This window comes from Mixophyes fleayi, chromosome 4 (genome assembly GCF_038048845.1).
Source record: "Mixophyes fleayi isolate aMixFle1 chromosome 4, aMixFle1.hap1, whole genome shotgun sequence".
Lineage (NCBI taxonomy): Eukaryota > Metazoa > Chordata > Amphibia > Anura > Limnodynastidae > Mixophyes > Mixophyes fleayi.
In genome coordinates this window covers 138,792,379-138,864,467 of record NC_134405.1, presented here as the reverse complement: position 1 = coordinate 138,864,467, position 72,089 = coordinate 138,792,379, and the positions used below count along the sequence as shown (strand labels likewise).

Genomic DNA, 72,089 nt, shown 5'->3' with positions numbered 1-72,089 from the left:
ATATATATATATATTGAAAGCCAACAGATGATATATAATGGCGCTAGTAACCACAACGTAGTACAACAATATTAGTGTTAATTAGGCACAATATCCAAAGGAAAAAATTCTAGATGTGTAGTTTAGCTCAAGTAAGAGCGGCAGCCACGATGACCTGTATCCAGATGGTTAGTCCAGAATGGGAAACACTGTAACAAAAAAACAGGCAGGACGCCTCAATGTGTATTACCAAATATATAAAAAAGATAGAGGTAATATACTGGGTACCGTGAGGTATAGTTAGGTCGTCTATTCAGGGATGGGAGATCCTCCCCATAAGCTGTTCCTCCCAATGATTCAAGTAACGGACAATGCAGAAAAAAGAGTAACATAGAGTAGTACTGTCAAGCTATAAATCACACCACTTGTGAACACATGTACCACCTATTAATCCTCTTCACCGTGAGAGGAAGCACATAATCCCAGAGTGGAGGTGAATAACCTGTATAGAACACTCACATAGACCACTCATATAAAGAAGTATAAACTGCGTACCAGATAGTCTCTAGGTAACAGCATGAAGTGATTTCTTGAATAATCAGATGTATATGATATCCATCCCAACCTCATTCATTGGCGGCAGAAATGACATCATATACATCTGATTATTCAAGAAATCACTTCATGCTGTTACCTAGAGACTATCTGGTACGCAGTTTATACTTCTTTATATGAGTGGTCTATGTGGGTGTTTTATACAGGTTATTCACCTCCACTCTGGGATTATGTGCTTCCTCTCATGGTGAAGAGGATTAATAGGTGGTACCAGTGTCGGACTGGGGCATGAAGGGCCCACCAGGGGACAGCAACGCTAGGGGCCCACCAGAGTGGGTGTGGCCAACCATCAAAGAGGCGAGACCAGACACTAGAGGGGGAGTGGTCAGCCCACAAAGGACAGCTAGCACAATAGTGTAGTATATAAAGAATGCAGTGTGTATAAAGAGTACAGTCTTGATCTGCACCTTTGATTGGGCAGAACAGTCACCAAAAATCAGGATTATCCCACTAGACCAGGCTTGACTAACCTGTGGCACTCCAGGTGTTGTGAAACTACAAGCCTCAGCATGCTTTACCAATATATAGCAGCCTATTGCTGGAAGGGTATGCTGGGACTTGTAGTTTCACAAAACCTGGAGTGCCACAGGTTAGCCAAGCCTGCACTAGACTCAGAACATTTGACAGACTGTCCTACCTGTTCTTGTCACCACCTGTGGCTGCTGGTTTCTTTAGCTGCGGCTTGTCTGGATCCTGGAATGTTGAGGGGTCCTATTTGGAAAAAATAATGGGTACATTTAGAAAATTCCAACCAGCCCCGGCGTTAAATCAATAGGACCCACATTTAATACTTAGGACTTTCTCCAGCCACAACATAAAAGTAATAGTATTCCCATTTAATAAACCTATTTCCCTCCCAACAGACAGCCCCTGCAATAAATTAATCACATTGACATATAATAAATATACCTATTTCCTGCAACCGTCACTGCCATTAAATAATTCATATTCACATTTAATAAATAGACCTCATGCTCCTCAAACTCAGCCCCACATTCAATTAATAGCACCCAAACCACCCCATCTTAAATTAATAGTCCCCACTATAAAATTAAATTGCCCCATCTTCACCCTACAAAGAAAATAGCACCCATTATTTAGCCACCACCTACCACACACACATTACATTGCCACAAGCCCGTTGTGCCATCACACACACATTACTGTGCCCCTTCATCACCATGATGTGCCTCCTTATAATCACACTGCACCCTCCATGCTGCTTTTGCTCCCCCCTTCTCCTGGCTCCCCTTCACACACTGCCATACTGTCTGTGCTCCCCCTTCACTCTGCCATGCTCCCCCTTCACTCTGCCATGCTCCCCCTTCTCTGTTCCATGTTCCCCCTTCTCTGTTCCATACTCCTATTTCTGATCCATGTTCCCCCTTCTCTGTTCCATGTTCCTCCTTCTCTGTTCCATGTTCCCCCTTCTCTGTTCCATACTCCTATTTCTGTTCCATGTTCCCCTTTCTCGGTTCCATGTTCCCCCTTCTCTGTTCCATACTCCTATTTCTGTTCCATGTTCCCCCTTCTCTGTTCCATGTTCCCCCTTCTCTGTTCCATACTCCTATTTCTGTTCCATGCTCCCCCTTCTCTGTTCCATACTCCTATTTCTGTTCCATGCTCCCCCTTCTCTGTTCCATGTTCCCCCTTCTCTGTTCCATACTCCTATTTCTGTTCCATGCTCCCCTATCACTTACCTTTTCTATCTGCTTCTTCCTTTTCTTCTCCTCTGTCTTACCGGCGCTCCTCACTGAACGTCGGGTGTGATGACGTCACGCCCGGCATTCAGTGCGAATGGAGCCGGCGCTGCGGTCACGTGAGGTTTTTTTTTTGGTTTTTTTTTACTATTAAAGTTTCTAGCTCCCCCCACCAATGAAGAGGGGAGCGATTCAGGGTCGGGGCCTACCGGTGGATAGTCCGGTCCACCGGCGGGCCAGTCCGACCCTGGGTGGTACATGTGTTCACAAGTGGTGTGATTTATAGCTTGACAGTACTACTCTATGTTACTCTTTTTTCTGCATTGTCCGTTACTTGAATCATTGGGAGGAACAGCTTATGAGGAGGATCTCCCATCCCTGAATAGACGACCTAACTATACCTCACGGTACACAGTATATTACCTCTATCTTTTTTTATATATTTGGTAATACACATTGAGGCGCCCTGCCTGTTTTTTTGTTACAATATATATATATATATATATATATATATATATATATGCATACATACATACATACATGTATATGTGTATGTATATATATATGTGTATACATGTAATACATGTGTATGTGTATATATATATATATATATATGTGTATATATGTATATCTATCATATATACACATGTATGTATATATATATATATATATATATATATATACACATATATACATATATATATATTGATATATATCTATATTGATATCTCTCCCTCTCTCCCTCTCTCTATCTCTCTCTCTCTCTCTCTATCTATATATATATATATATATATATATATATATATATATATATATATATATATATATACACATATATATATATATATATATATATATATATATATATATATATGTATGTATGTAATAAACAGTTGCGCTCAAATCAGAATTGTGAGAAAATAACTATTTTGTCCAAAATCATATGTACTTCCTCCATAAGAGGTGGCAGCCTTCCTCCAAGATTCCAGATGGTACTCTGGTCAGAGGATCATCTAATACAATAAAATAGAAGGAATACTGGAGCCAGGTATTATTCTTACCATTTATTTATATAGTGCCATTAATTTCGCAGCGCTGTACAGAGAACTCACTCACATCAGTCCCTGCCCCATTGGGGCTTACAGTCTAAATTCCCTAACATACACACAGACTAGGGTCAATTTGTTAGCAGCCACTTAACCTACCAGTATGTTTTTGGAGTGTGGGAGGACACCGGAGGACATCCACACAAATATGGGGAGAACATACAAACTCCTCTAAGATAAGGCCATGGTTGGGAATTGAACTCATGACCCCAGTGCAGTAAGGCAGAAGTGCTAACCACTTAGCCACCGTGCTGCCCAAAGTAGTGCAATGTTCTCTGGAAAATATTCCAAAATCACCAATATTGTGACATACGTACCAAATATGAAGAATTTTAAAGCTCATCATATGATGCTGGGTAGATCAATGCCATACAGCTTCCATTGCCTTCAACCATATGCCAATATACAGACAAAAACCAAAAACAAATATAGAGTAGTAAAGTAAAAACACCAGTGACAGTTCAATATAAAGCACTTTGTGGCAGCGTACCAGAAGAAATAAGGAAAACAGCTAATCTGTATCTGGACTTCATGGAAACAACCTCAGGTCATCCAGGTATTTCAAAGGTAGATGTGAAGACAGCAATACCTGTATATATGTGTATATATGTGTGTGTATATATATATATATATATATATATATATATATATATATATATATCTAATATATAAATGCTTAGTGGCGTCTGTGTGTGGAAAAAAAAAACCAAGTTGCAGCGCCACCTGCTGGGCAGAGTTATACACTGACCTACTAAATTCTTAGTGTGTGTGGGAAAAAAAATTCAAAAAGGGCTGAAATTTGGTAGGGCTCAAACTCATTTTCGTGAGGTAATTTTACCTCATGAACACACATTAAAAAGGCCGCTTGCATCGGGAAGTAACGCTCTTCCCCTGAGGAGGCCTGGGCTAGGTCCAAATGCATGACAAGAACCTTTTTAAGACCTTAAGTAGCTTGATTTGACTAGAATGCATGAGTATCATGCACGGGTTAACTTGTATGTGTATATATATATATATGTATGTGTATGTATGTGTATATATATATGTATATATATATATATATATATATATATATATATATATATATATATATATATATATATATATATATATATATGTATGCAAAATGTAAACACTGGCGTTCAAAACAGTATTGTATAGATTGATAGGTTTATACCCACATAACCACCTCTTCCACGTATGGAGGCTGCCTTCCTACAAAACTCTGGCTGCTAGGGCTGGGAATAAGATAGATAGGTACAACTGAAGGATGGCGCACTGGTGAGGTTTAGCAAAATAAGGCTAAACAAGTGGGAACAATTGAAATGAGCAAGAGGATCAAATCTAGGTCTCTGGGTTGGTGTCCAACACTCTATAAAATGAATACAGTTCTTAAATCCAAATGCTAGACAGGATGGATAACCATAACAGACTCTGGTGTATAGAGAATTAACTCTAATGTCACAGTATGCATATGCAATAAATGTTCAAACAGAGCTGGCTGAACCAGTACAACACAGCCCACAACGTATTCCAATAATATGACAGCTGCGGGAAGGAGATAGGTGTGCAGAATAATACAGTTCACCAGATAACAGTGTAATAGGTGGAAGCGTACCAAAAGGTAATGCAAAATCAGCTTATCTGTATAAGGTCTCCAAGAGGGAATCTCAGCTTCGTCTCGTGTGTCAGGAACCGGTAAACCAGCGAGTGCAGTACGCAGTACTTCTTAGTCTCGGGCAGCCGTCCCCATACAAACACCGCAATCAAACTCCAATCAACCGAAATAGTGAGGATAAAGGAGCCATATAGTGTAGTAATTTATGTACACAGGATTTATTAACAATGGTTACAAATGCTAACTCACATTGTGCAAAAACATAATAAGCTTATCTGTATAGAGCAGTAGGTCAGCTTGTACCAGTATGGATCCCTAGAGGGTTCTGTAGGTATTGCCGGTGATCTCCGCACAGAAGTATCAAGGTATATACACTAAGTGTCCAGGATGGTAGAGTGGCCTATGTCAATGTATACAGAAGATTATTGGGCCTCAACGCGTTTCATCTCAAATGGACTTCTTCAGGAGGATATATGAAGTGCCCATGTACAGGGCTTGTTTTTATACTGTATACGGTGGCCATTTTGCGCATGTGCAGTGCGCAGAGGTTCTCGCGCATGCGCAGTGCACAGCCGCTACTGCGCATGCGCGGAACACCCGCGATCGCGCGGGTGTAATAAACTAAGGGCTAAGGTGATATTCACTCTATATACGTAGAGCAAGGACCCAGGGCGCTAGTGGGACATATCAGATACCATATCTGAAGTTCAAAGGGACTCCTATAGATAACATTAAAACGAGTGCAGTGGCCATCTTAGATCAGGGCACTCAATATAGATCACTGATGGATGGAGTCTGTAGTGGCCATCTTTGACAAGGGAATGTGGATAGATAGTACATAATAATACAAAATAACATAGTGATATACAATAAATGCATAATAAGGTCATAAATAAAAGGCTATGACAACAGTGAATTATAAAAGTATATAAAAATGTATACAGAGCAAATAAAACACACACTACCTTAAGTAGATGGTGTTAATTAAAACAGAGATATGAAACTAAGCAATAAAATAGACATATGCTAAAAAGTAAATAAAAGATGCATACAGAATAGTGAGATGCCATCTTATGCAACCTGGGATACCACACTTATGTGGTCATTATCACCAGGTAAAACAATATCTATAGAATCCACAAGATAAAACCAGTAAAACATGATACTATAAAAAAGGAGCAATTTCATATCCTTCATTAAGACCAGAGGGGGTAAGGGTATTCAACTGAAAGATCCAAAACATCGTGCCCATAGCAGTGCCACAGATCTGGAGGTAAAAAGTTTCTAAAAATTTAAAATAATTATGAGTAAGAATGAACCGCATCAGTTCAGACAGAAAGTCTTTATGTTCTAAGGAGAGGTCAGGGTTTTTAGAAACTTTTTACCTCAAGATCTGTGGCACTGCTATGGGCACGATTTTTGCGCCCAGCTTCGCCAACTTATTGATGGGAAGCTGGGAACACGAGTACATCTATAAGCCCAACCCCTTTTCTCACTGCATTAAGGTCTACAAGAGATATATAGATGATATCCTTATGGTTTGGGAAGGTGATGAGGAATCCATCAACTCATTCCTCACATACATTGGTACCAACAATTACAATCTAAAATTCACGGCCAAACAAAATACTACCAGCATTGAATTTCTAGATCTGGTCCTTACAGGAACTAATAATAAGGTTGAAACAAGAAATTTTGTTAAAACGGTAGATACCAACAGCTATCTCCACTTTAAGAGCGGCCATGTAAGGAAATGGAAATCCAACATCCCATACTCCCAATTCCATAGGATAAAAAGAAATTGCAGTAACGACTCACAATGTAGGGAACAACTACACATGTATGCACGACGCTTCCAGGAAAGAGGCTACCCAGACACACTTATCTCAGAAGCCCTTACGAAAATTGAAGGGGTCAACAGAACAGATTTATTACAATACAAAGTTAGAGATAATCAAAAGGAACGCATACCCTTCATTACTAATTATAACGCATGTGAAAATAGAATAAGGTCAACCATCTCCAAACACTGGGAGATTCTGCGTATGGACCCTATTTTAACCACCATTCTCCCTACAAGACCTGACATCATCTTCCGCAAAAATAGGAACTTGAAAGATGCCCTTGCACCTAGCATGCTACCTGAGACTCATACCAACATTTCAAACACATTTCTAGCGGTGAAGGGTTTCAACAAGTGTAATCACTGTAATATCTGCAAGTTTGCGAGCTCAGAAAAGAAAGTTTTCTACAATCATGATAACAGCTTAAAGTTCAACATAAATGAATTCATGAACTGCCAAACATCCTCTGTCATATATCTATTAGAATGCTCCTGTGGTCTTAAATACATAGGTAAAACGAAAAGACCATTGAAACTAAGAATTCAAGAACATGTCAGAAACATTAAAAATAAGATTGAATCGCATTCTGTCTCTAGACATTTTAATAAAAAACACAATTCAGATCCAAGTCATCTCACCTTCAAGGGGATAGAGAATGTACGCTTAGGATGCCGAGGAGGTGATATCCAGCCTAAGCTCTCAAAAAGGGAGATGTTTTGGATCTTTCAGTTGAATACCCTTACCCCCTCTGGTCTTAATGAAGGATATGAAATTGCTCCTTTTTTATAGTATCATGTTTTACTGGTTTTATCTTGTGGATTCTATAGATATTGTTTTACCTGGTGATAATGACCACATAAGTGTGGTATCCCAGGTTGCATAAGATGGCATCACACTATTCTGTATGCATCTTTTATTTACTTTTTAGCATATGTCTATTTTATTGCTTAGTTTCATATCTCTGTTTTAATTAACACCATCTACTTAAGATAGTGTGTGTTTTATTTGCTCTGTATACATTTTTATATACTTTTATAATTCACTGTTGTCATAGTCTTTTATTTATGTCCTTATTATGCATTTATTGTATATCACTATGTTATTTTGTATTATTATGTACTATCTATCCACATTCCCTTGTCAAAGATGGCCACTACAGACTCCATCCATCAGTGATCTATATTGAGTGCCCTGATCTAAGATGGCCACTGCACTCGTTTTAATGTTATCTATAGGAGTCCCTTTGAACTTCAGATATGGTATCTGATATGTCCCACTAGCGCCCTGGGTCCTTGCTCTACGTATATAGAGTGAATATCACCTTAGCCCTTAGTTTATTACACCCGCGCGATCGCGGGTGTTCCGCGCATGCGCGGTAGCAGCTGTGCACTGCGCATGCGCGAGAACCTCTGCGCACTGCGCATGCGCAAAATGACCACCGCATACAGTATAAAAAAAAAACAAGCCCTGTACATGGGCACTTCATATATCCTCCTGAAGAAGTCCATTTGAGATGAAACGCGTTGAGGCCCAATAATCTTCTGTATACATTGACATAGGCCACTCTACCATACTGGACACTTAGTGTATATACCTTGATACTTCTGTGCGGAGATCACCGGCAATACCTACAGAACCCTCCAGGGATCCATACTGGTACAAGCTGACCTACTGCTCTATACAGATAAGCTTATTATGTTTTTGCACAATGTGAGTTAGCATTTGTAACCATTGTTAAAAAATCCTGTGTACATAAATTACTACACTATATGGCTCCTTTATCCTCACTATTTCGGTTGATTGGAGTTTGATTGCGGTGTTTGTATGGGGACGGCTGCCCGAGACTAAGAAGTACTGCGTACTGCACTCGCTGGTTTACCGTTTCCTGACACACGAGACGAAGCTGAGATTCCCTCTTGGAGACCTTATACAGATAAGCTGATTTTGCATTACCTTTTGGTAAGCTTCCACCTATTACACTGTTATCTGGTGAACTGTATTATTCTGCACACCTATCTCCTTCCCTCAGCTGTCATATTATTGGAATACGTTGTGGGCTGTGTTGTACTGGTTCAGCCAGCTCTGTTTGAACATTTATTGCATATGCATACTGTGACATTAGAGTTAATTCTCTATACACCAGAGTCTGTTATGGTTATCCATCCTGTCTAGCATTTGGATTTAAGAACTGTATTCATTTTATAGAGTGTTGGACACCAACCCAGAGACCTAGATTTGATCCTCTTGCTCATTTCAATTGTTCCCACTTGATTAGCCTTATTTTGCTAAACCTCACCAGTGCGCCATCCTTCAGTTGTATCTATCTATATATATATATATCTATATATATATATATATTATCCTCTGCACTTGCCAAACACATTACCAAAGCTACTTCAAACTTTTGTGCTTTTAGGATTACAGATGAGATTCTAGCGATGAGCCGCCCATCTACTCGTCTGATAGAAGAACACACTATCACTGAGCAGTTCCACAGGTAAGAGCATTGTGGAAGGAGGATACTGCAGTACTGGAATACTTTGACAATATAATGAGTTGAAAGATAGAGTAGAAGATTAGAATATTGTACCAGAATATGACACTAAGATGTGCCTACTTGATACCTGGTTCTTTGCTCATATGATTGCATTTGAAATAACATTAATACTATCAACTGGAAAGGTAAATATATGCAGCCAATCATATTAGCTGGTGCTGTTGATGGCTGTCATCACCATCACCTATCTTTGCACCAACACCCCAGTACCTGTTAGAGGCCTCTTAAGAAGAGATGCACAAATGTTTAATTATGTTGCCCTTATGTGAATTCGCCCTTACTGTACTCAGCTTGCCTGCCCCCATTCCACTACTCCAGGTCTAAGGGGATGCAAGTCTATAATACACAAACATCTATATATTGGTGTATTTTTGGTGCACATGCACAGTATGGAAATGCGTTTCTTACACCAAAAAATTGGCCTATGCCCACCTTTAAATGATGCCTGTATGTCCCTCTTCTGAAGCTTATAGTAAAATGATATATATTGTTTATATATTGCTTATCTTATTTGTGAACAAAGATCAATACCTACTCTATTTCATTCCATTTCTATGTGGTCTTACATATCATTTTATCTAGTCTGTATCTACCACATACCTAGTAATGTACATACATTCACTTATCTCTATAATGTCTGTCTTAAAGAATCTTAACAATGCGTGAATTCACATAGATTTACAATACATTATCTCATACATGCAGTGACAATAATTTATGCATAAAATGTTAAATAAGAGGATACTATATATGCCTCTCTGGTTCTGTCCATGCCTGGTTCACCTCATACCTGGATAACCGCTCCTTCTCTGTATCCACGTCTGGCTCTTCCTCCACCCCCTCCCCTCTCCCTGTAGGAGTCCCCCAGGGCTCTGTTCTCGTCCCTCTACTCTTCTCGCTCTATACTTCCTCCCTTGGTGCTCTCATCTCCTCGTTTGGTCTTCAGTATCACCTTTACGCTGATGACATTCAGCTCTACATCTCTTCTCCTGATCTTTCCTCCTCCCTCCTCTCTCGTGTGACTGACTGCCTCTCAGCTATCTCTTCATGGATGTCCTCACGCTTTCTTAAAATTAACATCTCAAAAACTGAACTTATTGTCTTTCCTCCGCCCAGACTCCAATCCCACCACGACCTCTCTATCGTTGTCAATAACTCCACTATCTCCTCTGTCACCCAACTCCGCTGCCTGGGTGTTACTCTTGACTCCTCTCTCTCTTTTGCCCCCCACATTCAATCCCTTGCCCAAGCCTGTCGCTTCCAACTCCGTAACATTGCCCGCATCCGTCCCTTTCTCTCTCAGGGTGCCACCAAAACCATAATCCATGCTCTCATCATCTCCCGCCTCGATTACTGCAACTTTCTCCTTACTGGCCTCCCCCACTACCACCTTGCCCCCCTCCGCTCTATACTCAATGCGGCTGCAAGACTCATCTTCCTCTCACGCCGCTCCTCCTCCGCCTCTCCACTCTGTCTCGCCTTACACTGGCTCCCCTTCCCCTACAGAATCCTTTTTAAACTCCTTACCACCACTTACAAGGCTCTCTCCCAGTCTACTGCCCCTTATATCTCTAACCTCCTCTCCATTCACACTCCTGTCTGCCCCCTGCGCTCAGCCAATGATCGCCGCCTCTCCTCCACACTGATCACCTCTTCCCACTCTTGAATCCAAGACTTCTCCCGTGCTGCCCCCTTCACTGGAACGACCTCCCTCGCTCCATCCGTCTCTCTCCCAATCTGTGCTCCTTCAAACGGGCACTTAAAACTCACCTGTTCCTCAAGGCCTACCAACCATCCATTTAACCTCTCATCTCTTCTGCTCATCCTCCCTTGACCCCTCATCTCTCTCCCCTTTGATTCACTGGCTCCCTTTTGTGCCTGACTTTGTTTACCCTCCCTTAGGATGTAAGTTTGAATGAGCAGGGCCCTCTTCCCTCCAGTCTCCATACCTGTTCTTCTGCTCCGTCTCTACTGTATCTGCCCTCCCAGAGTTTCTGAAGTACTGGTACTGTGTGTTTATTGTTCTGTACTGTTCTACCCTGTATAGTCTACTGTATAGTCTACTGTTTGTACTATGTGCGGCGCTGCGGAAACCTTGTGGCGCCCTACAAATAAACGATCATAATAATAATGCATATGTGAAGATATATGTGCTTTCATTGTAATTATACCTGCACTCTTTAAAGTCTTGTATTACAGATATAAAGCTTAATATTACATTCATTGGCTTACGTATTAAGCTCACTTTAATTGTAAATCACTTTAATTTTTTTTTACCTTTTTTATTTTGAAATGACAAGTACAAATAATACAAAAGAACAACAAAATGGTTCAGTAGTAGAAAAGAACAAACATCAACAATAACTGAATGTGCAAACAGAAAAAACATGGTCAATGTGTCAATTGTCACAAATGTTTTAGTCTAAGTTAGGGGGTAGGAAGGGATAAAAAAAAAGTAAGGGGAATTGAGAGGAGAGTGGCTCGTACAGAGATTAGCAAAAATGAAAAAGATATATTTTAAACCCAGTGGCTTATACTATAGAGATAAAGTTAAAGTTTTTGAAGTCCATAGCAGACTCAAAGTCTCAATTTACAGTAAAAAGAACATAGGATATTATGTGAATGTGGCCGAAGTTAAAGAGGTAAATGTAAACCAAGGCTCCCAGGTAAAATCTAATTTATCTGCTTTTCCTTGGAGTTAAAGTAGTATTATTTCCATAGAAACTATCAAATTCTATGTTTAACGTGTTGAAGGAGTGGAGATGGATCTTTCCAATATGTGGCTATAGATGTTTTTCAATGTATTTAAAACATGAGAAGCTAATTTACTAGTTTTTGGCCCAAACCAAGAATAGGGAGGCATTAAATGGGAATTAATGTAAACCTATATGACCTGCTCTATGCAAGGTTTCATTCACCAGCTGATCAGTGTAGAGGATATCATACAATAGTGGAACCTTGTGGTGACAGTTTGTCATTGATGACTTTGAGGTGCTCTTCACAAAGGTATACAATAAGAGAGAGCTTTCAGTTTAAAACAGTCACACACTCGAAGTAAATAAAGTTTAACATTTGTTTGTACATGGGAGCAAATAATTGTTAAAGGGCTCCTAGAGTATACCAAGGTGCATGGGTTTATAGAGCAGGATGGCGGCACTTGTAGAGGTGTAGGATTTTCCATAGGTAGAAGGAAGGAATTGTGCAGAGTGACAGCAACCCTAGTAAAGTACAGACTAGGTGCACTGGAGAGACTGGTTTTGAAGAGCAGTGCAGAAATGTTATCTCATTTTGTGAAGTGAGATTATTGAAATAAGATGGATGTGGTGTGGAGAGGGTGCATTTTAGGGACACTCCACACTGTGCACATGGGCACTCACCTATATCTACTTAACAAAATAAATGAATTCTGCACTAGATCAGAGCTTGCAGTCTTCACATCTCGGCTGATCCTTTCAGTGAAAAGCGTTTTGCGTGTACATAATGCACTTTAGTGGAGAAGCATATTTCCAGGACAACTCCAACAATATAATAAAAAGCTTTATATAAAAAAATTAAAAATAACTACACAAAATAACACAGCCTGGATGCCCTCTTACTCTCATACCCATAAATAAGGCTACACTCAGTATTTTAGAAGAATACCTGAAAAGGTTATTTTTATTGAAAAGGTTAGTTTTAAAGTTGTAGGTAGTTGGACTTTGATGTGACAATTACACTTTTACACGGTGTGACTCAGGAGATTTTGGCACACACCTGTGGAACATGGTAATGCCGGTAAGTGCGACAGCCTCCTACCAGCTTAACTGGGGCACTTCCGCAATCCTGTCCACTCTGAAAAAATATATTTGTTTTTGCATGGGTTTCTTCCCCTTTAATCTCTGAGTCTCTGCTCTGAGCAGGGATCAGGATAGACAACTTGGCACACGGGATTGCGCTTGTGTGAAATTCCAGACAGGGGGCGCTGAAAGTGCCAGCGCCGGCCCTGTAGGTATACACCTTGAAGTGCACTGGATGCCCCATTCGGATACACTGGTCCAAATCTAAGGCATTTTGCAATGCTCACCAAGTGCATTTCGTAAATGATCTCCTGTGTGTACCACATTTAGATTCTATCATATTTTGGCATTACGTAATACAAATGTAATCTGTATTGGAAGACATCCTAATTCTTCCAACATTAAGTTAATTAACTAATTTGCACAGGTTGTTCTTAATTTTGTACATTTTAAGATGCTTTTTAATTGCCAGTGTGACACGAGGGTCAGTGAAGTGGCTAATTAGGTTTAATTGCCCCTCCTTTCATAGAGTTAGCCCATTTCAGGTAGCATAACCCTAGTACAAAATACTGATGACTAGAACTTGCCATGGAATTTGATTACAGGATGTAGTCGTTCTGCACATATTGGAACGTCATAGTCTTTCATACATTAAAATGAAAAAACAAACCGTGCTTTATGTATATGACAGATTTGGTATACGCTCTCTGGTCAATGCACAGCTTCCTTGGGAACATGGATACTGCGGAGATTCGCTTGACCCTCAAAGTGGCTTTTCTTACAGACCTCAGGATTTTATGGACTCTGGCAGTGAGTTATTTTTGAATATATAGAGTAAAGTGTAACAGGTCTTACTGTACTATTCTGTGTGTCTTAATGATGTTTGTTGTGATCCAATCTATCTGTGTCTGTCAGAGACCTTCGCTTTTTGCCTATTAATTACTGCTAGAAAACTATGTTTTAATCTCGTGTCTATGTAAGTCATACTTGCCTACTCTCCTGGAATGTCTGGGAGGCTCACAAATTTTAGGGGATTCCTCCCAATGCTATGCAATGTTGTAAAGTTTGGTGTAACATATACTTGCCAACTCTCCCGGAATGTCCGGGAGACTCCCGGATTCCGGAGGAGTCTCCCGGACTCCCAGGAGTGTATAGCAGTTTCCCACATCTACCCACTTCCTAGTGAAATGGGCAGAATTAAGCCGAAAATGCCGCGATTCTCCGGGAATTGCGGCATTTGGCCACGCCCCCTGCTGTAAAATGCCGCGTTTGCATCATTACGCACGCCCACCTCACCCCAGCAGCTCCCGGACACCAACTAGAAGAAGTTGGAAAGTATGGCATAACATATCAGGAGGCGGGGCTATGTGATGCAAGCGCGTCACCACGCACTCTTCCACACTCGTCACCTAACCTTTCCTCCTGCATCTCTTGTGGTAATGAAAGTTGGTAAGTATGATGCATGTCTGTAAATCACTAACTGAACTCCATCACATTAGGACATACTCTCTGTATTTACTCGAGTCATTGCCAGTGTCACTTTTGTACCAATGTCACTTTGTTCCTCACAGTTTCCTTCTATAATTTTGGTCTTCCTGATTTTGGGGTTGTCCCAGTGCCCCGAATTCTGGATGCAGTGAAAGTTATTGCATTTGCTCTGCGAGAAGGGAGATTAGCCATACACTGCCACGCAGGACTTGGCCGCACAGGTAATAATGTTAACTCTACTGATTTATAAAGCATTACCTCATTCTGCAGAGCAAGCTGTAGGATCCAAAATAACATATAGCGCACACATGTCTTATATGATCAATAATATAGAAATTTTAATTAGTTTTAAAATTATTTTGGGATATTTTACTTTAGCGCAGTATGCCCCAAAATGAATGTATTATATTAGCTCCAAATAGGTAAATGTACAGCAAAATATATATATGTAATGTACCGCATTTCACAAAATTGATTTGCTAATGTATGAGTGATTAAACTCTCATACCAGTCTGTTGCTTCCCCTCCCTTGCAAAGAGTAATCCCCACACTGTGTAGGTGCAGCATCAACAGCTTTGTTACTCCTCCTTGTTTCTCTCCCTCCATCCTCTGCTTATTTAAAAGCAGAAAGCATGTGAGAAAACTGAATTCTGATCCCTGCTAGACCATATGACACAGTCATGTATCACACAATGGAACACTGTAACTTGCCAGGTCTGTCCCATTTATCATGTTTTACTTGAACCGAACATGCTATGGGGTGAACTTATGGGCCCACCTCCACAATTTTATGGCCAGATATTCATGCTGCCATATTACTTTTGTTCATTCTATAAATGCACAACATATATACAGTATAATGTTCATACCCACAAATACAATATGTAATACACAGAATAATTGCACAGTATACAGAAAATAACCAAGGTAAGATGGCAAATAATAGAAGTGCCAGTGTTAATTGCTGTCTGCCTGCACTGATCTTACTTAATTATGTACAACATGGTACCCAAAGTTTTGTTAGCTACAGGGTTTCCTGGTCTTCCTCAGTAGCCCATGATACTTTATTTGCCAATATCTACTTTACTGATGGCATTTCCCCTCTCCTCCTTTCAGGGGTCCTTATTGCATGTTACTTGATCTTTGCATGCCGTGTTAGTGCTGCAGATGCTATTCGTTTTGTGCGTCTCCGTCGCCCTGGATCTATACAGACGGGATCCCAGGTGTCTCTGGTGTGTGATTTTGCTCTGTTCCTAAGTTCACAATGGCCAGTTTTTCCCAGTGCGCCCCCTGGCTACCCTGCCTTTACCTTAGCTGAGTATCTGATCCGTCAACGTCATCTCCTTCATGGCCAGGAGGCTCGAAGCTTACGCCACCTTCCTAAGCCTGTGGCAGTGATATGTCGCAGGCTGGCTCAGTTGGCAGGGGGTAGGAGAACAAGAGGACCGTGGGTGGAACTTGAAAGAGAGGCTGCACATAGACTCCTGCAGCAGGTCATTGTCAGATCAGCAAGTGACCGCCAGGGTAAGAAGATGCCCTCACTTGCCTGCGAGAGTGAAGACAATGAAGAAGAGTGGAAAAGAAAGAAGAGGAGGGGGCTCTTCCAGAGTCAGATCAGCTGTGACACTGGAATTCTGCAGCTACTGCTAACTGGTGACACTTCAGTAAGTGACTAGAGTAACCGGGATCAGTGATTATATAGAGTGTCATAAAGATCATCCTAGTCATCATGTATTCCGCAGCGCTGTACAGAGAACTCGCTCACATCAGTCCCTGCCTCATTGGGGCTTACAGTCTAAATTCCCTAAAACACACAGACTAGGGTCAATTTGTTAGCAGCCAATTTACCTACCAGCATGTTTTTTGGAGTGTGGGAAGAAACAGAGGGAGAATATACAAACACCTCACAGATAAGGCCATAGTCGGGAATTGAACTCATGACCCCAGTGCTGTAAGGCAGAAGTGCTAACCACTTACCCACCTTGCTGTCCATATGAAGTGTATGCATTATTTATTTCTTGTGTGCTTTTATTGCAGTTAGCAGTATGTTCAGTATACCTTTGTCTGGTTGTTTAAAAACATGTGGATTGTAAATTTCTTAGGTAGACATGGTGAGCAATGGGCTGTGTCAACTTGATGTTGTTAGAACAGAAATACCAACAACAGAGTCAAAAGTCAAAGAAGAGACAAAGAACAGAGTGGATAGCAATGCCCCAAATGTGAGTCCTACATATACATATGTAAGTGAATGGCTTATTCAAGTTATATTAAAGCTGCCAAGTAAAAACTGTGCACAGGGCCGCCGAGAGGGGGGGGGAGCGGGTACAGTTTACCCGGGCCCGGCCATGCCAGGGGGCCCGGGCCGGGCCCCCGCTGCTAATTAATTTTTTTTTTTTTAATTTTTCTGTCTTGCGCTTTTTTTTTAAACTTTTTTTTTTTTTTTTTTTTTTCCCGCGGGGGGGGGCGATCTTGGGTTTCTTGGGAGCTGGGAGGAAGAATAAATTTTAAAAAAATAAATAAATAAATACTCACGTGATCGCGCGGCGCCGTGTCCCTCCTCTCCTCCATTCACACTGACTGCCGGGCGTGACGTCATCAAGTCACGCCTGTCAGTCAGTGAGGAGCGCCGCAGCCAGCAGGAAGAAAGAAGACAGAAGAGGAGACAGAAGAGCAGAAAAGAAAAGAAAGAAGTTGACAAAAGGTAAGTAAAGAAACGGAGAGGCAAGGGGAGGAAAACAGAGAGGGACAGTACTATAAAGAAAGGGGACAGAGAAACAGAGGAGGAAAAAAAGGAGAGAGCCACAGAGGAATAAAAAAAAATTGGGGAAAGAGGAACAGAGGAGGGGAAAAAAAGTGGGAGAGAGGAACAGAGGAGGGAAAAAAAGGAGAGAGCCACAGGGGAATAAAAAAAAAAGTGGGAGAGAGGAACAGAGGAGGAAAAAAAGGAGAGAGTCACAGAGGAATAAAAAAAAATTGGGGAAAGAGGAACAGAGGAGGGGAAAAAAAGTGGGAGAGAGGAACAGAGGAGGGAAAAAAAGGAGAGAGCCACAGGGGAATAAAAAAAAAAGTGGGAGAGAGGAACAGAGGAGGAAAAAAAGGAGAGAGCCACAGAGGAATAAAAAAAAATTGGGGAAAGAGGAACAGAGGAGGGGAAAAAAAGTGGGAGAGAGGAACAGAGGAGGGAAAAAAAGGAGAGAGCCACAGGGGAATAAAAAAAAAAGTGGGAGAGAGGAACAGAGGAGGAAAAAAAGTGGGAGAGAGGCACAAAGTAAAAAAGAAGGGGGAAAAGCAGCATGGAGGTCGCAGTGTGAGCATAAGGGGGTACAGTGTAGTTGTGATGAAGGGGCACAGTATTGTGTGTGTAATGGCACAGGGGGCTTGTTGCAATGTAGTGTATGTGAGGTAGGTGGCAGCTAATTAATGGGCGCTATTTTGTTTGTAGGGTGATGGTGAGGCAATTTAATAGTAGGGACTATTAATTTAAGATGGGGTGGTTTGGGGGCTATTGAATCTTGGGGTGAGTTTAGGGAGAATGAGGTCTATTTATTAAATGTGACTATGAATTATTTAATGGCAGTGATGGTTGCGGGAAATAGGTATTGCTGGGGCTGTTTGCAGGAAGGGATATAGGTTTATTTATTAAATGTGAATAGTATTATTTTAATGTTGGGGCTGGAGGAAGGCCTAATTATTAATCGTGGGTGCTATTGATTTAACGCTGAGGCTGGCTGTAATTTTCTAAATGTAGCCATTTTTTTTTCAAAATAGGTCCTTCAACATTTCTGGATCCGGACAAGCCACAACTAAAGAAAGCAGCAGCCACAGGTGGAGAAAGTGAGAAGAACAGGTAGGAGAGAGCAGCACAGTGTGTGAAATGTTGTGATTCTAGTAGGGACAATACCAATTTTTGGTGAATGTTGTGTCCAATGTAAGGTGTAGGCCAAGACTGAACTGTTTGTGTACACACTGCATTGTTTGTATTACTACCCTGTGGTGGTAGATGTCCTGAAAGTCAGGAGTGCTTGAACATATGTGACGCTCCAGCGAATTGAGAGCCTAGTGGTTTTTATGTTAGCCACGCCCCAATGGCACGTTTGCCACGCCCCCAAATGCATGACCACACCTCCCAAAAATTTTGCACTGCCGTTTGGCTAGCCACGCCCCTGAATATATGACCATATATCTAATTTTTTTTGCGCCGCCATAAGGCGGCGCAAAAAAATTTTGGGGCTTACTTCACTATGAGGGGGGCCCCATGAATTTGTTGTACCCGGGCCCTGAATTCTTCTTGGCAGCCCTGTGCACATACAATGTCTATATAGAATGCTATGTTTATACAGCAGTATTTCAACAATATATTGGAATTGTTATCAAGAAATATTACATATACGTCTGGAGGACAAAGAAATTATTACACCCATTTCTGCTTCAACAGTGTGCACATCTGTAGGGAATCTGTGTAATATTTTACAAAACATAAAACAAACAAGCAAGGCAATATCACAAACTAAATATATCTTCAAATATTAATTCTAATATTAAAGAGATGTGCAGTAAATGAAAGTATGAAAGGAAGGGTTCAAATATTAACATAATGATTTGCACTTGTTTTGAAATGTTTGAAAATATAACACAGGCTTATTGGTAAAACCACAATTTCCCCCTTGGTCACAATATGGCTCTGTGGAATGAAAATAGTGTTACTTCACTTACTAGGTATCCAGAACTACAATATCATTTGAAAAATGTACTGTAAATGCTTTTTGTTGGCCTGCATAAAATGGAAACATTAGCATTAATCAGTGGTAATGAATGCACATGTTTGAATTACCTAAATGCATTAGATAAATGATTCTTCAGTGTAATATGAATTGTGTTTACTATGTTGTGATATAAAATGTGTTTATTGTGTTGTTTTGTTTTCATGATGTCATGTGTCAGTGGCTGACAATGGTTTTGGTTGTTCACAGAGAGATAATCTTGCAGAGCCATGTCAGCCTCCTACTCTACACCATGTCTTGTGCATTGCAGAGGCCATGGCTGAACTGGAGACTCCAGATCCAGTTGTCCAGCAAAGCGCAAAGAATCTGCAGGTCAGCGATTTGAGTTAATAAATTGTCAGAAGGACAGTTCTTGCATGGTCTTATGATTTTGACCAATGTATATATTGTATATTAAAGTATTACTGTAAAGATGAAAAAAAGTGACAGAAACAGTGTGGAACATGTGTTGTTGAAACTCTGTATCATTTAATACAGTTCCAGGGCATTGGGTTGATGTGGTAAGAATTGCCAGTATTAGCTTTGTCATTTAATAGACTAGAACAGTGACAAGTTTTATAAAGATTTGTTAATGAAGTTTCAAATATATATAAAGAAATATGTAATTTACCTTGCTGCACTTCCCCCTAGTTAAATGTACAGCTAGCACCTGACCTAATAACTGTACATCAACTAGCGGGAAGTGTGCCAAGGTAAATGACATATTTCTTTATATACCTTTGATGCAAGTGGAACTGCGAGATCGACTAACTGTGCGCTCCATCCACTTCATCCTTCAGTATATTTTATTGACCAAACGGGAGCGCAGTTCTTCATTAACAATATTTAAATGAAGTTTGAAATGTGTTTGTCTACCATCTCAATTAAGGCAAAAACAGATGACATGCATGTTAAAAACATCACATTGCAATTACAAATACAGGTGCAATTATAAACATAAATACTTCTGAAATACTTTAATGTGCACCCTCTATAGGGTCATGTCACAAAGAGTATTTGGCTTGATTATTCATTGTTCTCTTTCATAACCACACAGAAGCTTGTGAATGAAGAAGGATCTTGGGCAGCGGTGTCCACAGAAAGCAATCCCAAAATTCTCAGCACTCTGATCTGGGATTGGCTGCAGCAACTGTCGGTTGGTCAAAGTCTGGAGCAGTTCTTCATAAAATGTTTTGTATATCTTGAGCCATTTCAGTTTTAGCTTTTTAATACTACTGAAAATAGATAGTTCTATTCTATTTTATTTTATTTTATTTCTGATACTTGGTGTAGGCTTCAAATGCTGTTTCTGCAAATATTAGAAATGTGGTACTGCTAAAAGCCATACACTTATGTCGCCTTGGTACCCAGGATGCCTGTAAATCTCATCTCCTGGCCATGGTCATGGACCCTTTTCTGGGGGTGAGTTTGGACTCAGTTTCCACCATAAGGGAAGATTATATATACACCTTTTAGCAACAGGATTGACAAGATTTTGTTCAGTTCCATAACTCATTTCTTTCTGAAAAAACCCAAAACAGTGTGATAGTGGGGTTACCTAACTGTATCATAGCGGTGGAACATCACACATAAGTGTGTCCCTTTGGTCATTATGTTGTATGTTGGGCTACATTTCCCAAACTGGTGGACTAGGATGTGGTCCAAACAGATATCACCATTTAGGGCTCCAATTTGAAGCAAGTTATATTATTCATTCATTCGACAGGTGTCCACCAATACTATTTTACTCTACATTGGAATACCCTTGAACATATTTTACTTCATTTGATTGAAAACCTGGATAAGCCTTGGATATCTTTCATGCTAGCAGGAGACCCAATTATCCTTTCGCTTCCTACATTAGGACAAGACAATAATTCATCTGATAGTTCCACTTAGCATAAGGCAAGGCAGTAGCTGTCCTTCACTATGGTTTGAGACCCAGATAGTATCCTTTTTGTTATTGCACATAGGCAGGTCCTTGGCAGGTTTCTTCTGTTTCTCAATTTTATATCCATTTATTACGTCCGCATTGCTGAGATCCCACCAAAGAATGACTTGAACTTGGAGCAATATGCAGTGTGCTTAAAGAGAGATAGTGTGAAACAAATTGGTGGGCAGGCAAACAGTAGCAATGTTTAAAAGAAACATACCCATAGGGACATGGACCTAGAGTGAGAACCACCTCATACAAATTCTGCAGTTCATTTTCTGATCATTCACCTATTGTTTCTCTGCATGACTTTACACCATACCCTCCTTTACCACTTCTTCCTCAGGACCCTGTACTGAAGCAAGAGGATGTGAACCTTTTTTGTGATGGAGATTGGAGACAAAATCTGACCAAACTGAGCAGGGTGAGACCAGTTTATTTTGTTGTATTTTATATGCCGGAGAATTTATTGTAGCAAGCACATTTATTTGTGCACAAATACCCAATGTGATCAAAACATTCAAATACACAAATGTAATAAAGGCAGTCACAATGTCTCCTCACAAGTTCTAAAAAGCTACATGTAAAAATAATGCATTTATGTCTTATATGCAGCTATAGAACCGTCACATATGTGCCAGGGTTATATCGTGTATACTTACACCCATATACACTTATACACAACCAGGTCATAAGCACAAGAAAATGTTTTGAACATTCATTTTGACAGTAAAAAAAACATTTTGCAAATTAGGTTTGAAATAAAAAAAAAAAGCCTCTATAATAAGTATAATCTTCCTTCTCATGTACAAATGAAAGTATTAAAAAATGTATTCTAGTATACGCCCACAAAATCATATAATATAGACACAACAAATGATGAAAGGACTATCAGCTTCAGAGGAGATTCCACTCAGAATGGCATTAGAAGTGACTAGCTAGTGCTGGTGACCTCAATTATGCCAACATAATTATACTACTTTACTTGGTCTGTGTGCACACGTTCCTCCACACCCCTTTCAGCTTCTCCAAGTGTAAGGCTGGGTACACATGACAGAATTTTCCAACAAATGTGTTATCTACAACGATTTTACTAACAGCTGGAAAAAGTCCCGATCAGCATGCCGATTCATGTGTACACACTATACATGTTGTACAAGATTTACCTTCAGATCTATGCTCTTCATCTGTCATAACCATCAGCTAAATAGATCATGACTCTAAACTCTATGGAGATCCTGATTGTGAGTGCATACACACTGCAGGATTGGAAGGATGTTGTTCCGTAGCTCAACGAGATTTATAGTTCTGCTGAACAATCAAAGCAAACGATGGTCGGTGCTTTGGAACGATTACTGTTCATCGTCTAAGTGTATACACTAATGCAATATTAGGCTGAACGGTCATTTATTGAGTGATTGGCCCAAATATTGGCTGAAAACACTTTAGTGTGTTCCCAGCCTAAGGAGGAAAGTGTGCCAGATCCGCATAAAAACATAGGCATATACTTTTTTTTGGGCATGTACAAATTCTCACACTTTACATTAGGTAAATGGGCATACACTCAACTTAGTATGAGCCCCAAGTTCCCTTCTAGAAAATAAGGACGAGCGTGGTCCATATGCTGCAGTTCCAGGGCAGAGCAAAAGTCTATTTTGACAAAGATGAATTATGTTGGGAGCCGCTGCTGTAATTGGCTTAGCCAATGAATCTTTTGCAGTCAAATCAAAAGGGCAATGACCTTCTTTCTGTAGGGGTAAACTATATAACCAATGAAATGGAATTAAGCTGCGTCAATAAAGTCCATTACTTTGGAGAAGTTGAAGAACGATGTTCATATTTGTAGAGTAGATCAGTTTAAGATGTTATCAAGATAAGTAATGACACACTGATAAAGTCAATGTTAAAATACTTTGTTAATGAATTTTTGAAAAACTGCCAGAACATTACACAAATGGCATCATAGCGTATTCAAGGGGCCATCAGGGGTAGTAAAGTCTGTCATTGAGTCGGTGTCCTTTTGATAAGACAACACTTAAACAATTAAAATTACAGCACCTTTGACCCATTAAAGATTTCAGCAACATGGTATCAGTAATTAAAGCAAATGTTATTAATGACTACGGAATTTATCTGTGGCCCCAAAGACTGGGTTTTTCTGTGAAAGAAAAAAATCCCATGTTTTGCTTTTAGTTTTTTCTTCCTATATTCTGACATTGTTTGGGTAAAGATAGAGAATCTACCTGTTCACCTAGAGGGGTAGTCCCTTGGTAGAGGACAATGGCAGAGTCATCAGCGTGATGTATGCAGAGGACATTTGAAGACATTTATGAATACGGGTGGACTTTCCACATTGTACTAATTTGTTGGCTGCTGTTGACATCACCAACTTTTTGTATTGCAACAGTTTCTGTAAATTTCCCCTATTCTCCCATAAGGCAAAATTAAGCAACCACAGCATTGAGATACAAGAAAACATTTACCCTAACTAGAATTGCCACGTAACCTCAGGACTAGAGGATAAATTAATGCTAATGGTGTTCTGACAATCTGAGCTATAATTTAGCTGCCAGTAATTAATTGTTTCAACCTACTTCAGAGGGTAGGTTATGAAAATAAAATGATTAATGCCACTGGTATTTGTTCTCTGTTGTTGTATCGGACACGGATTGTTTTCAACGAAAACTTTACAAAAGCTATAACAAAGGCAGCTGCATAACTGAACAGGAGATTTCGTACACAAAACCGTCACTAGAGAATAAAGCAGTTATATTAGTTACTTTAACTTGATCTGAAACAAAATTAATAGGGTGGGTCTTAAACTGAACAGAGTGTTGATTTAGAAAGCATTTTGTTGGGAGTAAGAGCTGGAAAAACAGCAGGTGCTGCAGTGATGCGGCAATTGAAGGGTGCCTAAATTACATTTATATGACAGGACATAGAGGTGTTAGAGGACCCGGTGATGTGCACTCTACTGTTGCTCAAGAATCTTAGAGGTATCCTGCATAGCCGAAGAAGGTGGCACAATTTCATGATGGGGTTTTCGTATACTGCTATCTCTTTAGAGGTTATGGGGTCTATTTATCATTATGTCCCCCTGCTCTGGAGAAAACTATTTTTGTCACTGCTTATTGCAGCGGTGAAATATGTTTTCTCCTGTATTTACCAATCTTCACTGCATGTCCCTCCCTGCAACGGTTGCTGTGTGCAATCCAGCTCACAGGGCATTAGTTCCTAAGTGGAAGACAGAGAAAGAAGGTAACATGGCTGGGTGGTCAGTTTCTGTTGCTGTAGCTAATTACATTGTAAATAAGATGCCTGAAGAACAAGCATAGATAAGAGAGAGGAGTGAGCAGAGATTTAAATCCTGCAGCCTTTAAATCCTTTACTGCTTTTTATTTTAAGCACGGTTTTTCTGTTGGTGTTGAAAGCTATACTTTTTCGGTGCTAACTGCATGCCCAAAGGAGTTTTTAACAGCGAAAAGTTAACCTTTTCGTTGCTTGTTAAATTCGGTTGGTTCGCAGTCTCTATAGAGGTTTATGGAGCCTTTGATAAACAACGTAAAGATTTCTTCTGCATTAACCGCTTGATAAATTGTGCAGATTGATGCAATGGCCATTCTCTGTAGAAAAAAATCTGTTTTCTCCAGGTTTATGGCTGATTGCACTGTTATAAGTAGACCCTACCCCTACTATGCTCTATTCAGTGAATGCAAAGATCTTTTATATTGGCAAGGTTTGATTCTTGCTATTAATTATTAATGATTAATTAAGTCCTGGATGCCAGAGTTTGAGAGCAACTGTCTTAGAGAAATTGTAATTTAGAAAATCTCAAAAAATGTTGTCACATAAGGTAATATAACAACTGAAATGACCATTTTTGTATTGCAGAGTCAGGGGGAGACTCTATGCTGTCTTCTGCAATGTGTTAGCAAACTTCCTTCCCTGCCGCCTGCATTGGAAGAGCTGGTTTTAATAAGACTTATCAGAGCACTGACAAAGGTGGGTTAAGAAAGTTGATTGGGAAACTCCCAGTCTACATCAGGAGTGTACAAACTCTATATATCCTCACTGAGGTTCATACACGAAACAGCAAAAATGTCAGTGCACAAAGCAAAAACATTTGCTTCCTGCTTTATGTTTCCATGACTCAATTTTTTGTGCCATTGTGTCTGTTTTACACCCATGAACTGATTAGTGTAGCAAGGTGGCATTCACTGCATTATAAGCTCATTAGGAAGGGCAGAACTTGCCAGACATGGGCAGATCTGGGGGGGTCAATAACTAATTCATGAATCTCCACTATAATGTGCCTGATTTTGTGCATGATCGTCATTAGGAGATTTTGTAAGAACTTAAGTGGTGAAGGCTGTTGACATTGGGAGACATTCATATGTGCATACCTACATAACCCACACTGGTCTACTCTCCTGGAATGTCCGGGAGACAAATTTCTGGTAGTTCTCCTGGACCCTCAGGAGAGCACAGCTTTCTGTCCTCCACATTAGGAACGGCACTCCTGCGAAATGATGATGCAATTGCGGCATTTCACTGTGATATATATACATATATACTACCTCACCAACAGACCAATGTGACAAGTGCTCATTAACTTCAACCACACTTTTCTTTTGGTTGATTCCTGTATGTGAGTTGTTGCAGTTGTATATAGGCCTGAGCAGCTGAGCAGCACATTTCATTGGGGTGTAAACTCAAGGAATTTTACCCCATCACCTCCTGATCATAATAATTTCACCCCGTTACCCTCTCACATTTTCTTTCCATAATCACCCACCTCCTCATAGTGTTTTCGCCCTATCATCGACCTCATGATAATTATTTCCTCCCGTTAGGAATATCATCACCTGCCTTCATCATAATAATTTGACTCCAACTCCAGACCCTCGGGGGTGGGGGTGGGGTGAGGCAGATTTCTTTGCTAGCACTACTAGCACTAGCAGATAGCACTGCAGGCACTGCAATGTCCTTTCATGAAACCGAGGCTCCAACAACAGCCAGTGAGAGTTACTCTGTATTGCTCTCTGCTGTGTCATTGCACCACATGACCGCCATAAAAAGGGCAAAGGGCACACAGAAGGTACAGGCAGGTGGCAGGCAGAAGAAGTGACAGTCATGTGTGCAGTGTTGGTATTCGGTGCTGTAATTTACTTTTCCTATAACATTAACGACTGCTGCTACCACACACACACTCACACTTCTACTATGATATAAAGGGGCACTGTGAGATATGTAATGAGGGGCCCCCTACCCCACTGAGGGAGCATGACTATTGTCATTAGATATTGACTAACTCTTCATCCATCATAATTAACCCTCCACCATTAACCTTTTCATCTGTGATCAGTAGGTGTAAATTTGTCTTTGCATTATGGGGTGTCAATTAGATGCCCGTGTTTGTGGTCAGAGCAGCTCATTACAGAAACTTCTCCTCTGGTTGCAGTGCACTGTGCAGTGGCAGCAATGGCAGCCGTCAATCACATTCTAACTGTCATTTTGTAGAATCTACTAAATAAATTATAACTAAAATCTGATTGGTTGCTATAGGCAACATCTCCACTTTTTTAAACCCGCAGTTTAGTAAATATACCCCTAGGAGTGTTTGGGCATACCGTGTACGCACATCTATGGTACTTTTTATGTATGTAATGTTATATTTTCCTTTTATAGCAGCCACCAGATGTCCCCCATTTGTCCTCTACTGTGCTGTTCCAGCTACACTCTATCATACATGAGATAAGAGCTCACGGGATAACTTCCAGACTACGCAAAGCAGCAAATTCAGCACAGATTGGACAGCTAAATACATAGTGACCTGAGGGAAGGACCAGTTCATCGATGCGCTGAAGACATATTCAAGATTTAAAATATTATGCAAAGTGGAGCAGTCTGATGATGTGAAGCTTCTGTACAAATGACACTTACGGCAGCTATAATCATACTCATACTTACCAACATTTATTACACTTCCTGTGATACCTTCTTTATTGGTAGGTGTATATTAGCTCATTGCACATAGCGTAGTCTAGGTGGACATATTAATAATACAGCCTTTCAAACTATAAACCTGATCAGAGTGTAATTCTATGTTATTTTAAATACCACTCTGCAATAAATACAACATGTACATCATATATACAAACAACATATATTGAGAATTACACCAAACACACTGAACAAGTGGCACAGTGTATTTTACCAGGACTATTTTCAAAATTCAGGGTCACATCTTTAAAACCTAGTACCGTGCCAGGATATCAGAAAGACTTGCAATATATTAGAGGGAAAGGATTACTCACCGACTCCCCACTTTTATACTGCTGTATAAGAGTAGAACACAGGAACAGAATATTTAGTATACATTTACTAAACATTAATTCTGTCGAAACAATACAGTGTGAGCTATGTCATGTCAGACATCATGCATTAATGAGATCTGATAATCATGGCCTAGCACCAGTGTGTTCCCATAAGCAATACTTCTCATTCACCAGGCAATAAATCAATTCAGAACTTGGGAAACACACTGATAATATGCTTCAAGTGAATTAAATAATCAACTCAAAATATTTATATTCAATTTGGTGCCATCACCAGAGGCATCAGTGAATCAGACAGTGTCACATGATCCGAATAATTCATAAAGAGGCTTGAAACACAAAAATACATTAATAAACAATGTATTGTAGATATGTATGTATACTGGAAGATGGGGAGAATGCCTTTTAACAGGTCATTAGAGCACAACTGCCTGATCTTTCAGCACAGTCAATGCACTAATCTCCAAAAATAAAACAAAACATTAATAAATTCTGATAGATTTCATCATCACAATGTAATGTACATCATTCCCTAATCCTACTTTCCTGCATATGAAAAATATGATCATCACTCCACCTCCAAGTCATTGAAAGCATCCTTTCAATGACTTGAAATTTCAACAAAACTTGCCGCATATCCCAACATGGTGGAGCCCCTCAATCCTATAGTCAGTCTACCTAGAATAGGAGATTACCACATCGTTCTGAAAAAAAGGGAAGTTTACTGGATTAGGAAGTTGGGTACATTAGAACTGAGAGGTATGAATCGTGATTATGAAATCCATCATATACTGTATGTCTAGTTTCAGTAGTTAGTACTGTTTTGTGTTGTTTCGTTTTTCTTCTGCACTGTATGGGCCTGATTCAAGTCCGAGCGCAACTTACATGTAAGCGCGGTTTAGAAGAACTTGAGCATAGTTCTGGCTGTATACAAATCAAAGTGCATCTGAAGATAACGTTTCCATTTAAAACTGGGTGGAAGTACTCTGCCTACACAGAATAGTATGTAGACACACAGAACACACTGCAGTATGCACACATAAGTATGTACAATATAAGTTCACATAAGAACGGATAAAAATTGTATTTTGGCAAAATGTAAAATAAAAACTTGACAGAATAATCATTTTTATAAATATTTATTTTCAAATATATATTTTATATACTATGTAAATAAAGATTTCAGTGTGTACTATACATACAATACATTTTTATAGTATATCTTAGTTGCCTAGAGTGATGGCTACAGGCACTCATACGTGTACTTTTTAATTCAAAGACTTAGTATACTTACATCAAACATAGGACTTGATTCGGCCGCATCTGCATTGGAACGCTCTTTTACTGTACATGGCTTATGTTTCCTCCCCCATTCCACCTCTTAAACCGTAGGAAGTCATAAGTGTCATTTGCATTTAGGCATGAATTGCATGTAATTGCATTCAATGGCGTATATTCCATTGCTGGCCATGCGGAGAGCTATTTCATGCAAGATACGCTACACAGGCAGACATACCACCGAACATGGATCAGTGTGTGTATTGTGACAGTTTGGGCAGATGGGGCAGCTGTGATGTAATGACTTGGCAATAGGGCATACCCCCCTTTCAGCTTGTGTGCATATAATGGAATTCCTTTTGTTTGATATGGGTAATGGCTGCGTCATTTGCTTATTTTGGAGTATGTGTCCTGCCTTTTGCATTCACAGTGTAAAGCAGGCATGTACCTTTTTTTATCATTATAATCACTTCATTCCTGCCTTAAAGGTTTCATGTTTATGCAGTAAGTACTATATGTTTTCTACTAACAGTATCAGGTTGCCAGTGGTTATTGTGCACATACACTAATTCAGATGGTGCAAATGTATATTTATGTCTTTTGTTACATCAAACATCTAAATGAGTGTTTTCTTTTTATATTTAAACCAACTGCCAAGTATGTTTTAGGAATAAGAGGGCTGGATTAATTGTAAAATTTGGCAAATTTGGTATGTCATAGTATAAAGCAGAGAAACAGTGAAAAGAGATAAATAATTGCTTATTCTCCAAAGATATTCTTAAATGGGTTGGACAGATTTGTTGGTACCCCTCAGAAAATATTATAAATAATTGGATTATAGTGATACTTCAAACTAATTGCTTTCTTGAAATAGCATCACACATGTGTTAAATCTTAGTCAGCAATTCAGCCTACTTAAATGGATAAAAGTAGTCACTCTGCTGTTTGGTTTCATTGTGTGCTCCACACTGAACATCGACTACAGAAAGCAAAGACAAGACTGGTCTGAGGAGATCAAAACGAAAATCATAGGCAATCATGTTAAAGGTAAAGGTTATAGGACCATCTCCAAGCAGCTTGATGTTCCTATGACTACAGTTGCAAATATTATTAAGAAGTTTAATGTCCCCCAGATGAAATAGAAGTATAGTGAGAATGGTAGAAAAAGAGCCAATGAAAACTTCCAAAGAGATACAAGCTGAACTCCAAGGTACATTAGTGTCTGACTGCACCACCTGACACTTTTTGAGCGACAGTGGGCTCCATGGAAGAAGACCCAAGCGGTCTGCACTTTTGAAAGATCAACACAAAAAAGCTATCATGCATATTGACAAGCCGCAATGCTTCTGGGAGAATGTCTTTTGGACAGAAGAGTCAAAAATGTAACTTTTTGGAAAGTTACATCAGCTCTCTGTCCAGAAATGAAAAAATGAAGCTTTCACAGAAAAGAACACCATACCTAGTGTGAAACATGGAGGAGGCTTGGTTATATTTTGGGGCTGCATCTGGCATCTGCCTTGAATCTGTGCAGGGCACAAGGAAATCTCAAGACAATCTGGAGCAAAACATACTGCCCAGTGTCAGAGAGCTCTGTCTCAGTCGCAGGTCATGGGTCCTCCAACAAGATAATGACCCAAAACACACAGCTAAAAGCATCCAAGAATGGATAAGAACAAAACTTTGCACTATTCTGAAGTGGCCTCCTATGAGTCCTAATCTGAATTCTATTGAACATCTATGGAAAGAGCTGAGGCTTGCAGTCTGGAGAAGGTACCCATTAAACCTGAGACAGCCGGAGCAAAACTACCTGTAGACAGGTGCAGAAGTCTCATTGAGAGCTACAGAAATTGCTTTTATTATTATTATTATTATTATTATTATTATTAATAATAATTTTTATTTATAGGGTGCCACTAGGTATCCGTAGTGCCGCACAGGGACAGACAGAAACACATTACAGGGTGAGACAGCATGGTATAGTTAACAAAAAAGCACAGTAACTCGGAAGCTCAAAGTACAGCTAGATGAGAGGTGAGAGCCCCCAGCGGGGTAGCTAGAGGGGTAGAGGGGCAGGAGGACCTCACGGAAGAGACAAGGAGCTGGAGAGCAGAGTTAAGGTAGTGGAGAATAGGAGGAGAGGAGGCCTTGCTCGTAGGAGCGTACAATCTAAGGGGAGGGTAGGACGGACAGAGACGCAAGAGTAGGAAGAGGAAAGGGGGAGAACAGTGGCAGAGATGGAGAGGGGGGGAGAGGAGAATGACGAGGAGGGAGGTAGGAGGGGGACAGGAAGGAGGGCAGGAGTGGGAGAGGGGTAGGTGGGAGACTTGATTGCAACTAAAGGTTGTGCAGCAAAATATTAGGTTAAAGGTCCCATCATTTTTGTCCATGCCATTTTCAGTTGTTTTATTATTTAAAATATTCTGTTGAATCAAATTTCAAATGCAAAGTCTAATGTTTATTAAATATGGAATGAGCAATGATGAATGCCAATTGTTTTGTCTTCTTTTTAATGGAAGGGTACCAACATATTTGTCCAAGTGTGTGTGTATAATTATATTTTTATATATTCCTCCTGTTAAGATGGTGGATGGATAATATATATCTAGAATGGCAGCCTCTTTTATTACTTTCATTTATTTATGTAAATTAGCTACTGTATTTACCTATTATTGTGTGATCTCTAATAAATTAAGCATAACGTTAGCCTTTCTCTTGATGCCCTACCAATGGGTTTGAAGAGTCATATGATGTTTAATGTACTATATGTTGACACCTATTACTGAAAATGACATGTAACCACTATATATGTTTTCAGCTACTCTTTTTTGTGGGTTTTGACTGCACATATTTTATTCACATTTACTGGACTTTGTTTATTGGTTATTGGTGATCAATAACTTTAACACAACACAGCAGAACTAATGTTATTCTCAAAAAGGAAATATTGACAGTGTGTGAGTAATACAAAAAAAACATGAAACCAAAAATATATCATGACTCCTTTAGACTGACTTTCCTCTTCTCTCTTCACATTATCATACTGTAATTGTAGGTCAACATTCCACTTCATGGGCGTTTAACTTTGTTTTTGGGTGGTGACATACAAACTGTTTTCTCTCAGCAGAAAAACTAAAAAAGCAGTTCTTTAGTATTTCAGACTGATTATCTTGCTGGCAGGAAAAATATTGCCATAAACTGTTTAAATGCTGATCCCATACACCACTTGCAGGTTTTTACAAGCTGTCCGAGAAGAAAACCTGCTTTTGTGCTTGTGGTCTGAAAACTATCTGCACATACTGTAAATGCTGTGACCCCTAGGGGTACATTTACTAAAGCAGACAGGGAGGGGGGTATATTTACTAAACTGCAGGTTAGAAAAGTGGAGATGTTGTCTATAGCAACCAATCAGATTCTAGTTATCATTTATTTAGTACATTGTACAAAATGACAGCTAAAATCTGATTGGTTGCTATACCCCCAGTTTAGTAAATATACCACCCCCGTCTTCTTTCCTTATGCAGCCACCATACCCACTATATGCTGCTGCCGGGCTGCAAAGCTTCAACCTCCATCATTTCATATGCATACTATGATTAAAAGAGTTCATGCATTCTACCAATCATCGATTTTTTAAGTTAGTAGGCATATATAAGAAAAAAACACAACAAAGTTGAAGAAATAAAGGCCAGCCTACCAGTCCTACAATTATGTTCCCCTAGGCCAGGGTGTATGAGGCCTCTAAAATACCAACCTGCCTACTTCTGTTTGGAAGACAAGTTTTTCTTGAATTTTATTTTCATGTTTTATTAAAGTGCAGTTGTTGGATTCCAGACCCCTTTCTCTTACTCTATTCCTCTCTTTCACAGCTTGCTCCCACTTTTCCCACCTCCTCAACCTATCCCTCTCCAACCTAACCCTCCTCTTTCAAACATGTTCTCGTCTCCCCATACCAGAAAAACTCTTGACCCTGTCCTTCTTTTTAATTACTGCTTTATCTCCCTCCTTCCCTTTTGCCTGCAAACATCTCGTGCAGGTTGTTCACAACCATCTTACCTCATTTCTCTCCTCTGGCTCCCTCTTTGACCCACTTCAATCCAGTTTTTGGCTACCTCCACTCCATTGAATCCACACTCGCTAAAGATCTTCTCTCCACTAAATCTAAAGGACACTTCTCCCTCATACTGGACCCCCTCTGCTGCCTTTTTATAATGTTGACCACACCCTCCTTTTGCAGACTCTCCAATATATAGTTTTCCGTAACACTGTCCTAGTTTTCCTCTTACTAATCCTTTTTGTTCTCACCATCTGACTCCACCCCCTTCCCCTTTGCTCTTTTCCCTCTGCATCCCCTCCCTTGGTGACCACATCAGCTACTTTGGCCTCTAATACCACCTGAATGCTGATGGCACTCAATGATACCCAAATCTTTCTATCCTCCCTTGACTTCTCTCCTTCCCTCATCTCTCATGTCTCCTGCTGACCTTTGGCTATCTCACCTTGGATGTCCCAGCTCTTTCTGAAACTCAATGTTTCTAGGAATTAAAGTATCATCTCCCCCTTTCCTGCAGTGCTCCCTCACCTCCCCTCTCTCTCTCTTCCTGTTGATAATACTACCCTCTCCTCTGTCCCTCATGTCTGCTGCCTAGGGGTTATCCTCATCTGCTCTTTCTTCACTCTTCGCATTTAGACTCTCTCTGAATCCTAACAAAATATATAGGATAGAAATAAAAAATATCTAGGTCCTGTATAGGTATTTCAAAAGGACTAAATAATGTGCAAGTGATATAAGAAATATAAATATAATAAAGTATACTTAAATTTGTGAAGGAATGAACAAGCCTTCCTTTTTCTTATCACAATTCTGGATTAATAATGAAAAATAAAGAAAACAGAAAAAACATCATGCAGTGTTTTCTTAACAAAAATCAATTATAGTCTAGTTTCAATAATCCAAAAAGTGATCTTTAGTTTATTATTTTAGTGAACTGAACGTTAGTAACACGCCTGCTTCTCCTTCCCCTGGTGAAATGTGCATCTACAAGAAACCTCATTTATAACAAGTGCTTTTAGATCTTCCTTTAGGTGTTAGGATGTGTATGTTGAATTATACCTGCCCCCTTATGGTTAAAACTTACTAGATGTATTCTTGTGGACTAGCCTTTATAATGGTCTTTATAGGTGGATCCCTTCTCTTATCAGTTTGCTACTCAAAGATAGTAGTATAGAAAGAAATAGGAAAACAAAAAATCTTTCTAGTATGATATTGTTTAATGTAATGTAAATAATTTATTCTCAATCAAATACACTCACATAAAACTTATCATCACAACACTAAAATTAATTCATAATCGTGCAGGTACTTCCTACCAGATGGATGTTCCGATTAGCCTAGTGTAACAGTTAGATTTCCATTTCCTGGGATTCTGTAAACACTGATGCTAAAGCTTCTTTTCATCTGAAGGTGTAAAAATTGATAAGATAGTCCAGGCACTTACACTCTCACACTCTAATGTGTTTTTCGACCTGATTGTTTGGTCTTTGTCAAGGTAGTTAAGAGTTTGAGGTACAACGTACAAAGTCCAAATTCTGCAGTTTCCACCTCGGGAACATATCCAAGATCCATCCCTTTCTCACCATGGAATTTACAAAACCTCTTATTCACTCCCTTGTAATCTCTTACCTCGATTACTTTAACCTACTCCTCTCTAGCAAAGCCAAATCCCACCTTGCTCCTCTTCAGTCTATCCTCAATGTGCTGCTCACCTTATTTCTATCTCCCGCCCCTCTATCTCTGCTGTGACTCTCTGCCATTCACTATACTGGCTCCGTTTCCTCCTTATCCTCACCTACAAAGCTTTCAACCAATCCACCCCCTACATCTCTAACCTCATCTCTACCCACAGTCCTTCCCAACCCCCTCTGCTTTGCCATTTCCTGCCACTCACTACCACACTGATTATCACTCCCTCCTCCAGGGCTTTGCCTCGGGCTGCTTCTAAGCTGTGGAACGATCTCCCATGTCATATCAGACTAACCTGTACTCTCCAAGGCTTTAAGCATGTCCAAAAAGCTCATCTCTTTTTCAAGCCTATCAGCCCTCTTCCTATCATCTTTGCCTCTGCTACCACCTTCACCACCCCATTCAGATCCACCCTATTTGTGTCCTCCTCTTCCCTTTAGGATTTAAGCTCTCATGAGCTGGGAACTCTTTCCCTGCGTTCCCCTTCTACCACTGCATTACCTCTTGGCCTGTTTCCGTAGCCCTGTGTTCTTGAGCCCAGGCCTACTTTATGTTGGAAATTACCATCACTCTTACTCACCATGCAGTAAATAACTTGATCTGCATTACAAAGTTATCTGTGTGTAATCTGTTAATTGGTAGATGTCTGGACTTGGTATAATAAGATTTATCTTAATAGTGTATTTTTAAATGTATTATGGATTATTACTATCTGTGCATTGTATACTACTGTAAATTTAATCTACGGAGCTGCAGAACGTTTGTGGTGCTTTTATAAGTAAAAGATAATAATAATAACTGTTATGGTCACTGAAAATATTTTTGTTTTATCAATGACATTTCTTTCCCATGTGCAAAAATTGTTTAGTAAAAATATTTTTATTTTCTGTGAAACAATCCTTGAAAGTAGAAAACATGCATCTGGGTAAGAGGCTTTGTACAGATTGGAGGCAGGCAACCTCTAGCTTTGTAAGTATTGTTTAACTACACCTTATAGCAGTAGTCTTATACATACTAGCTTAATCTCCTGCAATATCCAGGTGACTTCTAAAGCCAACCTTCTGGATTCGCTTCTCTTACTTGTGAAGCGGGCAGGATGGGCCCTTGATGACAAGATGCACACAATCAGCGTGTCTGCTCACGAGAATGTGATTTGTGTCATTGTGCAGCGGATGACGGGGCCTGATAATATGAATAACATCATCATGACTGCGCCGTACAATGACATGAAGTGCATCATCACAAATTCGGGGTTTGGCCGTAATGATGCAAACTGTGTCATCATTCCTCCATACTTGCCCTTTAGACCTCCCCTATGGGATCTCCTGGAGGGGAGGATAAAGTAGGCCAGTATGAGCTTTATAATGCTTAGAGGTTCAATCGAAGCCTGAGCCTGTAAAAGGATTGTGCTCATGGCAGATAGGACAAGTAGACAGTCCCAAGTTTTAGAGACTTCTCCTTATTTTTGAAAATTGAACAAAAATGTACAGCAGACCTCTTATCTGCTTGTTAGATCCAATTCTTTTCATATATTCATATTTTTTGGGCTTTCTAAGTTGATATATTTTGAAAATGAGTATTTAAAATCAAATTGAGCAAATGTGACATGACTGTAGTGTTCCAAGGTGCACTGAGGCCTGGGTACGGGACATGCTTAGTTGCACCAGCTCAGTAGCAAAGTGACCCAGGACACTATTTTATCATGTTAGCAATTATGGCATATGTCTATGGCAGCAGTCTTTATCGGGCAGTATGTGGAAAAAAAATATTTCAGTTAATTTTAAGTCGTTTTTGCTTATCTAACATTTTTCCCAGTAAGAATATTGGGGGAGGGGTTATTGATTGGGAATTTTGAGGGACATCAAGTATTAGAAATACAACAATATAATCATTAGAGCTCAATCTAATTCACAGCAATGACCTCCAGTATTCTACAGTATTATTCTTATGATTAAAATAGTTCTCAAATACAATATTTGATAATGAAAACAGAAACGAGGCATATGCAATTCCCTGGTAACCATTCCCCACAAACTTGGACTTAATGAAAGCAAAAAATTAGGTAGAGAAGATACATGGTCAAAAGTATGTGGACACTCCTTAGCAATGGGTGTGGCCTAAATGGCCAAACACACTAACAGTTGCATAAAATCAAGCATACAGCTATGCAGTCTCCATAATCAAACAATAGTGGTAAAATGGGTCGCACTGAAGAGCTCAGTGACTTTCAACGTGGCACTGTCATAGGATGCCACCTTTCCAACAAATCAGTTCATCAAATGGTTCCCTGCTAGAGCTGCCTCAGTCAACTCTTAAGTGCTGTTATTGTGAAGTGGGAATGCCTGGGGGCAACAACAGCTCAGCTGCGAAGTGGCAGGTCACACAAAGGGACCACCAGGTGCTGAAGTGGGTAGTGCCTAAAAACCATCTGTCCATGGTTGTAATACTCACTACTGAGTTCCAAACTGCCTCTGGAAGCAATGTCAGCACGTGAAAGTTTTCATCAGGAGCTTCATGGATTGGCTGATTAACCGCACACACAAGCCTCTGATCACCATGCACAATGCTACATGTTGACTGGAGTGGTGTAGAACACACCATTATTGGACTCTGGTGCAGTTGAAATGCGTTCCATAGAGTGAATAATCACACTTCACCATCTGGCAGTCCGATGGATTTCTGCTCTACTACACTGTGTTAATAAATAATTTTTGCTCTATGACAGAGGATCATGATTCATAAAACATCTCCCACATTAGGAGATACTAAAGTAAAATTGAATGTAATACATAAGGTCAAAAATTACCCTTCGTGTCCCAGGTAATCCCCATTTAGATTCTATTTAGATGTAACGGCTTACAAGGCTCTCTCTCAGTCTACTGCCCCTTACATCTCTAACCTCCTCTCCATTCACACTCCCGCCCGCTCCCTGCGCTCGGCCAATGATCGCCACCTCTCCTCCACTCTGATCCCCTCTTCCCACTCTAGAATCCAAGACTTCTCCCGTGCTGCCCCCCTTCGCACTTAAAACTCACCTGTTTTACCAACCATCCAGTTAACCTCTCACCTCTTCTGGTTCTCCCCTGCCCCCTTTCTCTCTCCCCGTTGCTTCACTGGCTCCCTTATGTACCTGATTCTGTTTACCTTCCCTTAGGATGTAAGCTCTATGAGCAGGGCCCATCTTCCCTCCTGTCTCCATACCTGTTCTTCCGCTCCGTCTCTACTGTATCTGCCTGCCTGGAGTTTCTGAAGTACTGGTACTTTGTGTTTATTGTTCTGTACTGTTTTACCCTGTATAGTCTACTGTTTGTACCATGTACGGCGCTGCGGAAACCTTGTGGCGCCTTACAAATAAACGATAATAATATTAATAATAATAATAACGGCTTGTTATTATATAAATGCATATGTACAAAATGACAAATTTAAATTGTGCCTCACATTACTGCCAAAATAAATCTGCAAATCTTTATTAAGCATTGTTTTTCCTGTATGTCTTAACAGTTCTTTTCAATCTTTTTAGCAGAACATTAACCAAACAAAATAATTGTATTTAATGCCATGCATAATAAAATGATACAAAAATATAAACAAAGTTGTAATTGTTATATATGGAATGTAAACACCAAAATATTGATTTTGGGTTATTGGAAGCAATTTTCTGTAACCCATCCGTTTCCCAGAGATTGATCAGAATTACAGTTCACTAAATGCTAAAGTGCCATTGTTCACTACCACTGGTAATACATGATAATGTCAAACAAAGGATTTTATAATTACATATTATACATTTTAATCTAATAGCATTTCTTAAATATTTTATATTGTCTTACTACAATAAGTATTAGTTTTAAAAATTATAAATCTTACTTTATATACTTAATTGTCATTTGGCTTTGTTACAAAACGTTTTAAATGGGATAAAATATCAAGTATTGTTTACTCAGTTGATCTCTCCCTCTCTACGAAGTGGCACCAATCTCTTCTTTTGTGCCTTGGGAATGGATGACATCCCTGATAAGAGATGGAGGTTTGAAAACAGGACGATCTGAGATCCAAAGAGCATTCTGTAGTATCTGCCTCTGCTTGTCCTGAAGAAGAGGGTTCTCGTAATGAATTCTGATCCATGGCGATCCTGTGTAAGGAGGAATAGATTGGAAGACACAAGTGTTTGCTTCACCTTTAGATAAAAAGGGCAAACTGCAGCAATTTAAAATGTATCCAAATATATACGGTAAACACATTAAACCTGATTCTCTCAAACTATTGGGAGTAAATGTATTAAACCTTCTAAAAAGAAGAAGTGGATGTTTTACCCATAGCAACCAATCAGATTCTAGTTATTTTCTAGAATATGCTTAATAAATGATAGCTAGAATCTGATTGGTTGCGATGGGCAACACCCCCACTTTACCTTTTTAAAAGGTTTAATACATCTACCCTTCGGTATTGGTTTAGTTTCCTACCTTGCTCTACATGCTGTCCTATTCTCACAAGAATCTCTGCCCCAATGCTGTGGTTAATGACATCTGTTGCTTTGCTCCTTCCAGCTCCAAGTGTGTTCAGGATTTCGGCAATTGGTCTGGCCTTGATGAACTCTACCGTTCCTATAAGAAAATAAACGCTGTGATTCTGATCTCTAGATGAATTCCATATTGTTTTTCATACTACACAGCAAGTGGAGTCAATTTCTTGATTTAAGCAAATTTAAAAATAAAATAAAATAAAAGTTCCTTACAGCAATTACCACCTTATATTAACCTAATTTCAGCAGGGTCCTGGGACTTGCTATAACCACAAACTCTGGTGTCAGACTTTGCAATTATCTATATGCACCAAAAGATCTAACACACTGGCTATAAATGGGAGACAAAAGTGATTAGATGGAGATGGACACATCCAATCAGGAGTTGGCTGCCATTTCTTGTCAGTGTGTCAGAAGATACAGTCCCCACCACAGAAAACAGCACAGGATTTAAATATCTTTTTTTTTTTTTTACATCAATCTCTTGGTTTGACACTGACATACATGTAGTATGTCAGTCTGTTCTGGGGAAAAATATATGTTAATGCATTTTTTACAGTACAGATGAAGTAGAGCAGCCATTGGTGGAGAGAAATAATCTGAAAATGATTGTTTGCTTTTTGTTTTTTAAAAAAAATGTCATTTTCATAGATGTTCTCTATTCTGACAAGATAACTAACGACAATATAACATTAAAATTATTGAGTACAAGAAGGACAATACTAAATACAAATCCCAACTAAAACAAAAGTTGCAGTAGCTTGGACTTTAAAGTGATGTTTTTACTGTTTCCACCATGTGCATGACCCTACAGAAGTAGTCACATCTCTCTTTTACAGAAACCGTTCCAATTAGCAGAAAGTGGGTGGGTACCTTGAAATGTATTCATTTGCTCATGAATCATTCTTCCTGGCTTGTGCAATTCCGTGGAATTGGATGACTGACAAATGTTATGTAACCAGCAGGTCAAAATTAGTCTTAAACGTCTCTTGCCTCAGTCAAGGAACTAAAGATGAATATCAGTGGCCTATTCTAACATGGGAAACCAAGGCAATTTTCTGACACTGGAGCCTGGCACCACACATCACGGTAGTCAATGGATAAAAGAAATGGACCGGTCTAGCAAAGTATGAAAATAGGTTATTCGCTTAGAGACAGCGAGAAAAGTTTTGTTTTGCTGGCATTTAATACCATGACATTTGTCAAAATATACAGGATAGTATCTAACAGATTTTGGAGATATTGGGCCTAATTCATGTTTGAACACAACTTGCACGTAAGTTGCATATTTAAAAAGAGCATCAACTTGAGCATAGTTCAGGCTGTATTCAAATCTAAGCATTTGTCAAGTAACGTTTTGCTCTGAATGTGGGTGTAAGTACCCTCTGGCTAAAGTGTATTTTCGTATGTAAACAAACTGCAGTATACATAAATGTGTATGTTCAATAAAAGTGTAATGTCATCAAAAATTAAAACAACAACTGTTAACAGCAAATTCAATGACAAATAATATTTCAATGCATACTATACATACAATGCGTTTGTATATTATATCTTAGTTGCATATAGTTATGTGATACCTACTGACCCCCATATGTGTAATTTTAAATCAAATACTATGTTGTGTCAGTCATCACTATCAGTCCAAATGTACATCTGACCTGTAGTGGGTGAAAAATATACAGGTGAACATAAGCGTACTAAAGACAAACACAGGACTTGAAAAGGCCACATCTGCGTCAGAACGCCCTTACTGTACACGGCCTACATTCGTCCACTCCGCTTATAAAGCCGTAGGCAGAAGTGTCATGGGTGTTTGGACATGAATTGCATGTGTAATGTCTGTTCTGGGCATGTGCAGTGAGGAATTACTCAAAATGCTCTATGAAAATGGACATATGTCCGAAAATGAATCAAGCCCAAGCCCAATGTGATAAAATTGGATCATTTTACTACATCTGGTGGTGCTGTTAGTGTTCGTAGTTAGTATAATAGTTTCTGGAAGAGAGTATTCTGGATTATCTCCGAACTATTAAGTGTCCTGATTTACTCTTATCTGGCTTTGATTTTTTTACATCTTGATGCAATAGTGACTCCTTGCCAATTTAGAATTGTCATCTTAATTAACACAAGTAACATGAATGCTTAACACTGCAAAAGAACTGAATGCCATTTTGAATTCACATGTATCATATTAAAGGATGATAAATATTTAAGCAACAAGCAAGTTCAAGCAAAATTGGGACTCACGACTTAACCATAAGTACTGTACCAATGAAATGTTTAATTATGACTTAAATAATTCTATTATTGTATGGTCAGCAGTTTATGAAGCCTTGCCAAAAGCACACCACCAAATACTGTTGCACTGCTGCACCACGATGGTCCGTGCAGGACACTTCAGGGGGCTCGCCGACCCTATGCTCACAAGAGATGCCTCTGCAACCTACAAGTCCACCTTGTTGTGTAGAAAGAAGAGACACACTGCGCAGTGTGTCTCTTCTTTCTACACAACAATGTTGGACATTTATGTAATGCTTGAAGTTTTGGAGGAAAGTTCTCCTATGACTACACTAAACTAGCATATATAAAATTGTTCTTAATTTAATAATTGGGAAAGGACAGGAGGCAGCCATAAATCTGTAACCAGAAGATGAATGGCTCTGTAGCCAGCGCAGGAAGAGTGGAGGTTATGAGGAAGGTGAAATGACCATACGAAAGGAACAAATGAGATTACACAGGTAAGTCAGCTGTGTTAGCTTTCATGTGAAATATGTAACTTTGACTGCCTACCACACCATTTAACTAAATATTGTAATAGGAAATTTTACCAGGAATTCTGAGGTGTTATTCTCCAATGCCCAGTGAGCAAAGTATTGGCTTAATTACACTCTAGAGTCTGTGATCCAGAAATGAGTGACTTGGTTATCACCACTGCTACAGTTCATGTTGTAATGTCTTCATGGATATAATGATATTGTTGTTTAATGTATTCTTTCTTCCCCCTACGTTCTATTTTGAAATGACAACATATACAAATGATAGAAACTAGCAAAACAGAATGTTGAACAGTCTAACAATAATACAAAAATAAACAGAAATGATACAAAGAATAGAACATAGGCAGCGTGCCATTTCAAGATTTTAGAGGTATATTAAAAAATCAAGGAGGGATAGGTGTGTGTGTGTGTGTGGGGGGGGGGGGGGGATTGGAGAAGAGCGTCTTTCAAGGTATGTTCAAAAACCACAACTAGAGCTACAAAACATTTTAGGTGCATCATTATATAGGTCAAATTGCATTATTAATTATTGAAGGTAATGTTTTTGTCATGTGAAGGTTCTGATTCAGGGTCCATATATTATTCTTTTTAAAATATATTATGAGTGTTTTTGTTGAAGGAAATTTAGGATCTCACAGAATGAATTATGCATTGTTATATAATATTGTATAATACCTAAATAAATGTTGGGGCTGCTCAGCACAGATGTAAGAATAAGGGTATATGTTAGATCTGGTTGCAAGTTTTCTGTTGGGATGATTTTTTGTCACATTACCAGAAAGGCATGACAATCCATTACATCTGTGAGGACCAGAGCCGGATTTAGACCACATGGGGCCCTAGCCAAGATACTGGTTTGGGGCCCCCTTCCTGAAAAAATCCATAGCACTTTAGTTTTTAGCATAACATATACCCCTATTCAGGGGCTGGCTGGAAGACTTTAGCCCGGGCGGGCAAGCACATAGCACTGGCCCATAAGTAGCGGCGCATTTTTAAAGGGTGGTCTCACCTCCAGCCCTGGGAGGGCCCTCTTGGGACTGCTGGGCCCTAGGCAATTGCCTAGGTTGCCTAATGGTAAATCCGGCCCTGGTGAGGACTGCTTTGCACCTTAAATATGCAGTTACATTTTGGTCACCAATTCACACAACAGATGGTCTAGACCTGAAGAGAGTGCAAAGAAGGGCTCTAATTTAATAAGGAGTATAGATGGGGAAAAATTAATTAAATTTAAGTTTTCAAACAGTATATAGACCTCTTAATTCAGTGTTGTAAATGTACATAGAAACAAACTGTTGTTGTAATTATTATATTTTTAAGTAAGTTGCCATAGTAGTCCATGGAATATAAGAGTCACAGGAATCCTTTGAGGAAATATACATCTATCATCATTTCCCTTTGAATTTGCAACACTGCCATGCTTGTGTGAGTCCACTAATAAGGACAGTACATTTTTGCTCACTACAAGACTGTCAGACTTCTGCACTGTCCCAGATAAAGCAGCTTTTAAAAAATAGCAACCGATGTTTCCTCTAAGCTGATGCAATGTGTAAATAAATAACTAAAAAGCTCTCTTATCTGGAATACTTAGATCAGCAAAAGTATGCTGAACAGATTTAGTGAAATCATCTGCAAATTATACAGATTTATAATCAATGAATACATTATTGGTATATGTCCATCAAGCCAAATGCTGTAATGAAAAATGGATCTATGTAAAATGGACAGTATGGGTATGTCTTCATAAACACAAAGCAATCCTATATCTACAAAATCGTGCAGTAATTGAAGGGTCACTAGTTCAGCCAAGCAAATACAGAGATTAGTAAATAATCCAAGCTGTATGGCTTCAGAGTAGTCAGTATTATATATGCTGTATACAGGCCCGGCGCTCCCAGTAGGCAAGGTTAGGCACTTGCCTAGGGCGCCGGGCTCTGGAGGGCGCCACAGAATTCTGAAATACTTTAAAACTGTGCGGTGACCGCTGACCATACCTGTCACGGCCGCCGCACAGCATTCAGATGGATGGGGAGGGGGAGAAGAGGCTATTTTGTCACCACCGCCACCTCTCTGCTCCGTCTCCTCCCCTCCACTTACTAGCGTCAGTGAGTGGAGGGGAGGCGAGGAGACGGAGCAGAGAGGCGGCGGTGGTGAGACAAGGTAAGGAGAGGAGGGAGGGGGGCAGCGATCTTTACGGGGGGGGGGGGGGGGGGGGCGATTTTTGCTGAAAGTAAACAATGCAACACATGTATTTCCTAGGTGTCCTAAAGCTCTGCTCTTCTAACCCACAATGGGTAAGTATAGCTGTTAAATACCAAGGGATAATAATTACCCACTCTTCAGAATATGTTAGGTAAGTTCCAGCAAGGGTCTACACCACAATCGCAGATTTATGGAAAAAAAATCGGTGAATCTTTCTAAGTGAACATGTATCCGTGATTTATTCATGTGACATGTTTCGGGTGGAACCCTTCATTTCGTCTCACATGAAGCAGGTTATGTGGATAAATCACAGCTATAAGATATAATCACTAACAAGGAGTCAACTTTTTCTTCTGAATCTGTAACTCTAAAATAATCAACATTTTAAAATAATCATTTTAAATATTTCAGAAAGGAGCTGTAGATTCAGGTTTTCTTTTACCTTTTTAAATGATTCACAATCATATAAAACAGACAAAATCTGTGCACATACTGACATCAACTGATAAACATGAAAAGAGGATAAGTTGATGCACGTTCGGACACCCACTGGTACACATATAGAAATAGACAGTCTTGCTGACCTGTTCTCTGCACCAGCAGTTCTTCTATGTGAGATGCTGTTCTGAATGTACTGCTGGAGCTCAGGGACCTGGCTATGTCAGGCTGTACCCCCTGAGCCTCCATCATCTTTCTGAAGCATTCCAAAGCAGATCCATCACCCAACACTTTGGCAATTTTCTCAGTCCCTTTTGTTTCGGAATCAGCTTGACCACAAAGCCAGAGGAGATAGCCACCTAGGCACAGAGAAAAAAATGTCTTCTCTCTATAGAACTCTAGACAAAAGGCCTGATGCTGAGTTGGATGACTTTTAATTATGTACACTAAAAAAAGCCACCTGTAAAAATACCGTATTTACACCCATATTCTGAGCCAAAGGCATCTCAAGAAGCGGCCAGCTCTGAACCGTAGTATGTACATCAGGCTGTATGGCTTCAGATTAATCAGTATTATATATGCTGTATACCTGCATAGTATAAACCAAAAGCACAGGTAAGCAAATGCTTACTAACTAGAGTCACTGAAATTAACAACCACATCATAAGCACAAGAAAAAAGTTTGTCAATACTTATTTTAATAATAGAAATATCCTAATATCAGGCAGGGAGATGCTACTACTTAACTAGCATCGCAAAACCTCACAAGTTAAAGAGTAAAGAGGATGATTAGTACACTTAACAGATTATCATCTAATATGGGAACAATTTGTTTACATCAATACTGATCCAATAATATTTTTCTTAAAAATTTATTATTCTTCCATTTAAAACTATTTTAATATTCAAAGTATAAAAAAATCAGTGAATTGTTTAAAAATGTAAGTGTCTGTGATTTAAAAAAAAAAGTACACTGAGTGTGATAATGTATTTCTTAATCTATATATATGATATCATATTTCTAATCAATTATCCTTTCAGTTGTATGTTATATAGGTTGAGGTGTTACAATCTTAGTATTAATAGCAGACTAGGCAATTAGCAAGGTTATTATACTCCACTTAGATTAAATAATGGGAACCTTTTCTTCCTGAATAATACTAAATGTTGTAATAATAATCATCCTCTTACTATATTGGAGAATAGTCTGTTACTATATAAAAGGATTATAATAAACTGGCTAATTGCCTAGTCTGCTATTAATAACAAGATTGTAAGATTGTAACACCTCAACTAACATACAACTAAAAGGACAGTTGATTAAAAAAATTATATATTATATATATATTATTATATAAAGAAATACTTTCTCACCCTCAGCGTACCTTTCTGTCCAATCACACACACTTACACTTTGTAAACAAATCACTGGTTAGTTTTATATTACACATATTTTTAATGGAATAATAAAGATGAATATTTAAGGAAAAGGTTGATGTAATAAAACTGTTACCAAAGTACTCATTCTACTCATGCACTACTCATTCTAACTCTTTACTCCATAATTTTGTATCCCTCTATGCTGACCTGTACGTGTCACTAGTTCTCTGAGGTCATCATGCCCTGTACCCTCCAAACATTCCAGTGCTTCTATCACCTCCAGGCTGTTTCCCACACAACGGCCAATAGGACTATCCATATTCGTGATAACAGCCATAGTGGGGATTCCAAGAGAGACTCCGACACTGACCTGTTGAAAAAAGATGCACTTAATCTAAATAAAAATGTTCATTTTTATAGATGAAAATGACCAAGGTCATGTAATGCAGATAAACATACCTGTAATATGTTTGCATCTTAGTAAATTTAGGATACAAACTTACTAGACTGTTTGCCAGAGACTTTGCATCTCCTATGGTTGAACTTTGAGCTGCCTCACCGAACTTTACATCAAGGATCAGCGCAGAAAGGCTCTCTGCCACCTTCTTGCTCATCACTGAAGCTACAAGAAACAAGGCAACAGCAAGGACAGTGATATGACTACACAAAAAACAGCAAAACAGGGAAAAAACTAAACTAAGGTAACTTGATTGTTCAGTCGGGTAATCACTAGGAATGTGAAAAACCATACAATTTATTGAAAGCATGTTTATTACTACTATGCATAATAATCACTAGCAACGGCCAATCTCTTTTAGGTACGTAATAATAACAGTATCAACAAAAGCTAGCACTTAACATTTTTAAAGGCTTTAGTATGCATATTTTGAAAAATACAAAGGAAGAAAAGCAAGATAGAGAACTCAAACCTTTTTGTGAACAAAAATCAATTCAGGCCGAAACAGTCTTGTTATACCCACGCAAGTCTTGCATTATCCAAATTAAGGAACTCCTATATTGTGTGCGTAGTTTCTACTTGTAGATAGATGTAAGCTGGTATTAGGAGAGCACTAGATTGATCATCCTGGACCATGACATAAGTTCAGGAGAATCAGTGACTTGCATTTGAGCAATGGCCTCATGTGCATAAGTATAAGAGCCCTGAGAGAGTACCTACTAGTTCAGAGTACCTATTACTACCAGGAGACAAGACTCAGGAGAAGTCAACAGATTTTTTTTTTTTTTACAGTAATAAAGTAAAGTATGGCAGACCCATGCCATATAACCTGTCCTATGTGCAGTCCACATTGCTGTCTCGGTGTTGTGTAATGTGTCTTGTGAATAAATCTCATTTTATGTTAGTTTGTTACTAGAGCTAATCAGTGATCCTGAAATACAATTGCACCTTGTTCCTGTTTTCTTCAGACTGATGTAGAATACCTCTGTACCCATCTGTTACATATCCTACTGTTTGGTTCACTCTGCGAGGGAATCGCAGAGTGCATACACAAGTTATGAATGATAGGGAATTATGAACTACTTAAGACTAAGGAATCTTGGTGGGAAGAGCAGAGCATACCCCCTGCAGAGATGACCCCCTCCTTTGGATTCCTTAGGATGAACCAGCCAATGATTGACAACCCCTTGGACATTCCTGACACCTGGACCAATAGATGCAAGATATACCATCTTCATTGTATTACTGTACTTGATTGTGTATATAAGCAGCAGCTTGTGATCCAGTGTGCAGACATCTTGTCCCCAGACTTCAGGATTGAATGACTGCACTGGATCCAGAGCGCCTGCGATAAGTAACGCATGTATTTACTATTACTTCGCTTGAGCATATTATTCTACTTATTGCAAATAAATCTTTGTGCGTTGGAAACACAAATCGAGGTTCGACAATCGTTATTGGTTAGCGACAATACGCACATAACAATTTGGGGGCCCGTGAGCTTTGGAGGTTTCATTGCCGATGATACGCAAGACCAACGGATTTCGGTTCCGCAACAAAGGGTGGAGATGCGTCATAAACGGGTAAGAACGCATTGTGTTCAAAACCTGAATTTTACTCTGTGTTGTGAAACCGAATGTCCGTTTTGCATTATCTAGGGCACGCTAACTAGAACCTAGGGACAAAAGAGAAAACTGTTTCTTTTTACTGTCATTGTGTGTGTATTGCATTGCTTAGCGTATGTGTACTTCCTGCTTTGCGTATGTGAACTTCCGGTAGATTTGCCACGTGGTTAAACAATCGTTTTGATAGTTATTATACATGCATAGTATAATTACTTGTGAAAGCCTCTGAGATATTATTACTGTTGTTGGGAACTTTTGATTTTCTGCGCAGAAAAGGTGTATAGTGTGTGATGTTGTAACGTAGATACACTGTTCATTATTCATTGTGCTCAGTTGCTGTCTGACGAGGCGGATTGCCCAACTGAAGGACGGTATACAGGGCAGGTATACCGAATGCGAAAACCGGGTTTTCGCAAAGCGCTACCAATAGATCGCAAAGTTTGCTAATAATTAGTATTGGTAGGCAGTGCGATCTAACCGCACCGTTAGTGCGAATTGGTGAAGCAGCTAGGAGGAATTATATTGGAAAGGCTGGTTGATTGTATCGACGTTGTTCTCCCAGTTATAATAAACTCAACAGATTTTTGTGGTTGAGCCAGGGTATCAAGGAGCTGATAGCCCTTGGGGCCCACAGTGATATTTCTGTATTAGGGATCCTCGCCTGGTGCGAGAAAAGCGAGTGAACGCGGCTAAAGGAAATACGTTCACTGAGCATTAGAGATCTCTAGCTGTGATTATAGCAACAGAGTTGGAATTGTTAGCGGGAAGGAACAGAGCATTGCGGTGTGTCTGTGTTCTGGGTAGAAGGTATATTGTTCAACATGGGTGCTAAGCATAGGTTAGAGATGGTCAGTGTACTGCCTAAGGAAGGCCCTATTGGTTCAGCTAGGTTTCTCATGTGTAAGAAATATGGTGCATACGCAACTGTGTATTGTGACACGTGGGTCAAGATGACCAAAGATTGTGATAGGCCTTTCCCAACAATAGGAAGTTTTAATGCAGAGGTACTAAATACTGTAAAAGATAAAGTATGGTTGATCAAGTCAACAAAAAAGAGAAATATACATAATGATTGTTTAAAATTGTGGCAAATGGAAGGTAACACCTGGCAGAGCAGCAAATGCAAACCGGAAGTAGGCGTGGTGAAAAGCGCGCGCAAGGCGGATGTAACCGTTGAGAAGCGTGGCGAACTCAGCGCAAGCGCGCCCCCGCCACCTTATGTGGCGGGAGGGGTAAGTACAGCCGTTGTTAAAACTGAAAATAGAAAAATTGCTAAGTTGTATCCTGTTTTAAGCCAGTTTAAATCAAGTGTATCTAAAGATGAAGCTGAACCCACTGTGATTTCGGCCTTTGCCCATGCTGTTAGTGTACTAGAGGCTCAGCGCAAGTATGAGAAAATGGCTGAGATAGGTGAGAGTAGCGTGATCACTAGGAGTGAAAGCGTTCTAAATCTAGAACCAGCAAATCCTGTAGTGTCCCCTGAAGTCAGTGTACCAGAGGGTGCGTTCCCAGTCCGCACAATATCAGTTCCCAATGGGAAACTGGATAAGGATGGTGTAGTTCCTTTAAGAAATGTTACAATGCATTGTCCCTGGACTAGATCAGAATTACGTTCCATTATGACTGAATTCCCAGATCCTAGAAAAGAGTTGGCTAAGTGTCAGAAATTTGTTAAAGACTTAGGAAATGCCCACGAACCAACCAATAAGGATTGGCGTGTAGTGTTGAGGGCGTGTCTTCCTCCCAATACTAACATACAAAAATTCATTGAAGATTGTTTGTTGGAGGAAGATGACACCTTGACTGATGAGCTTAACCAAAAGAATATAGAACAAATTGTCAAACACTTAGCCATCTATTTTCCAGTAGTAGTAAATTGGAGTAAGATTTTCACCATTAAACAAAAGGATAGTGAAACAGCAGCAGATTACTTCACTAGAGCTATAGCAGTGATAACACGGTTTACTGGGATATCCAACATAAGTGAGGACCCACATCACAGAGAGGTAGCTGTAGGAGTACTGATGGATGGCCTTAGAGAAAATTTAAAGACGAGAGTACAAACCACATTACCTAATTGGAGAGGCGTCACGGTAGACTCCCTTAGGGAGTCTGCTGTGGAGCATGACAAAAACCTTTTTAGAAAAAGGGAAGAGAAAAGTGATAGGTTAATGACGGTAAGTATACAGGCTCTAGAAGGGGTGCATACACGACCACCAGCATACAACCCATATAACAAGAAACCTAAAGTGATCAGGTGTTTCAACTGTAACGAGGAAGGACATTACATGAGAGATTGTAAAAAGGAAAGACTCAATACACAGAGGGGTGGGTCACATAGATATCCTCCAAGGAGGGATTCACATAGACTAGAAGACTCACATCTACCCGCGCATATTACAGCAGCAAATGCTGCGCGGGAAATCAATAGTCAGCGCTAGGGGTCAGGTCATACCTGTAGTCTACAGCCAGTGAGGTTAACTGAGAGTCAGAGTGAAGAACCAAAAATGATAGTTGACATAGTTGGTAGAAAACAAACTTTTCTTGTAGATACAGCGGCGGCCCGATCTGTGATAACCTCTCCGTTCAATCTACAGGTGACCAGTAAAACCATTCCAGCTATGGGGGTAACGGGAAAAGTGTTACATGATCCTATAACTAAACCCGCTGAAGTTACTATCGGGCCCCTGCATACTAAGCATTCGTTTCTCTTGGCTGCAGCGGCTCCTACTATCTTGCTAGGGAGAGACTTGTTATGTAAAATGGGATGTGTCATATACTGTACTTCTGATGGTGTGTTCTTAGATATACCGGAGAAGGTCGCACATGAGGTACAGGATATATTGGACACCCCTTAAAGGTTAATGTTACACTCTCCTGTTATAGAACAAAGTCCATCTCAAGTAAAGGGGATGTTGCTGGAAATACCAGGTTCCCTATGGACCAGAGATGGACAGGACACTGGGCTGATGGCAAACGTAGCCCCTGTCATGGTCAATCTAAAAAGTGGTAGGATAGCTCCAAAAATCCCACAGTATCCATTAAAACCGGAGGTGGAACTAGGGGTATATCCTGTTATTGAGAGGCTGTTACAACAAGGGATTTTAATTCGTACAGCCAGTAAAGCAAATAGTCCCATTTTCCCTGTGAAGAAGAATGGGGGGAGGGGCTATAGATTAGTCCAGGACTTAAGGGGAATTAATAAAGTTGTTGAGAGCCAATTCCCCGTAGTGCCGAATCCAGCTGTCATCCTCATGCAGATTCCACCGTCTGCCAGTCATTTTACTGTCATTGATCTATGTTCTGCTTTCTTCTCAGTCCCTCTTCACCCTGACTGCCAATACCTTTTTGCATTCTCCTACAGGGGAGTGCAATACACATGGACCAGACTACCCCAGGGGTTCATTGACAGCCCCAGTATTTTCTCCCAAGCCTTACATGACTGTTTGCAATCCTTTCAACCCCACAATGGGTCTGTTCTAATTCAATATGTGGACGATTTGTTGTTGTGCTCTGATTCTTTTATGTCATGTTTACATGATACTAAATTGTTGTTGCTTCATCTATCACAAACAGGGCACAAGGTGGCAAAGGATAAATTACAGCCATGTCAGACTAAGGTCAAATACTTAGGACACTGCCTCACTAAGGGGCTAAGACACCTGACAACCGACAGAATTGAGGCCATACAACACATGACTCTGCCGCAGAGCCAGAAGCAGATTCGTACTTTCTTAGGGATGTGTGGATACTGTAGATCCTGGATCCCAGGTTTTTCTATTCTGGCATTACCATTGCAGGAGCTAGTCTCTTCCTCAAAACCAGAACGTGTTGTACACACAGAAGAGTCAGAGCAAGCGTTCTTTAATCTTAAAGATAGTCTGACTAGAGCACCTGCATTGGGAATACCTGATTATGAAAAGCCTATTGAGCTATTTTGTACAGAAGCTAATGGTTGTGCAGCAGGGGTCCTCGCACAGAAACATGGTGACGCTAGCAGACCGGTAGCATACTACAGTGCACAATTAGACAATATGGCAAGATCACTCCCAACATGTCTCAGAAGTGTAGCAGCAACGGCTCTTCTGGTGAGTAAGAGCGAGGCCGTAGTATTAGGACATAATTCAACTATCTATACACCCCATGCTGTATCAGTTCTGTTAAATTCAGCCCAAACCAGACATGTTTCTTCAACTAGATTCACAAAGTGGGAACTAGCCTTGATGGCACCCTCAAACATCACCATCAAACGATGTAGCACCTTAAATCCAGCTACATACCTTCTGTATGTGTTTCTAGAGACACAAAGGGTGGGAGGTGAGGATACCCTGGTTGATGATGAGTTAGGCAAGAATACTGACACGCATGATTGTATGGAACACCTGAATCAGACCTTTACTGCAAGGCCCGACATATGTGACACCCCCTTAGAAAATGTAGATTTTACGTTTTATACAGACGGAAGTTGCCATAGACAGACAGAAACAGGAGAGCTATGTACTGGTTACGCTGTTGTAGACGATCAGGATGTGGTAGAAGCTGAACCCCTTGGTCCACCTCACTCAGCCCAGGTGGCAGAACTAGTAGCACTAAGGAGAGCGTGTGAATTGGCAGAGGGTAAATCAGACAATATATATACTGACTCTAGGTACGCCTTCGGGGTAGTGCACGATTTTGGGGCCCTTCCGCGTCTTAGAAACTTTACGACAGCAGCAGGTACACCAGTGGCACACTCACAACACATAAAAGGACTTCTGACAGCGATACAGTTACCCAGAACAGTAGCCGTCATAAAGTGCAAAGCCCATACCTTTGAAGAAGACCCAGTGTCATTGGGCAACAACAGGGCAGACGAAGCTGCTAAATGGGCAGCAGGGCAACCTATGACTGTATCGACCGAGACTATGATGGTTTTTCAGACATTAGACACGCAGAAATTAATTGAAATGCAAGATTTGTGTTCCCTGCAGGAAAAGGCAGTCTGGAAGGCGAAGGGATGTGGTCAAGAGTCCTCAGGACTCTGGAGGGATGGACAAGTAAGCCTGTAGCTCCCCGAACATACTATCCAAGCCTGGCTGAAGCAGCACACGGCCTGACTCACCTGGGTAAAGAAGGTATGTGCAAACTGGTGAGAGCATAGTGGTGTGCTCCCGGATTTTCCTCTCAGGCTGGTAAGAAAGCAATGTCATGTCTTACTTGTTTGAGGAAAAATGTTGGGAAAACTATTCCAACTGAGCCATCCCACATCCCTCCTACAGACGGACCTTTCCAGGTAATACAAATTGACTATATCCAATTACCACCGTGCAGGAATCTAAAGTATGTGTTAGTGTGTATTGATGTGTTTTCCGGTTGGGTAGAAGCATATCCGGCAGCCACTAATACTGCTGTGTTTACTGCAAAGAAAATTGTACAAGACTTTGTGTGTAGGTTCGGTATCCCTAGAATCATTGAAAGTGATAGGGGTACCCATTTTACTGGTGATATCTTCCAAAATATGTGTAAACTCATGGGAATCAGTAGCAGACTTCACACCCCTTACCGACCACAAGCCAGTGGTAAGGTGGAGAGAGTAAACGGTACTATCAAGAACAAACTAGGTAAGATAATGGCTGAAACTGGGTTGGCATGGCCTGAGGCTTTGCCGTTGGTCCTCCACAGCATTCGAACCACTCCTAGACCTCCTCTTAATCTGTCCCCCTTTGAGATACTGTTCGGACGACAACCTCATTTGATCGTGAGTCCACAAGACGACATAAAGTGTAATAATGAAGTGACTGTACAATATCTTATAAGAATGAGTAGACAGCTGAAACAACAACAACAAAAACTAAAAATGCTGTCACCTGGTATGCCAGAAACGAACTGTCATGATGTTGAATCTGGAGACTATGTTATGATCCGCAATTTCTTACGTTCAGGTTGTTTAACAGACCGTTGGGAAGGCCCGTACCAAGTGCTGCTGACCAGTACTACATCACTGAAGGTTGCAGAAAGAGACACTTGGGTCCATTCCACCCACTGCAGGAGAGTCCATAACCCGGAGAAAGTGCAAGATAAAACTAAGACCGACGACACAGAGCTGTCACTTGTGAGCCTGTTCCGGGAAACCTAAAGCCTGCAGTCGAGACACCTGAACTAGAGACGTTGCCTCAGAACTATCTTTCCAGCGATGGAGTGGCGGTTTTTGTTTTTCTTTTGTTCCAGGATTTTCCTTGTTTTTACTCTTTCTAGGACATTCTATTTTTGTGAAGGAGGATAGAGGATGGAGGAGAGTTCTGGGAGTGATACGGATGAAATGGAGGCAGAAGAAAAGTTAATAGGATACTCAGAGCAGCCCATTATCAAACTTGGTCCAGGGGTTATGAAAAGATCTGCTAGCTCAGGAACTCGGAGGCAGTGTGAGGGGCTATTGTCTGATGAGTATTGTATCTGCAAGTTCTGCGACTCCCTAGTTGAAGAGAGATGCATCCAACGATGCCAGTCCCCCAGTACTCTGAATATAGGCGGGCATCCTTTGGAGGATTATCACTCCCTGGTGGGTAAGGTGCTAAACCAAACCGAGTGTTGGGTGTGCTCTCACGTGCCTCAAGGGCAGCATAATATAGGACTAGTGCCATTCCCTCTAAACATATCTGAAGAATTCGAATTAAGGGGTGGGAGGCCCATAGAAGGGAGGTACAATAACACTAGGTCCCCTAGTCTGACGCTTCGACAATACTCCATAGGCAGATCTTTGCTGTGCCTAAACATATCTCATGCAAAGCGCCTGGAGAATTGGGAGGCTGACCTATCAGATCAGACAATGGCTCGCCACACTCATTTTAGAGGGAGACTCACAAGGTCACTACTAGGCAGGAATGTTGATGGAAGTCACAGATTAGGGCGTATAACCAAACATAAGAAGGTATCCATTGTAAAAGTCTCTACAGATAAATGTAAAAATGTCCTTAATGCCGACACGTGTCTAGAACAAATGAAGACACTGGGCATGGGTAGTTTTATCAAAACTCTGTGTGATATAATTCATGGGCATACTGCTCCTTATGTTCTCCCTGATGATGTGTATTTTGTTTGTGGGAGGAAAAGCTTATTCCTGGGTGTTCCTTGTGTTTCTTAGCTAAACAGGTTCCTGAAATCATGACCATTACTCATGAAGAAATGGTTGGTATTCACAAGACTACATCACCACAATACATACACACACAGTATGAACACCGTGGCAAGAGAAATATGATTCCTGGTGAGGAACCCATAGCTACAAAATTGATTAGTGAAACTGCTGGTTTCCAAGTTATGGTTGCTCTAGAACTCACCAGGACCGCTCGGGGAACATTAAACTTTAAATATATCCAAGACCTAGCCAAATTAATAGATAATATCACCGAGATGTATGATGACACTTTCAGGTATACTGGAAGGGAGCTACAAGCGTACAAGAAGGAGTTGGTGCTCATAGACTGGTACTAAATTATCTCACCTCTATTACTGGTGGGTACTGTGTGACACTGGCCACCCAGTTCGGTGTCAAATGTTGCACGTACATTACTAATAATACGGATGACCCTAAAGAGGTTATAGACCGGAAGATGGATGAAATTTTACAGCTGAAATGGGAATTTCGAAAGAGCCATAATTCTTCGTTATATGAGGTCGGGGAAAAGGTGGCGGGTTGGTTCTCGTGGTTGAACCCTGTGAAATGGTTCTCCGGTCTGGGGGAGTGGGTACAGGAAATGGTTGCTAGTGTAGGTAAGCTCCTTCTCCTTATACTGGGTGTCATCTTAGCAATTGGTTTAGTTGTCAAATGTGTTCCTACTGTGTTGAAGTGTGGAAAACGGTCTCATAGGAGTAACACTGAGAAAGAACTGAAAGGGTGGTACCAGATACCGAGATCATGGTCTGTGAAGAAGCATTGTATAAACCTGAACTTGAAACGGTGATTGGGTGATAGTTTAGTACACTATCAAAGGGTGGAACTGTCGAAGTCAGCAAATTGGATAAAGTCATTTCAATTAAAGTCTAGCGAACTTGGTTGTCTTTTTCTGAATAGATGCGTACGGTACGCTACGACGTACCAGGGCACGCTGCGGCGTGAAAGGGCGTACGAATCCACTACACGTGGCAGCAACAGTAATTGGTCTTTTACCATACATTCGCACAAACACGCATACTTATAAAATAGTACACATTAATGGTAGTTGCAACACATAGTCAGTTATGTCGAAATATAGTAGTATTTATATGTTATATCAGAGTTACATGCATATTAGTGAAATACACGGAACGGGTTGAAGGAATAACATCATGAGTGGTATCATAATGAACCTTGTTACATATCCTACTGTTTGGTTCACTCTGCGAGGGAATCGCAGAGTGCATACACAAGTTATGAATGATAGGGAATTATGAACTACTTAAGACTAAGGAATCTTGGTGGGAAGAGCAGAGCATACTCCCTGCAGAGATGACCCCCTCCTTTGGATTCCTTAGGATGAACCAGCCAATGATTGACAACCCCTTGGACATTCCTGAGACCTGGACCAATAGATGCAAGCTATACCATCTTCATTGTATTACTGTATTTGATTGTGTATATAAGCAGCAGCTTGTGATCCAGTGTGCAAACATCTTGTCCCCAGACTTCAGGATTGAATGACTGCACTGGATCCAGAGCGCCTGCGATAAGTTACAGCTGTATTTACTATTACTTCGCTTGAGCATATTATTCTACTTATTGCGAATAAATCTTTGTGCGTTGGAAACACAAATCGAGGTTCGACAATCGTTATTGGTTAGCAACAATACGCACATAACAGCAGTACTTGCTTTTAATTATAGCACAGTATTTGATGATTTAAGAGACTACCAATTAAAGTAGACCAATTAGGATGCAAAATAGAATTTTTGGAAGTCTGGAAATACTAGATCTCCTTCAATTCCTGGAACTGGAATGACTCAGACATGTAGTTGTTAGTCTCTCACCTTAGGGGTTGTTATAAACCGGTCCTAACCACTTGATAAGTCAATGCCAACCCTGCATAGAACTTGTGAAAGTAAATTTTTCATATACATATAAAATAGTTTTTATCTTCCCCATAGCTTTAGATGCTATAAGCACATTGGCAGAATGGGAGACACATGGTGTGCTGTCCAGTTGACTGGCGCAAACTAGTTATGATAAGAAAAGTTTTCTTTTAAAGTTTTATTTTTGAGAGGTGAATACTGAGCATCGGTCCAAGACAATATCCGTTACAATCGAGTTATACATGTTCAGGGACTAATACAATCAGTGTATATCATAAAGAGAAGAGGAGAAGAGTTGTGATATTGACCAAATTTTTACTATAAAGATAGAAGAGAGAGGAAACAGAAAAGAGAGACTAGTCAGAGAAAATTAAGCAAGATAGATTAGGAGGCGGTGTGGCAAAGCCGCCAATAGAAGAAAAGAAAAAGAAAGCAGAGCAAGAGATAGAAAAGAAGTGGGGGGAGGCAGGGAGGGGGGAGTGGTAACGAGTTGAGAAAGGATATCAAGTGGAGTGTTGTAGAGGAGTCATAGAATAAAAGGAGTTTGGATTTGGAAAAATGATATCCACCGCGCCCAGACTTTGTTGAATGATTTAGATGTATTACACAATATGCATGTCATAAACTCCATTTCGTATGAGTGCCAAACTCTATTAATAACTGTTTGCATAGTAGGCGCGGTGGGTTGTATCCAATTAGTGGCAATTTGGCACAGTGCTGCAGAAACTATGTGACGGAACATTTTTGTTTGATGTGTAGTAGCGGATGGAATCCCAAGTGGGAAAAGAAAAAATCTGGCAGAGATTGGGATGTCAATCTGCAGAATCTGAGACACGAAGTTCCGTAGTTCCAACCAGAATGTGGCAAGCTTGGGGCATTGCCACCAAATATGGAGGAAGGACCCTTCCGATGAGCCTCCTCTCCAAGCTGGATGAGGTTTAATTTTTTTTTTAATGAATAACAAAAATCATCTGCTATTCTAGCCTGACATTGTGGCCATGAGAAGCCAAATGCATGTGGGAGCCCCTTTACATACAGTGTAAGCTATGCAGAAACCATCAAAAACACTGTCTTCACACAAGTGTCAAATAAGACACCTTCCATACTTGTTGTTCATATTATCTTGCTACTATGTATTCTTTGTTCTCACTCAATAGGATTCAGAATGATCACTGCATATTGTTTCATTCCATTATTCCAATAATACCTTTTCCATGTCACCTGACTGGAGTGAATAAGATCTTCTTAACAAACTGTAAGCATTTACCTCCATTCCATAGAATCAAAGGCTTTACAGGCGCCAAGAGACACCAGCTCTCTAGAAGGCATGCCTAAGTGGTCCATGCCCAAATTAAGAAAGAGGAGCTACCAGGTGACCTTTCCATGGCTGAAGCCTGTTTGGTCTGGATGGATGGCCAAGACCATAATTAATATTTTAGAATTGCAATTTAATTGAGAAATAAGCCTAAAAAAATCACAAAAGGGAGTTCTTCAATTTTGAGTGTCTCGACAAATATTATATGTAAGATGCCTGGATATTTAGCATACAATTTTATAGGAAATCTATTCAGACCTTGAGATTAAGACTTACAACAAGGAAAGGGTTCCATGGTGCATATCTCACCCTTATCAGGAATAGCAAATTATATATCTATTCTAGAATGTGATTTATGTGCATGTGGCTGACAGGAGTGTGCCATTTGGTTATGGAAGCGCCAGTGCCAGACTTCTGTGAGTTTGTGTGAATGAGCCTAGTGCTAGATAGACAGATGGGGAGGATGGAAGGAGCATATCTAGAAAGCAATTTAACACTGCATTTATGAAGTACAAGAACCATGGGCAATTCAGTTATCTTCAATGTCACATTGCTTAGAAGGTCCCTACTGAACAAATGAAGTAAATACAAATTTTCCAGTATCAGTTGAAACACTTCAAATGCACAATGAACAATTAAAAACAAAATTATTACTTTGTATCGATAGCAATGCCACTGACAAACTCCTCTTTAATAAATATTGTAACACCGCTAGACTGAAAATACTAAAGTACGATTTAAAGTTTGGGAAAAAAAATGACCATACACAAACTTCTGGTCCACTAGGGACTTTAACTGCAAATGTAAAATATGAGAGTTGTGGCACTTGACACACTGCTTAAATTTGGAGTTGAGACCTTGACATTCCATGACATCCCATTTGTGTACAACCAATGTAGTGTCCTAGCAGTAAGCATGCATGGGTTAAAGATTGAACGTGAATTCTTATCTTTTAAACCTACCATTAAACAGGTTTACTAGAAACAACTAATTTGAATAATCTTTTTCCCCTCTGCCATCAACCCCAACTTCAATGATTATTAAAAGTTTATCATATAGTGCCTAGATATTAAGTAGCACTTGGAAGGGTATAATGAAGACCATGTAGAAACGTTCAGCATTTGCTGTTTGTAGGAACGTTTACAGCTGTTGCTCTAGAAGTTGTGGAGAGGCCAATCCTCTCATACCATAGAGCCAAGACGGGTGGTGATAAATTGTTGGATGTTATATGTTTAAATTCTAGGGTGAGCTACCCTGCTAGGGAGGCAGCCCATTGTCGCTGTTCTTCAGTGAAGTAGACTGAGTATAGACACACTTTGAAATTTTTGACCAGAATATTCTCAGCCTCCTTATTCTGTTCAATAGTCCTGCAGCTGAAATTCGTCAGCTTTGTCACAATGGTGTGTGGGGGCATCCCTGGATGACAGCTGTAAATGTATTGCACAGCCACCATTCCAGAAATCGTTTGCACAAAAAGTCTGAAGAGGCTCTGCACAATGTTTGACATTGATGAGTTGCACAGTGAGTGCTTCTCTAATCCAGCTTTTTGGTATACAGGCTCTCCAGCCAGCAAAGGACTAATTCAACTCATGTACTGCAGCTAGAAGTGGTGGACAGAATCTTCATTGGTGCTTCCCCTATGCTTGACTTCTGTGGCAAGTTCTCTGGGTTTTTGGAGATCGTAACAAATTAAGGTTAGGTCCATGCAGACCTCTTCAATATTAGAGGTAAGCAGAACTTAGCAGTTGCTAATAACGGGCTGGAGGTGAGCCGTCACAGGGTTGTCATCTGACTTGAGGGGAGGAAATTATGTGCAACAAGCAACATATTGGGTCGCATTTACAGCAGGACCATACCTCAGGTTCTGCTTTTTTAAAGCCCCTCTGCTGTCAGCATCTGCGTCCACTTCTTGCTTGGGCAAGAAGTGGAAGAATTAGTGGCAAGTGACATCGGAAGCACCACAAAGGAAAAGAACATAGCCTGTAATCTCCTTGTTTTATTCCTTGGCTGCCCACCTTCCCTTGCCATGAAGTAGAAAGATGTCTGGTATAACTTTGTCACAGGATGGGTGTTTAGATGTAAGATATTGGACTAGATTTAGCCAAGCACCACAGACATGCATCTGCTCATTTAACCTGGTCTGTCATACCCCCAGAGACTTAACATTTGTATCTGTAGCATTACTTTACCATGCCCACTCTCTGCTTGCTGTCTACTACTAGCAGGCAAGGAACCAGTTGTATTGTGTGCAGTGCATGTGAACTGCAAGTGTCCCCAGCAGACTGTAAATAAAGTTCAATTAAAAAACCATGTAGATCTCCAAGAGGAAAGAGAGATGAAGTAGAAACAGGTGAAGTCCGGTAAGTATATGTAAAGTGTTTATAGCATACCTTCCAAGTATCCCACTTTGTGGATTTTGAAAGGGGAGAGGCTTACAGTAAGGTGGATGGGACCTCACTAGAAAGCTGGTGTGGTTGAACAGAAAGTAAGAAATGTTGTGTGGATTGGGCAGAGTTTGTGCCAATGTGGTGTGGTTTGTGCAGATTATTTAGTCCCTATTTTGCCTGGATAAATGTTGGGAGTTATGTTACTGTGTGTGTTATCCATGTGCAGTTATGAGTGTAATACATAAAGGACCATGTTCATCAAGGAACACAAATGTCTATATGTCCAGTATTTTGCATTAAATTGCTCTGCGCGTGCCCAGAATCTAAGTATACGGCAGAGAAAGCAAATGTATTAAATTCATTTTTGAGTGCAAATGACCCTTACTACAGCCTACGATTTCAGGGGTGTAACGAGGAGGGAACTCAATTCAAGCTTTGAGCATCTCAAAGGTAATTTGTTTTTCTGTCGAACACTTGCACCAACTACAGGTCGGGTGTAAGTTCCGATTACTAGTGATGATGGTCACGTATGCATGGTAGAACATGTGTAAAAATGGAAGTCAATGGTGCCTTCTCTTCAGAAGCAGGCATTAGAAAAAAACTTTTTTAATCTTTTTTCTGTCGGTTTTGACTAAACCATCAGTTTAGCGATTTTCAATCCGTCACACATCGCCAGGCATTAAAAATCCCAGCCTAAAATTGCTGTTTGGAGTACTAAAACCTAACACAATCTTTAGTAAATCTACCTGGTCATATTTAGGGAGCAAGAAAGTATGATCCGCTGTCTATACCTGGTCCCCATCTCATCTGACCAACATCATTGGTTTGAGCTCAGTAGCGGGAACAGAAACAGAGAAAAGTATATGCCAATCCCCTGACGACGTAGTAAGTGCTAGATTGAGACCAGAGGCTGGTACCTGTAATCAGTGGCAGACTGTCCACTGTTGCCGTCACATCACGCATCTCATAGAATATTTTATCAGCTGGTACAAGGTCTGCAGACTGTCCAACAATACAGCAACCAACAGAGCGAAGAATTTCCAGCATCTGCAAATACAATACAAAATCTATTTACAAATAGGTCTATATTTTGGGCAAAGATATTGTGTAGCTCCCATTTTTCCTTTGAACTCTTTACATTAGGTTTGACCACATAATTTTTTAATAATACTCAGCACATGCAACAGAAATGCGGCTCTCTTTGCGAAACTACTTGGGCAGTACTGCTGTAGAGTGACACAGAAGGTGGTTTCGTCACGTGTATTAAATAAAAACACCAGGTAATGTCTTTTTTTCTCAACAATCTAATACTCTGAAAGACAATAATTGTCTTCATTTTTATCTATCAATATAAGAGCGGTGTAATCATTGGGAAGAAATCAGTGTTTAAATCCCACAATAAAATATACTCCCTAAATAAAATTCACTCAAATAATACAACTACAACAAATATAGAAGTAGAAGAAACTAACATTTTACTTAATTATGTGATCTATCTCTGGTTCAACTGACCAAGAATTCTATAACTCTGTAATCTCTCTCTATTCCCTTGCCCACTATACCCTACATAGTTTCCTGGTTTCCATTACACTACACTGTAAAGCTATTAAATTAGACTAACCAGTTAGTATAAGAGCTTTTAGTGTTTTTTTTTATGAGGCTTTTCATATTGCATTTTATGTTTTACACTTTTTAGACCGGCTGTGCACTTGTTGCTTTGTAGTTGTTCTGTCTTGCTAACTCACATTTCAACATAAAACTTAATTAATAATAAGGCAGCCTCATACCTGTTCAGGACTCTGCTGTGAGCTGAATCCTGGAACAGACTCCAGCTTATCCAGCGTACCCCCAGTATGTCCCAGTCCTCGTCCACTGATCATTGGAACCTTACACAAAGAGAACATAGTATTCACTAGACAAAGAATTACAATTCCTTTTCAAGAGAGATTTAAAGAAAGAGGTGACAGGTCTATGTTTTAGTTTTGTGTTGGACTGTGTGCAAGCAACATAAATGTAAGGACATAGGGGCCCAGCAATCATTGGGAGTTCCATCACAGTGATAAATCGGTTTGCTTTTTTATCGGCAAAAAAAATAAAAATTGGTTATCACCGGCATTTGTGAAAAACTCTAGTTTTATTAGTAATTCATTATGAAGTGACCTGGTTTCATTTTGAATCAGAAATTGACACGGTGTGTCATTTATCCTTATGTGGATGTGTCATCCATGTACATGAGACAAATAAATCAACTAGTCAACATGTGGGAAATAAGATTGTGTGAACATCACTACTGGTGATAAAAGAATAAATAAATCACTTATCTATGCAATTTACCAAAAAACTGTTGCCGAAGCCTGGAGCTGTAAGGGGGAAATTTACTTGAAAACACTGTCATTTCAAATAACTCTTCTATTGTAAATAAAACTGTCCATAAATATGTATAAGCATTTTTATTTAGAAATTACAGCATGGAAAATAAAGCATGGATAATTTTCCATGTTCCTAGGTGCGGTGACACAACATAAAAATTGCGTATGAACGAGAAGGAAGATGTCCACTGGATATAGCCTACACAACACTGGGAACGTTTTTAAGAACTGGTCCTCAGGATAAATGTGATGTTACCAGATTCTGACTGTCATTTTTAATGCAGTTTAGAAAATGTACTTTAATAACTGACTGGATGCTAAGGGTAACACCACATTGTTCCTGTACACTTGTTGTTATAAAAGTACCTTTCTCTCAATTAATGAAATCTTGTTCCTGTCAGCTAATACCTTACAACCACAGGCAGCCAGTGCTGGTGCCAGGGGCAGACTGATTTTGTCCCCAACTCCTCCTGTAGAATGTTTGTCCACCAACCATCCACTCCATTCGTCTGGCCATGTGAGTACAGAACCTGAGGCAACCATCTCCTTGGTCAACGTCATAGTCTCCTCTGGGTTCATTCCACGAAGACGGATGGCCATAAGTAGTGCACCTAGAAATACAAGCATAGGCATTTACAACTGAATACAACAAGGTTTTATTAGACCTCTGATCAGTATCACTTGTCAAACAATGCGTGTTCTCCACATTTCACATTAAGTAAGTGAGTAAATATACTATCAGCACATGTTAATGTTATTTAATGCAAAGGTCAGTGATGGGAAAGCTGATAGTACTACAAGCACCAGCATGCCCAGACTGCATGGCAGCCCGGGCTTGCTGGGACCTGTAGTTCACCAATGTAAAATAGTGTTTCATTCATTTTTATTTTTTTTTAACCATTTATTACCCCACACCCACCACCCAGGGGTGTAGGAAGAGCCCAAGTGCTGTCAAGATGGACTGAGTAAACCTAAGGAGGAGACTCGCATTTTCTTTTGCGGACCTCAACTCCCTAGCAAACCCAGCTCGTGATGACCAGCCTGGGGCTGGTTGGCATCATAGCAGGGTGACCCCTGCCCCAACTCGCCACTAGCCCCCGCGGGCAAAGCCTAGGGCTGCTTGGAGGAAAATTGCCGTTCGTCCGCTTTGTCTCCCTGATTTTGCGCCCAACCAGCACTAGGCTGGCAGCACTAGATTTAAAATGACTGGGGAGGGGGAGGCACGCTTTTTGCAGCCTTTTTTTTTTTTGCCTGTTCCCGAGGGCATTGCCGTTTTAATTTTCACTGTCGGCAATCACAGTGTCGGAATTTTATCCTTGTCGGGGACATGTACATACCGGCATTTAGTCTGTCGCTCATATTTCCGTTGGTATACGACTACCACCACTTTAATTAGTTTTCCTTAGGCAACACATAATAGGATTGTATTTCTTTATAATGTTTTAGATTTAACACTATGTTAACCCTTATTTTTTATTTAATCAGTGGCAACAAGACTCCAGTTGGTTTCTCCTAACTAGCATTTATAGACTTGCTACTGTTAGATCCTGCTTAGCTGGATGTGTTCATAAAAGCTGGCACCGCAGACTGGATTCAGATCTCGACCACAGCTATTCCTATCCGGGATAATACTAACACAAAGTGGCATCACATTAGAAGTGCAGAGCGTTCATTCTGAACAGAGTGTAAAGTGATCATGGGACCAGGCACAGAATGGTTCCCTGCTTGTAATGTCGTGGCAGCATGCTCAGAAGAGCAAGATGTCCATCTGTAATGACCATTTATGAACGCCCATTTGAACATTTTGTACTCTGCATGTGTGTGTAGTTGTACTTTTTGGTCCTCAATACAAATTTTGGGCTCAGGGAATTTGAAAACAAACATTTGCGAAGTTCAGTTGGGGAAATATTTTGAGGTGTTGTCATCATTAGGAAGCAGCTATTGTTGGAGCAGACACTGGGGTTTGGTTTATTGTTGTGATCATGTAACAGCACACTGCAGTTACAGCAAGAGGTCTTTATAACCAGAAAGTCTCCTGTGCAAAAAAAAACATCATACCATAATATCTCTCATTTCATAAATGGGTAATGTGCATTTTAGCCATATTTTAATTTTTATTTAATGTTGGTCTGGTTACCCAGCTGACTGTCTTGAACTTGGCCTGTCATTGTTGATTTCACCACGCATCTGATCTCCTGTGAAGACAGTGCCAAGCCATCACGTTTCTTAGCGATGACATCCGAAATACGAAACTGGAAAACATCTTAAGAGACAAAATAAAAATAAAGAAAGCAAAATGATTTATTATCTTATTAATATAAGTTAAACTATTGTTTTTAGCTTTATTTGGCAATAAAATGTAATTGAAATGCAGAATATTGCAAGGAAAAATGCATAAAAATATGAGGACTGTACCCTATTAACAACTTGCAAGACCTTCAAAATTAGGGTCCTAAGGCAAAGTCCTAAATAAACATGAAACAATTAAATGGTTAGACCTATTTCTAGGTCAAACAATATTTGCATGGTAATAATTATTGTTAAAATTAATGGAGAGCAAGATGTCCATCTGTAATGACCATTTATGAATGCCCATTTGACTATTGTTATGTTAACAAGAATATATAATATCTGGAATGAAGATCATTGTCCCTTTGATATGTTATGCATATCTATGTGCATATGATTATCTATTTGTACTGTATGAATGTATAGAAGAATCTGTGTGCAAGTGGCTGGTAGGAAATTATGTGTGTTCTGTGCATCATTGTAAGTCCCATGTTTAAAATATCTGCTATACTGTGACTGAATAATATATAGTGATACATACGTTTAACAAAGAATTAATTTAGTTCAAATTATTTCTTGGTTAAATTGGAAACTACCTTTGAGAGTGGTTAATAAATGAGATAAAGTTATAAATAGTTATAAAATGGTCATTAGCGTATTTTCCATCGCTATTAACCGTTTTACAGAGTCTTTCTTGTCTCTTCCATATGAGAATGAACTTGAGACATAACTCTGAGATAATATGCTGCTGTTCACCTAAACACAAAGGAGTGATGTCCCTATTATACATTATGTTACTAGACATATTAATTACTTCCAAGGGACAGCAAAAAAGGGGATTGAAAAGGGATCTGGTACTGCTGCTTGAGGAGGTGAGGGAAAGAGTAGCAACTTGGGCATATAGAAGGTTTTTGATATTAGCCAGCTCCCATAGGCAGGGTGACTCTCAACTCTTAAAGCCTAGCCTAAGATCTCTACCACTATGTCTCTTGTGGTCAAGACTTACATCAGAGACTGACATCTTGACTTGAGCAGCCTAGGAAAGAACAGAAAGAAGATAGAAGAGGGAGATGAAATTAGAGACAGAGAAAAGATATTAACTTTTATTTAGTTAATTTTATGTATGGTATTTGTATATATTATAATAATATAAAAATGTATTCTGACATTTATTTGTATTATTTATTACTGACCATGTATTATGAGATATTTTTTGCATAGTTATGAAAGTTGTTTATGTGATGTTTATATTAACACATTTTGTAAGAAATATATACATTGCTGTTTGCCCTAGATATCAAAGATTAATGGGCTAATTTCCATTCTGCATGTTTGTTAGTGTTTTTGTGTGGCTATTATTACTATTAGGGAAAAATGACAAAGAATAATACAGATATTGATGTGATATTGCTTTTTCCACTGACATATTTGGAATGGGGAGAAGTTAACTCTGAAAAAAACTGTCAAATTGCCACGACTGGAAACATTTTATAGCAGGGAATGTCTTTGTTAAGAAAAGGTTTCACTTTCTTATCTCAATGTTATTATAACTCATCTGCTTTATTTTGTTTATTTTTTCTGTTTCTCAAAACTTTTTTTTGCCCAGAGCGGTGTTGACATTTCACTTATCCAATGTCACCAATTTACCTTATGGTGATGTCAATGTTATGACTTGCACATATTTTTTGACTATTCCATACCCCACAAATGTGCTGATTTAGGCAGGCCAGTCCCGATTTGAGGTCTGTCCTGCCATCCTAACTGAGCCAGCTTTGTCCCTATCGGACCAGAATGTTGGGGGTCATGCAGAGACGCCGAGAGGTGTGTGTAACTTACCATGTGCCCACGCCCCCTTTTGCAGTTCATCGTCACTTTGTGATGGTTCACAAATCCTTTCCTAAGCATATGTGGAGGGGGCCACAAGAAGTTGCTGTACTGGGGCCCAAAATTCCTTTTAGCAGCCCTGAGTACCACACTCCAGATAGACCAATTAATTTTTTTTACCACAATCAACCCTAGATGCTGGATGAAATTGTGGCCACAGGGGAACTATCTACCACATATGATGGACTTGTACACAAATATCTCAGTTCTGGGGCAAAGTACATACCTTCCTTAATGCTCTGTTGGTAGTCACCAATTCACAGAGCCTCCTAGAGCTTCCTCTTATGCTGCCCACTCCAGAATCTCACCGCTCACTCTGAAAAGCAAATCTCCCATATTCTGACCATGGCAAAATGCCTCATCACCTAGGTCTGAGAGCACCCACCCTCTCCCCTGTCTTTCTTTCCTTTCCCCACTACGTATTTACTCAATATTACAACTTTTGGTTCTCTTACAGTTTAATTATGTACTTCTTAATGTTTGTTGGGCTCAGTTATATGTGTATATATGAGCTCAAAAAAAGATATGTGGTATATTTTATATATTTGTAATGATTTCTGATTTACAAATCAATTGAACGGTAAATATCACTGATCTGTGGTTTTCATATTGTTTTATATGTACCTTAAATTGAACTGCTCTTTTTTCTATATAGCAAAACTATTCAGATTTGTCTAATAATGACAGTATAACATGTGTGTGTTTAATATCAAGAACAGGCAGGTAGGGTAGAGCAAATGTGGTATGGTTAAGTACAAATAAGACATCAATGCAAGTTCCCCTGTTCCCCTCAATATCAAATGGGTTTGATATTTCTGAGCAAGGTGTAACCCTAGCCCTGTTACACACAGTTTATATTCACTGTATGGCTTATTTATCTTTTATTTATTTTCATATACTGGGGTTCATTTACAGTTAGGCGCATTTGCTCACCAAACATACAAAGCAGAAATAGCATACTACATATATATTGCATGTCAAGCTGCCCCCAGTTCAAAAACCGCAGTATTTCTGAGAAACTTACGTCAGACATACAAGTGTATATACTTACGCCTGGTGACAGCTTAGAGGTGTGCCTTGAAAGTGTTAGTAGTAAATATTAGTCACATTACCCTGTTTGTACATAATATATTATTGTAAAGAAATGTCATACACGAGAGAACATTGTCTTGACATTTATTGACAAGTGTGAATGTACATTTCCCATATGAAATGTAATTAAATACAAACACCCCCACATCATTGTTTACAATTTTAATAATGGAATCTTCTCTCCTGAAGTAGTCCAAATGGAAATGTCAATTCAGCAATGTGAATAGACAGACCTGACTTGATATAATAACCTAGGTTCAATAGACCGCATGGTTTCTAGGGGTGTGAGTTCAGGGGAGGTATGAGGCACTGCCGAAATTATACCCAGCCCAGATCTCTGTGCCTGCCTCCCCCGTACCTGGATCAGAACCACTGTTACTGCCTGCTGATCGCACGCTGGAGCTGTTACATTTGGGTCAGCCATACTGTGTCCGGTGCTGCCCTGTTTTTAGGGGCGTGCCTCTGCCCCAATATCTATATCATTTATATTGGTTCTTGTTAAGTGGTAGAACCTCCCTTTCATATATAAAATTAATCATTTTATATAAGGAATTATATATTATTATAATTATTAGGGAATTAACAACGGAATTATCTACATTTAAAGGTATCTGGTGCAGTAGAAATACTCTTTTCTGTTACAGTAGTACAAGTGTATAGAACATTGACCTGACTATAAATCTGTTTGGACATCGTGATCCAACAATAATACTAGTCCCCAAATTAAAATGTGTTATCTATACTAGCCCATTATAGTAATTATACGGATGTAAAGGTGAAAGAAAATACTTTGCAGGAAACATAAAAACAAACATGTAAAATGAGCTACATGTACATGATGCATGTAGCATAGAGTGTCCCAAAATCCAAAGTATACCTTCACATCCAGCAGCTGTCACCGACTCCATCTGAAAACAAATGAGAAAAAAAAAGTTTTCTCTACAACTTTTTCATTACTGTTCTTATACACACATACACACACTGCTCATATATACTCGCAATACTCAACAAAGGACTTACACCCCCACCCCCTTTCTTTCCCTCCCACTCATTGCCCTGGAACTCTATGGCCCCCTAACATTGATCATTTCACATCTGTATAATATAAATAAGTGTATCATGAATTAATAATGGTTAAGGATTTTTTTTAAATTTTTTTTTTAATAATATTCACATTTACATTAACACAAAGTGGTAAATTCAAAGAACCGGGATTAAGGGAGTATGAAGCACAGTATATAATAGGGAGTGGGAATATGGGATACTAAATACAGACAAACTATAGTATAGACTTACAAAGTTTCTTCCCTTTCTTAAACATTCAGCATTACTGGAGAGATTTAAAAATGTAGAGATTATGCCAATGAGCTAATTCACTGAAACTGAAGTTAACCAAAAAAAGTTAGACATGGGTTATTTTATGGCGGTAGGCATATGTTGTCCAGCAGACATTGAATTATATCCCTCATCCAGTATTTTAGGCGCCCATTAAACCTTGGTGCCCTAGTTCTACCAGAGACCTATCATCATCATACTTTGCTCAATCCCAGTCGTCATATTCTCACACTGATCTACCGTTGCCCTCCTTCACTCAGTCTGCTCTTTTATGCTCATCCTATATTTCTTCCTTTATTGCTCCCTTCAGCTTTTTGTTTTTTATTTTTACCTTATAACAAATAGTTAATGACTGTGGCAATGAACATGGGAGATCAATTCATCCCGCAAAGTTGTGTATTTTAGAGGAGAACACCTGGCTTAGGTTAGATACACTTCAGCTAGACTGTATTCTATAGAAAAACGTTACTTAGTTGATATTGACTTTAAATGTAATATGCTTTTTTTTATTACTGTATGTATGTATTCCCTTCCTTCTTATTGGCTGAATCTATGCAGGAGTGGACACATGAAGAAAGTAATTCATATGCTAATCACATATGCTAAGCACAGAATTGTCACTCTGCCAATAAAAGAGCAAAGGAACGGATCATTCATGACTGATACACTGGGCCTAATTCATTAAGGAAAGTAAACCCCCGCCCAGATAAAGAGCAACTTTTCACCTTGGCAAAACCATGTTGCATTGGAGGGAGAGGTACATTTAAAATGTGGAGACATATTTATAATTGGGTTAGGGCATGTCCTAGAACAACTTTAAATGTCAGTGTACAAATAAAGCAATAATTTTCATCCCTCACATTGCAACATAGTTAATAAATCATCTGTACTTTTTATAATTAGATTATGTCTCATTATAGCTATGCTCTAAAAAACTGATTGTACTGTATCAAGAAATGGAAATTTTGTTATTATCTTGATGAGTTCAACATAACTGCCAACATCTGAATAAAATACTAAGAGTTACAGCTGTTTTGCAGGGGCAAGGCATATCAATATACGGTAATAATATTATTGGACACAATGATATTTCTGGGTTATATATTTTAAAAGCTCCTCACCACTAAAATATACCCATCTGGTTTGTATGACTTTTTTTTAAATAAAATCATACAAATATACTTATATATTAACATTCAGTAGGCAGTCCAGATATAACTTTGGAAATGTGCCCAGTAATGAACTAAATTTCACTGTCCAGGGAAAGAATGTCCAGCATCAAATTTTAAAGAACTCGGAAGTGTCCGAGGACACTGTAACATTTGGCAACTATGGTATTCTAGGGTTTTATTTTCAGAATGCCATTTTTCAGTTCTAAAGTTCAAAAGTCTGGAGAAGTCTGCATAAATCAAGCATTAAAAAAGAGATAAATGCATAAAACAAAACAGGTGATGGTAATGTTCTACAATGAAGACTGAACCTTTTCATTTGCTGATCTGTATATATGATTCCCTGTTAAACATATCACATAGACATTGAAGTACCATCAAATATTACACCTTCACTTCAAGGAGCAGAACAGGTGCTGGGAGACGTTTCTGAAATGCTGATTACAACATAATTACTGCTCAGGACGTGTCTAATGCAAACCTTAACGATTGCTACTTTCATGAGTGTTTCTATGGTTTATTTATCTTAAGTGACCAGTCGCAATACATTGTGCGTAATAGTTTTACTCCGTCTTACCTCTGAGAGCTGATTATCTGCGAGTGCAGGTTACAAGATGATCAGATCTCTCCTCTCGGGTATTCTCTCCAGTAAGTTCTAGGCTGGATACTTTTATCTGAGAGTCTCCCTGCACCTCTCTTAGATCACTTTTAGTTTCTTGCAGCCTATAATACTGCTCCTGTTTCCAATTGCCCCTCCCACTTTTTCTTTCAAGTTTTAATTCCCAGTGTTTATATTGTTTATCTATTGCTCTCATAACAATCCAGAACCCAAGTTTATTCTCTTAACCCTCCCTCCCAGTGTTGAAGTATGTGTGAAAACGGTTAGGTCCTTGTCCAATCAGGGCTGGGGGATAAGGGGCGGCTGCGTACAAGAAAAGAATCCACAGTGTGTAAAGGAATTTATGTGAGTGACAGCGATGCTTCGTGCTGTATTAATGCTCTATATACTGAGTATTGATATCGCTGGACATACTTGCGCATAAGATTGTAGGTATTCAGCAATTCAGGTATGGACTACAGATGGAAGTA

At 39.7% G+C, this 72,089-nt stretch overlaps 2 protein-coding genes across 2 annotated transcripts in view; one reads left to right on the top strand and one right to left on the bottom strand.

The window, feature by feature from the left end:
- LOC142150751 (protein tyrosine phosphatase domain-containing protein 1-like) overlaps positions 1–25,735 on the top strand; it is a 51,528-nt gene extending 25,793 nt beyond the window's left edge. The window contains exons 4-12 of the mRNA XM_075205946.1: positions 9,279–9,359; positions 13,887–14,005; positions 14,767–14,904; positions 15,800–16,347; positions 16,786–16,923; positions 19,654–19,776; positions 20,501–20,599; positions 21,723–21,800; positions 25,268–25,735. Coding sequence (XP_075062047.1) covers positions 9,279–9,359; positions 13,887–14,005; positions 14,767–14,904; positions 15,800–16,347; positions 16,786–16,923; positions 19,654–19,776; positions 20,501–20,599; positions 21,723–21,800; positions 25,268–25,387 — 1,444 coding nt within the window. The 3' untranslated portion in view covers positions 25,388–25,735. The remainder of the gene's footprint in view (positions 1–9,278; positions 9,360–13,886; positions 14,006–14,766; positions 14,905–15,799; positions 16,348–16,785; positions 16,924–19,653; positions 19,777–20,500; positions 20,600–21,722; positions 21,801–25,267) is intronic.
- A 12,451-nt stretch (positions 25,736–38,186) lies between these two features.
- TYMP (thymidine phosphorylase) lies at positions 38,187–71,796 on the bottom strand. Its single transcript, XM_075208474.1, is given in 12 exon segments — positions 38,187–38,708; positions 38,710–38,867; positions 39,199–39,339; positions 44,821–45,033; positions 46,262–46,424; positions 46,558–46,676; positions 61,780–61,909; positions 62,650–62,748; positions 63,640–63,842; positions 65,369–65,494; positions 69,374–69,404; positions 71,578–71,796. Coding segments are annotated over 11 exon segments (1,416 nt in total). The 5' UTR covers positions 71,578–71,796; the 3' UTR covers positions 38,187–38,675.
- Between the last annotated feature and the right edge of the window lie 293 nt (positions 71,797–72,089).